The following is a 70,677-nucleotide window of genomic DNA, read 5'->3' as shown; positions in this document are numbered from 1 at the left end:
TCCCGCCAAGCTCCTTCCCACCACAGGGCCTTAGCACTTCCTCTGCCCTCTGCCTGCAATTATTTCCTTCCAGACACTCACATGGCCAACTCTTTGTCATCATTCAGGACTCAGGGCACAGGAGCCTTCTCTGACCACACATGCCAAACCAGGCACCTCTCTCACCCCTGTTACTCTCTATCCTGTACTGCTTTTACTTTCTTCTGAGCACACCTCTCAAGCTGGAATCCGTAATTAGCTGTTTTCTTGCTTGTTGCCTGTCTTTCACGCAACGGATCTCCTTGAGAAGCGGGCCTTGTGCAGTTTGTTCATGGCTGTATGGCCAGTGTCTAGAAGAGCAGATCTGTAACAAATTCTATGAAATTTAAAAACTAACAGGATGGTTCTAGAAACAGCATGGAAAGAGCAGAGGCCTAGGAAGCTAAGCCGGCTCAGCGATGACCCAGCTGCTGTATCAGCGCGTCACCGTGCTTTGGTTTTCTCGTCTCTCAAGTGAGGAAATGGGTGTCCTGTGGCCCCTTGCAGTATAATGAATCTGTGACGTTTTAAATTATTCATGTGAATCAAGCGTGATGTGCAAGGAGATGAAGTTTCAGCATAAATGTTTTTTCCTAATTTTTTTTCCATTTGGGATACAAATCCTAAAAAGTATCATACTTTTCAGCTTTTAAACAAAATAACCAGAACATCATTTACCTTCTTATTGAATCAAAGTTCTCACTCCTAAAAGCAAGCACTGTACCATGTCGCAAGGAAAACGCCGGGAGGGTCAGCTCCTGTCAGCTGGTACTTCTCATCGCGGTTCGCATTCTCCTGCGACTTCAGACGTCTGGCCACCGTTGGCTGGACACTGGACATGATGAAGGCCGTGTTGCTGAACTCCGGATTTCACTGTCTTCTTTAATCGGCGGTTGAGTTTTGTTCTGGCCGGAAAGTAATTTACTCGTGGATCAACTTGGTCTTTTCAAGACTCGTGCTGAAGCCTTGTCAGGCTGGGTCTAGAGCACGCCTTCTCTGAAGTCTGACTCACTGTGACCTGACCTTCCCGGGCCTCCACGGACTCTAACGCCTCCCGGTCCTGTCTGAGTTCCTGAGGCGGTTTAGTCCACAGCGCCCAGTCCGTCCTCTGGTGGTTGTACTTGGCTCAGCCTCGTGGAGTCTCTCCCCTGGTAAACGCAGCTTAACATTCAGCCGCCCCCTAAGCGGATGTCCAGAGTCCTTCCTCCGTGAGCTCCCTCCTCCCCGGTCCTTGCCCCACGAAGTCCATCTGCCTCTGCAGCCCTGGGCTCTGACCCCGTCGTGCCAGCGCAGCGAGAGGCCGCTCTGCGTGGGTGCCGCTCCCCGCACCCCCAGGGTAAAGGGCTTGCGGGCAGAAAGCGAGGGCCGCGGAGGGATTTGTCGCTTTTGCTCCCCTGCTCTTGAGGGTCCTGTCTAGTGTCTGCGAACAATTATCTTGTATGCTTTTGCTAGTTTGAGAATTGTTTCCAGTGGGAGACTAGTCTGGTATCACAAGGGCTAGAGGTGGAATGCACCTTCTCCAGGGCTTTTAAGGTGCGTAAAAGCCATTTGCCCTCAGAGAAAATGACCCCAGGGTGCTACGTATTCTTGTATTTTTCCTGGGCACAAATATGGTGGTTTATAAAGTTCAAAGAAACTCAAAAGATACAAACTGACGCAGTAACTAGATACACCCCTGGTGCAAATCGCTGGATTGCAGGGAATCGGGATTAAATAAATTAATGACCAACGGTACAGGCCCAGTGATTGACACATAAGTAAGTATTTGATAAATGTAGTCTTTTTCCTTTTTTTCTAGGGGAGATGTTTGAAGTCAAGTCCTATTTTAAAGTCATTTGGTGAACTAGTTATTTAAAGGATTCCTGTGGTGAGTCCTTCTCCAAAGGAAAGGATCCTTTTGTGAAATGCATAAACTCCTCCTAATCTTTTTGTAAATACAGATTTTATGTATCTGGTTGGCCTAATGTGTGCTGCGAGGCATTTGTTTGCTAAGGCCAAGTGTGGGTGCGGATGTGGACGTGTGTTTGGGAAACGGGTAAGAAAGAAGAGGTCTGTGCCGTGTCGTAAACCCTGCTGGTCTGGGTAGAAGCCATGAGGTTTTAGAACTGAATTTTGCGTGAGATGATTAGACCACAACAGATCCAGGGTGGAAATCCCTGCGCAAAAGAGGCAGCGATGGCCCGTTTCTGCAGCTACCTGCTGCCCCTTGGGTTCTCATGGAACGCTTTCCAAGAACCCGGCGGGAGGCTTGCCAGGTCCTGTCTCGTCCACGGCAGCCCGCCCACCAGCCACGGCGGCCCCGCCCACCACCCACCGCGGCCCGCCCACCAGCCACAGCGGCCCGCCCACCCCTCTAGACACTTGTGTGGCTGGTGCCTCCTGAGCGCTCCCGGCTGTCGGGTTCTGGTCCGTGTGCGGGAGACTCAGCAGCGAACAGCAGACCTGCTTTCGGAGAGCTCACATTTTAGGGGGGAGGCTGTTAAATATACAGAAAGACAGAGCAATGTAAGAGGGTTGGGGATAGGCTAGATGGTGAGGAATGCCCTTTTGATATTGGGAGGGGACACCAAAAACAGCACACCTGAGCGGAGACCAAAAGAAAGAAGGGGAGAGGCCATTAAATACCTAGGAGGGAACGAAGCAGGCGAAGGTCCGGGTGGGAGCAGCGCCGCGGCGCGGGGGGCGGGGTGGAATGACGCAGGGCTGAGGGCTGAGGCTGCCAGGGGAGGCGAGGGACGAGGAGACAGGTCGGAGCTCACCGGTCAGGTAGTCTTGGAGGCCGTGGCAAGGACTCCGGGTTTTATTCTGGATGAGACAGCAAACCACTGGACAGTGAACTGCGAGAGGCTGCGATCTCACTTTTTGTTTTTTCTCTCACATTTTTAGAGGATCAGTCTGGCTGTGGAGGCGAGACGGGGAGCGGACCAGTGAAGCTGCTCTTGCAGTAGTCCGGAGGAGGGCGGACTGGGCCAGGCCAGGACGGCAGCAGCGAAGCCGGCAAGAAAGGGTCATCTTCTGCATACATTTCAAAGGAAAAGCTGACAGTGTGTGCTAAGGGGCTGGATGTGGGGTGTGAGAGGACGCAAAGCCAGGGGTGACACCCGAGCAGCTGAAGGAGCAGCAGGGCCATTTCTCGGTGGGACTGAGTGGAGTGGGGGGGCGGGGTGAGGTTGGGAAAGAAGGTCCAGAATTCTCTGTTCTGAAGGTTCACTGCTAGGTATCCAGGTGAAGGTGCTGAAAACGCAATGAAATACTCAGGCTTGGAGCTGTGGGGAGCATTTTGACCTGGAGATACAAATCTAATCGTCAGCACAGAAGACGGTGCTTAAAGCCGCAGCACGGTGAGCTGTTGGTGGTTAGGGCCAGGACGGGGGTGCCACAGAGCGGACTGGGGTGGAGCCGTTACTGCAGGGGCGCCAACACTGGTGTTACCGATCGTCTCTGGGCCCCAGGCGCTTCCTCTGCAGAGCAGAGATCACCCCTCTCAGCTCTGGTCGCTGTGACGGTTAAGTGAGGTCAAGTCCTGGCCTGGCCGCACGAGCCCACAGAGGGACAGGAGACGGCTTTTCTCCTTTTCCCAGTGGCTTCTTCCCCATGTCTGCTGCACGGAACATCACGGATCCGGACGGAATCACTGCTCAAGCTGCTCTGAGATGGTGAGGATGCGTCGTGGCCCTGGGAGCCTGCTGTGTTGCCAGCTCGTAGGGCCACCCAGAGCCCGAGGTCACACGGCCGACAGCAGATTTGCCCTAAAGGTCTGAGAGGCTGGTACCCGTGCAGGATGGCTGAAGAGGCGTGAGGCAGGGCGGAAACAGGTTAAGGAGGACCCCTGGGGAGAACGAGGGGGGTCCTGGCATTGCCTTCAGAGCCAGATGCCCATCCCCCGGTTGCCGGGCCACTGTGCTCTCAGCTGACGCCCCCTGAGGGTGTCTCCCCTAGCCAAAAGCCACCTGCCCGACACCGTGCCCTGCACTGGTTGCAGCCTGCATTCAAAGGTTGGAGGAGGTGGAGTGTAGAGTCCTGGCCCCTGGCTTCCAGACAGGACACCTTTGATGGGCGCATGGGTGTGGCTCCCTACGGGACAGCTGCAGTGTTTGTCACAACCACATGGCAGCTCAGCTCCTCCCGCTGCTCCCCCTGGCCTCCGCCCCTCCTCACAGGTGTCTGGCCCTTAGTCAACTCCCTGCCTGCAAACCTCAGAGTGTGTCATCTGTCCCTCAGCACACCTGAGCCTTGACGGATGGGCCAGGCAGGAGCCTTGGGAAGCCGGCTGTACAGTGGGGTTTGGAGCTGAGCCGTTCCCAGGCAGGCTGGCTGTGAGGACCCCGTCCCTCGTGGTGGGCGGAGCCTCCCAGCCCCTGGCAGCGTGGAGCAGCCAACTGTTAAAACCAGGACCAAGAGTCAGGTGGTAACGTGCCCCAGCTGGGGGACTGCTGGGCTGCTGAGAGAGGAGAGGGACGTGTGCACACCTCGGGGACGGGGGGCGAGACGGTCCTGCGGGCCCTGGGACAAGGGGAGGGCCCGGGCAGGATGTGAGGCTAGATGAGAGAAAGTGTATTAGTTATCTGTTGTTGCATGGGAATCCACCACAGACGTAGTGGCTTAGAACAACACACATGTATTTTCCTCACAGTCTACAGACACAGATGAGGAATTCCAGTACAGCTTAGCGGGCTCCCCTGCAAGGCTGCAATCGAGGTATCAGCCAGGGCTGAGGTTTTACCTGCAAGGAGCTACATCCAAGGTCACGTGGTTGTTAGCAGGCTTCGGCTCCTTCCAGACTGTCTTCATGAGGGCCTCAGGCTCTGGCTGGCTGTCTGCCTTGGTTCCCAGCCGGGGCCCTCTCCTTAGTACAGCTCGTTACACGGCAGCTTGCTTCTTCAAAACCAGTGGTGCGGAGAGTCTCCCAGCAAGGCAGGTGTGTAACATAATCACACACATCTCAGCACACGTCTGGGTCACACCTGAGGGGAAGGGTTGCACAAGTGTGTGAACAGAAGAGGCCAGATCGTGGGGGTCACCAGGAGTCTCTTGGCACAGGGTTTATTGATGTGGGAGCGCTCTCCTGCGATACAGGGCCAGGCATCCTGGCAAGGGCCCTGCGAAATAGTGCTAATGTGCTGCTAGGGGACAGCAACGGCCCACACTAAGTGAAGTAGAAATGTCACACTGCTGTGGCAGATGGCGCAAGAAGGGACCAGAAAGTTCAGAGCAGAGGGCGGGCAGGAGGGGTTACTCTATATAAGACTGGGAAACCCAACAGCTCTTTCCGTCAGGAGGGCCCAGAGGACACTGTGTTTGCTAACGTGATGTCATGCACGAAGGAGAGCGACACTGAGTGTCCGCTCCAGAGGCTGCGGCTGGACGAGGGGCAGAGCAGCAGAGGCGGGGAGAGGCAGGCGGAGTCTGGACCAGATCTGCGGACAGGTTGAATGTGGGGTGGGAAAATCAGATGAGAAAGGGTTTGGGGGCCAGGCAACAGAAGAACAGAGGAACATTTACCGAGCTGAAGAGAACTATGAGGAGAACAGCTTTGTAGACGTTAAAAAGCAAAATTCAGCTGAGGAAACCTGAAGGATCTAATTGGCGTCATTCAGTGATTCGTAAGTCGGGAAATATGCAACCCGCCAGGCAGAGCACCTCTGAGGGGCAGCACGAAATGAAAGGCTTTTGCAGGCAGAAGGGAGCAGGAGCGAGGAAGCTATTCCAGGCAAAACCGCAGGTGGGTCACCGCAAGGTTACCTCCCTCCGGGCCGGCGGGGTCCAGCGGGCAGGTGGCCTAGCTAGTGCGGCCGGCGGTTCCTGATGGGCTGGCTTAGGGCTCCATCTTTGGGGGAGCCGAGGCCGTCACTAAGGCTCAGTTTGGTGATGTGGGGCTTAGCGTACGTAACCCTGGTTTGAGTCTGTAGTCTGGCTTTCAACGTGGGGAAATCGAGAACTCCGCTAAGAGTGGGCTGTCTGTTAGACAGTCAGACAGAGCCGTGAGTGGGCAGTGAAACATAAGCGAGTCTGGAGTTTAGAAGGCGTCTAAGCAGGAGATACAAGCACAGGAGCGATGTGGATGTTCAGGCGTCCGTGGGACGGGGTGACATCACCTGGGGAGGACGTGTAGATATGAAGGGGTCAGCGAAGTTGAGCCCCAGAGCATTCCAACGTTAGGAGACTGAGGAGATGAGAAAGCCAGGGTCCTTCACAGGAATAACGGGGGTGGGGGAGAGGCCTGCGAGGAGCACAGGAGGGACCAGGCTGTGAGAAGGAGAGCTGGGTGGGAGCACCGCTGAGGCCGTGAGCTCCAGGTCTGAAGGCTGTGGAGAAGAGCGGGCCGGTGCTCTGAGGGCCAGGCCGGGCGGGGCCGGCAGCCCAGGAGAAGCCGAGCGCTCAGGTGCAGCCGGGGTTCCGACCTAACGAGCTCTGAAGGGAGAGCTCGGAGAAGAGAGGGGGATGGAGGGATTTTGTTGATGGTGGATAGAGAGATCCTCTTCTCTCCCCCTGCCCCCTCCCCAGGCCACCAGAGAGCTTCCAGTAATTTCCAGACCACTGCTTTCCTACCTCTGGCCCCATCTTTCCAAGAGAACACCCGAGTCAGACTTTGATAAAGACGGTTGTGCTCAGAAGCTCTGAAGACCCGAGAGACTCAGACCAGGGGGCTGAGGGAAGGAGAGGATTTTAAAGGGGGTTAAGTCCTAATAAACAGCTGGGGTGGGAAGGACGTGGGGATGTGCTGGGGGTGGGCTCCAGAAAGAAGAGGAGTGGGGGAGCCGGTAGAGAGAAGGTCTAGGCTGAGTTAGAGTCCCGTGGGGCTGGAGGGGACCGGCGCTGAGAAAGGGGGCCATGAGAAGTCCTGTGGGGACCATGAATTGGACTCGCTTGAAGGTCAAGATGCATGGAACAAGGGAAGGTCGTTTTCAATAAATTCTTCATTAAACTGTGCTTCCTCGAGGCAGCAGTGCTCTGGGCTGGGGCCATCGGTACTGACCAGGGCAGAATGTCAGGTAGATGAAGGTGCCGCAGGAGTCACGCCAAGGCTCTGGTCCCTAGGAGAGGCCAGGACTAGGCAGCGGGTCTTAGAGAACACTGCCACGAAAGACGCACCCAAGCCGGCTTATCCATTCCTTCGTCCACCCACGCACTCGGCCGATCAGGGCCTGGAACGTCAGCTCCCGGAGGCAGGGTCTCCGCCTCATCTCCTCTGACATCTCGGCACCCGGATCAGGGCTCATTCATCCCTCCTGCAGGTGTGCCTTGCCTGCCCGCACATGGCAGCCCCTGCGCCTCGTGTGCATCTCGCTGGTGCACGAGGTGGGCGTCTTCCTGTGCTGCCTTTATGCTCTGACTAATCACAAATGAACAGACACATCTCTAATTACAAGCTGTGTTTGTGTCAAACGCTGTAAAGGAAATGCACATGTAGGTGGGATAAAGAGAAGGAGCGTCTTGAATTAGACTTCTGAAGTAGGAGAAACATCACCGCTCATGGTGGTGAGAGAGGAATATTTATTTTCTAAGCAAAGACAACAGCAAGTGTGAACGACGTTATGGACGAGAAATACAGGCAGACCTCGTTCTACTGCGTTTGGCCTTGTTGCGCTTCACAGATAGTGCATTTTTCACAAATTGAAGGTTTGTGGCAACGCTGCATCAAGCAAATCCATCGGTGTCATTTTTCCAGCAGCATTTGTTCATTTTGTGTCTCTGTGTCACATTTTGGTAATTCTTGCAATATTTCAGACTTTTTCATTATTATTATACTTGTTATGGTGACCTGTGATCAGTGGTCTTTGGTGTCACTATTGTAACTGTCTTTCGGCACAATCAGCCGTGCCCGTATGAGACAGTGAACTTAACTGATGAATGTGTGTGTGTTCTGATTGCTCCACTGAATGGCCTTTCCCCTCATTCTCTCCCCCAATCCCTCTCCCCACCTCGGGCCCCCCTACTCCCCGAGATACAATATTGAGATTAGGCCATTAATAACTGTACGGTGACCTCTAAGTGTTCAAGGGGAAAGTTGCCCGTCTCTCACTTTAAACCAAAAGCTGGAGAAGGTTAAGCTTAGAGAGGAAGGCGTGTCCCGGGAAGACCGGCCAAAGCTAGGCCTCCTGCCCCAGTTAGCCAGGCTGTGAGCGCAAAGGGAAAGTTCCTGAAGGAAATTAAAGTGCTACTCCAGTGAACACACGGATGGCAACAAAGTGAAACAGCCTTGCCGCTGATAATGGGGGAAAGTTTGAGGGGTCTGGATGGAAAATCACACCAGCCACAAGGTTCCCTTAAACCAAAGCCTAACCCAGAGCAGGGCCCTGACTCTCCTCAGCTCTGTGAAGGCTGAGGGGGAGGAAGCTGCAAAGAAAAGTCTGAAGCTGACAGAGGCCGACTTATGAGGTTTAAGGAAAGCAGCCGTTTCCAAAACACGGAAGCGCAGCTGAAGCAGCAGGTGCCAACGCAGAAGCTGCAGCCAGTTCTCCAGGAGATCCAGCCCAGATGGCAAGGAAGGTGCTGCACTGAACAACAGGTTTCCAACGTGGACGAAACAGCCTTCTATTGGGAAAGGTGCCACCAGGACTTTCACAGCTAGAGGAGGAGCCAGTGCCTGGCCGCGAAGCTCGCAGGACAGGCGGACCCCCGTCAGGGGCTCGCGCCACCGGCGCCTTGACGCGGGAGCCGCCGTTCGCTTAGCGCTCGGAAAGCCTAGGCCCGTGAGAACCGGGCCCAGCCCGCTCTGCCTGTGCCCTGGAGGGGGAACAGCTCAGCCCGGACGGCAGCACACTCCCTCACCGCGTGGCTGACTGGCTATTTTAAGACCACCTCTGAGACCTACTGCTCAGCAAAGACTCCTTTCCAAACACGACCCCTCAGTGACAGTGCACCTGGTCACGCAAGAGCTCTGCTGGAGGTGGACCACGACACATCTGTTGTCTTCGCGCCTGCCCGCACAACACCCCCACTGCAGCCTGTGGGCCAAGGAGTACCTTCCACCCTCAAGTCTTGTTCTTTAAGAAATACATTTTGTAAGTCTGCAGCTGCCATAGATAGTCGCTCCGCTGATGGATCTGGGCAGAGTCAACTGAAAACCACCTAGAAAGTAACCACCATTGCAGATGTCGTTAAGAACATTCATGATTCATAGGAAGGGGTCAAAATACCAACATTCACAGGAGTTTGAAAGAAGTTGATTCCAACGCTCATGGATGACTTGGAGCGGTTCAAGACGCCAGTGGAGGAAATAATTGCAGATGTGGTGGAAACAGCAAGAAAACGGGAATTAAACGTGGAGCCTGAATATACGACAGAAAAGCTGTCACCTCACGGTCAAACTCGAGTGGACGAGGAGCTGCCTCTTACAGACGAGTGAAGAAAGTGGCTTCTTGAGATGGAAACTTCTCCTGGGAAGACCCTGTGAAGACTGTTGGAATGAAAGCAGAAGATTTAGAATGTGACAGAACTGAGCTGATAAAGCGGTGGCAGGGTTTGAGAGGATTGATTCCAATTTTGGAAGTTTTATTGTGAGTAAAATGCTGTCAAACAGCATTGCATGCTACAGAGACATTGTTTATGAAAGGAAGAGTCAATCTACGTGGCAAACTTCACTGTTTCATTTTAGGAAATTTCCGCAGTCGCCCCAGCCTTCAGCAACCACCCCCTGATCAGTCAGCAGACAGTGACATCAAGGCAAGACCTCCACCAGCAAAATGTCAGGACTCCCTGAGGGCTCAGATGATGGTTAGCATTTTTTAACAACAAAGTATTTTTTAATTAAGGCGTGTACATGGTTTTTTAGGCATAATGCTGCTGTGCACTTAATAGGCTAATAGTATAGTATAGACGTAACTTTTATATGCAGTAGGAAACCAAAAAATTCACCTGGCTCACACTGTTGTGATGTTTGCTCTATTGCCCTGTCTGGAACTGAACCCACAATATCTCAGAGGCACGCCTATGCGTTTATACTTTTTAATGAGAATATTGTGCCCAGTCACTTGACTGAAGGCTCAGTTCCTGTTGACCCTCTCTGGTTTCCCAACAGTTAAAATTTGCAAATAACATTACTTCTTCCAATCCTTTCCAACCTGAAGGACACAGCATGGCCCCTCATTGTTCTGACTGCATTTCTTTGGCAACACAGGGGGCAAACATCTTTCCAGGTGTCTACTGAGCGTTTGTTTTCCTTTCGTGGACTGCCAGCTCATATGCCCTGCCAGTTTTTCTATTTGGGATTTGTCATGTTTTTATTGATCCGTTAAAAAATATTTTAAATTCATTTCCATTTCAGAAATAAATATTTTTGCATTACTTCTGCCAAGAAAGAAAGAGTCAGCAAATGTCATATGTCAGTGTTAGGGTGTGAGCAGCCTGGAAAGGCTGAGAATCACTGCTGGAGGCGACGTGCCTGCAAACTGACTTTTTGTTCCCTTGGTCCTTAAACTCCAGTGGGGGGGAGGGAGGTGACCAACAAAATGAGGGCCAGGATGAGGCATGTGCTATTGCCATGGAGCAGCCCCCGCCGGCCGGCTCCCACCCCCGCGGCCTCCCCACCCCTCCCTTCACCCCGGGCGGTCTCCCTGCCAGGTTTGAAGGGATTATCTGGGATCAATATTTGAAATACTTGTATTTTTTTCTAACTGGAGTTAAGTTTATAAGCTTTTTTTTATTTAACCACCAAACACCAGCAATACAAATCTGGACGGGAGCCCGTCTGACTTGGAGCCAGCACACTTCCCCGTCGCCAGGAGCCCGCCCTTCTCCTTGCTTCTCCCCCGGAGTGACTGACATTTCCTTTCGAAAGCTGATCCCCCGACTTCTCAGACTCTTCATCCCAGTCATTCAGACCCCAAACGATTCCCAGAGATCCTGGCCATCCCAGCCTGATACCTGAGCTGTAACTGGGCCATGGCCTGGGCTCCAGTCTCTCCCTGGTGGGGGCGGGGGGAGGGCGGTTAACTGCCGACTCTGCAAACGCAAAAGGAGGCTGTGGTCAGCGGGGGTGGGGGGTGGGGGGAACGGGGGCATCTGACAAGTCCGAAGGCTGGCCCCCTGCACAGGGCTGTGGGGAGAGCCCCGTTCACACTAACCCCTAAGGACTGGAAGAAGTCCGTGCACTTACTCCACTCATCGTCATCATCATTTGCTTTCACTAATATGATATATTTCTGTCAATCATCAAACGTGCATCGAGCATCAGCCGTGTAGCAGGCACTGTCCTAGGCTCTGGTGAACAAGGCTAAATGGACTGTGGTGAAATTTACTGCCCAGGAGGAAAGACAGACATGGAATAAATCATTCCACATCCCAAACTCAGTCATTACAAGTGTGAAAACTCTGCTTAGTCAAGCAGGGACAGTTTCCTGGCCCAGTTTACAAGCTCCTTTCTGAGCCCTTTGAAAGGATTCAGGCGGACAGCGAGGACACTGCCCCAGGGATTTTTGACTGCAGGCCTTTTCTGCCTCCCTTGTTCAGGGATGGGCCGCCCTGAGAACACAGACGGTGCTGACGTGAGTGAGGAGACCTCACGGGAGGGCGCGGGCAGAAGCTGGGCGACACCGCCGCTGCTCCCCCCCACCCCCACCCCCCCCCGCCACTTGGGAAACTCGTCTGGAGGCCCAGCCTCGCAGCGCTCAGGACCACTCAGGGCACTTTGGGACTGGTCCGAGACGCGGCGGGATCATCCCTGCCGGCCTTGGAAGCCAGCTCTGAGTCAGCTCTCACTGACCCGCGCACTCAGGCCTCCTCCCCTCGTCTCCCTGCTCTTTCTTGCTCAGAACTCATGTTCCAGATGGACTCAGCTGGCAAGTGTTTGAGACGTTTCTCAGCATCCTGTGATGTGTTCCTGGGCCTCTGGGCCCTGTGCGCGGTGAGTCACCGGCTCTGACTTGACCCCTGCTGCATACGGGCCCTTTCTTCCCGGGTCCATAACCAGAGCCCCCGTGTTCCCGCAGCAAGGCCAGGCAGGGACAGCCCTGCTGTGAGGAGCGGCTGGTCGACCCTGCCCTCCAAGGAGTCTTTTCTTCCCCTTTCCCCTCCACATGGATTCTTTCTCAGATTTCATTTCTCCAAGGCTGGGGATGAAAGCAGCATCCCGAGGGGTCTTCCCTCCCCCAGCCCCCCCCCCAACTCCTGTTACATCTGGGCCGCGGGACTGAACACAGCTGGTTATTCTGCCAAAGCAGGAATGCTGCTGTCTCATCCCAAAGGGCAGATTCCCTTTTTAGCAACTTGGGGGAGGAGGTGAGTCGGTGAGATGGGGACATGGGATGGGAGAGAGCCTTTGTCTTGTGGTTAAGAGACCGCCGGGCTTCCAATCCTGGCAGTGTCACTGCTGAGCTGAGTGGCTTTGAAAAACTTTCTGTGCTTCAGTTTCCTCATCTATAAAATATAAAAAGCCCCCAACTCATAAGCTTATTATGAAGACAAAATGAGTTAAAATGTGTGCAGATCTTTTTAAATCCCAGAAGTGTGTATCAGGAGTGGACTTCTTGCTGACATTACAGACCCTTAGGGAGCTTCCTTTCTGCAGTTGTTTGCACCTGCAGGGGCTGGTAACGATGATCTTGTGTGTGGCCTCCCCTTCCTGCCTTTCCTGGTTAGTACCCAGGATGGCTATCTAGCATTGCTTCTTCCATTTCTGTCGGCCCAGGTCAGCCGCACGTGGCTGGATGGCTTCCTTCGCTCTAGTATCTCTGGGCTCTGCTTCACCAAGCTTTGGGTGAGGGGTGGACGAGAGAAACCCATTCATGACTGAGCAAGTCTTTCATCCCCAGGCCTGAGCACTCGCCTTCTCCATGGCTGAACCCCAGGGAGAGCCCATATGAATCATCCATACATCAATCCATTTATTTACTCTTATTTCACACACATTCTTGGGCACCTACTAACTGTTAGACAGTGTGAGAGATACTAGGTCCAAAAAGATGAAAGAAGAGTCCCTGTGCTCAAGGAGCTCAAAGTCACGCGCAGCTGCAGCCCTGGGCTATGAGGTGCTGTGAGGAAGGTGGTGCGGGGAGCCTTGGGTGCACCAGGGAGGTAGCTGACCTGACGCCAGGCGTGGGGGTTGATGGCGTTCTGTGCCGGGTTCTGGGACACTAGGAGAATCTGGCCAAGTGAAATGAAGGGGAGGATGTTCCTGGCCAAGGGAGCAGCAGGTGCAAATGCCTGGAGGAGAAGGAGAGTGGACTCGGGGCTGCGTGTGGATTCACTGGTGGGGGCTCTCCTCCAGCCTCACCTCTGATGCTTGAGATCTGTCCCATTTACCCCGTGCTTTCCTGATTGTTTGTTTGTTTGGGGGGTTTTTGTTTGCTTGCTTTTTTGTTTTTGTTTTTTGGGGGGGGGGAGATGATTAGGTTTATTTATTTATTTTTAATGAAGGCACTGGGAATTGAATCCAGGACCTCGTGCACACTGGGCATGCACTCCACCACTGAGCTCTACCCTCCCCTACTTCTTAATATTCTATCTCAAATGGTGCTCAAAAAACAGAGTCAATTTTCGTAATTTTCCCTTGACCTGTATGAGGCTGGGAGATTCATCATATGGTCCACAGTGTTATGACTATGTCTTCACACTTCTGTTAAATACAATAGATTGAACACAGGTGTTTATCCCAGATACCTTGTTAAAATATCACTGAAAGGAGAGGAGAGGAGAGAAAAATAGGTGTAAACTCACAAAGCCAGAGAGAGGAGACAACAGTAAATGAGAAATGCCAGCAGATGTTTGGAATGTGACAATCAGATAAACGAGCCAGGGAGCCACGGGTGTGCTGGGCGGAGCTCCCTGTGAAGCAGACCCTGAGGCGGAGACCCGCTGCAGGAGGCCGGCGGGGCAGAGCTTGGGGGGCCGCCGGCGGGGCAGTGAAGGGCGCAGGCCGGCAGAGGGGGTGGGCCGGGGTGCAGTCACGGCCGCCTCGACTGGCCTCGCGGGAGGCCGTTTGGAGTGGTCCTGAACTGGTGCGAGGGGCTCGGGCCTTTGTCCCCACCGCTGGCCGGTCGCTGGACTCTCCCAGAAGGAGATAACTTTGAGTGAGGCAGCTTCCTCCATCCAGGGCTGATTCCTGGGAAGAAACTCAGCTGGAAGCTGGAAGCAAATATGTCCAGGCTCTAGGAAAGGAGAGTCTCCATCAAAATGGGAGCATCGAGGTGGTGCACCCCAACACTCACTACAAAGAGATTCAAAGGCGAGGCAGGCCCTTCAGGCCGCGAAGCCCTGGAAAGGCCCAGCACCGGCAGTGCGGGCGCCTCCGAGGGCGAGGGGGCACGCCTCTGAAGGGCTATGTGAGGACCCCGCCCGCCCGGCAGGGGACTGAATATTTACTGTGGGGGGGCTTTAACCAGGGAGGTCCCAGACCCCGAGACACGGGACATGGCAGGGCTGCGCAGGGGAACCACCTGAAAATGAAAGATTTGAAAGGAGTCTTTGGAAAACGGGGAATTCTGCTTTCTGAATTGTGGGAACGTGAGGAGGCAGGCTGGCAGGGGCCAGGCAGGGGTCTAGACAGGAGATTCGCCTCTAGGGAGACGGGCCAGCCTGGAGAAAAGACCTGCCATCCTGAGGTTTGGGGGTTCTTGAATGAACAAGCCAGCCAGTCACCCCACCGCCCTGATGAAGACGATCAGGGGCAAACCTTACCCACAGGCATGTGGCTTCTAGTCAGGTTTCAGACGTGGTTGGAGTCCGGGACGCTACTCATGTACTGAGGGAAGAGCTCACCATGAAAGACAGTTGCACAAACAGACAGATGGCAAAAAGAACTCACAGGAGGCAGAGACGATGCAGGAAGCTAAATAAAACTGAAAACAAAACAATAAAACCCTTTAATGTCCTCAAAGAGATAACAGACAATGTCATGTTACTGAAACAAGAACTGGATGCTATAAAAAGGAACAACGGCAGCATAAGAAAGCTTACTGCTCATCCACGTGAGCCCAGTCAGCGGTAAAAAGAGGGCAGAGTGAGGGGGGACTCTGCTCCACAGTGTCATTCAGGGCTCAGCTGCCAGACACTGTGCCGTCTTTACCACCTGTCACCCCAGGGAGAGGAACGAGGATCTCGCTGAGGGTTTTGTGAATCAGGTCTGTAGGTGGCAAGCGTGACATCCCCCCTCTGCCATCAGCTAAGACCGACACAGCTTAGCTTTGTGCTCAGGAAGAAGGATCTGCTTGGGGGAAAACCCTATGGTGTCTGCACAAGGAGGGGTGGAAGGTAAAGTCAGGGAGTTCTCACGGCAGGCCTGGGAGTCAGCTAGTCCGGACGGAGGCCGGCAGCGGGAGGCTCCGGGAGCGAACGTCTCCAGGAGAACATGGAACTGAAAGAATATCAGATGTTTAACTGAAAAAGAAAGCTGACTTCATGGGGGCGTTATAATGTTCTTGTGAGGGTAGGAAGAAATTATGATGGTGAAAAATGAGCAGATGATAAAACGGAGGAAGTGGTTCCCTACAGAAAAAACAAACAGTGAAAGAAAGAAGTGGAATCGCATTTTTGGTTCAATCACTAAGTAGTAAAAAGACTGCAAAGCAGGTCTTTTGGAAGAATGAAGGAGGGCGAGGGGTGATGAGAAGCAACAGTGCTGAACTGCCGTCTTCTGTGTAGAAAGTCCGCAGACAACACAGAAACGTCAGACAGAAGTGGAGACCATGCAAAGGAGCAGGAAACACTTCAGAGGAAGATAAAGGAGAGGGGGAGGGGTTAGTGGGCCTTCGTGGTGGTTGTTTATAAGCCTTGCAATATTTTTGACTTTTAAAACCGTACATATATATACATATATATGTAACTTCATAAATAATAATGACATAAAAAGTCCATAGACAGGCCAAGCTTCAGGCACGACTGAGCTCGGAAACTCATACAAAGTTATCGGGACTTGATTTCTTGGCTTTGTTCACTCTGTATTGGCTTCATTTTTAGTTGGGCCCTGGGGCACAGGACCTCCTGGCCCATGTTTTTCTTAATTTCTTTCTTTCTTTCTTCCTTTCTGTCTAAAAAAATATAAATTGTGGTTGCAGAACACATGAGGTTTGCCGTCCTAACCACGTTTAAGAGCACAGCGCAGCGGTGGCGGGTATTTCCGCATCGTTGGGCAGCACGTCTCCAGAATGTGTACATCTTGCAAGATGAAATCTTTATGTCCAGTAAACAACTCTTCCTTCCCCCTCCCCCGCCTCCTGGCAACCACCCTTTTACTTTCTGCTGTTTTCTTATAGCTCTTAGTGAAAGCAGAAAGAAAGCTCACTTTCCTGATAATTCTGACAAAAGTCCCAGGACTGTTCCACTGGAGTGACCAGGAATTGGCCGGTATCCCCAAAACAAACGCCTGAGAGTCAGGGCGGAGTGGTTGCCCGAGGAGCGAGGACAGAAGGGGCCGGGACTCCAGGCCAACAAACTGAGTCCAGCACAGGGAGCAGTGGGAGGGCCAGGCCTGCGAGAGCAGGTGCCACCCTGCTCAGACCCCGCCTGACGTAGGGCTGACTTCTACCTCCATGCTCGTCCTGGCCGGCGAGATTGTCTCAGCTCGGCACTGCACTTGCGACTCTTCTAAACCTCTTCGGTATAAACTTTCTTTTTAAGGGTTACTGTTTGGATAAGTAGAAAATTGTGATTATTAGGAACTTTAACCTTCTTTGGAAATGTTCATTAGTTGTTTGTATCTTTTCTTATGAATTGTCTGTTCATGCTCTTTGCTCATCCATGTTTATTAATAAATACATTTGTCAGGCTTCCCAATTCTAACACAGGTGCAAAAGCATGTTTAAAAAACATTTCATAGAACCTTGTACAAGGCTTTGGAAATCGCCTAGAGGTGTGACTCTCACTGCGCAAAAAGAAAAGTAAGGCGTGGCGAAGGGGAGTGCAGCTGGCCCTGGCGCCCTGCGGGTGAGGGACGAAGGAGCAGAACCCCGGGCCACCCTCCACCTGTCAGATTGTGCAGCCTCCTCAGTTACCCTGAAATCTAGTTCCCCCCAAAGTCACGTTTCCTGCCCAATCACCACATTCAGAGATTGCAGGCAGCCACCTTTATCTTCCCACAGCTGCAGCATTTTCAAAAGACGAGGGATAAATGAGGAGATGTCTCAGCTGACCTGAGGCCTCTTGTGATTTCGTGCTGTGATCAGGCCTTCCCCTCAGTCAGTACCTCCAGGTCTCCGCGCTGGCTAGCCCAGTATTGGACCGTGTTTTGCCATTTAAATCATGCAAGTTACAATTTAAAAAAATAAATACATAAATAGAAAAGATTAGTCTTGTAGCCCTGTCAAAGAACGAGAAAGAAATGCTGATTTTTTTTTTTTTTTTTTTTTTTTGCAGGCGGAAGGAATGAAAAGGGCAGAGCAACCACTGCGCTGTTGGCCCCAGTGCCCTTCTGCTTCGCAGTCCTGGATTCTCATGAAGCTTAACCACAAAAGAGATCGAAAACACCCTGGTTGGAATGGAGCATTCAGGGCTCCTCCCGCAGTTCTCACTTAGCATTAGTGATACAGTGGTTGTGTGGGTCACAGCAGATGTAATTTGCAGAAGGATAACTGGAGGGTTTAGAGTTTCAGTATGTAAACTGAACCCTAAGGAACATGAGGCAATGGGCAGGGTTTTCTCTCGCCGAGGAAGTCTCTTGGTCCAGAGTAAACTTTAAGCAATTGTGTTTTGTTGACTCTAAGTTTCAAGACTAATCAAGTATCTACTGTAGTTTGGAAGGCTCCCTGCTGAACTCTATTTTTATCTGTTAATTTCGTGTTTCCGTCTTCCTTGGCAGTGGGCACCATTTAGGTGATAGTAGGTTAGATAGTCGCCTCAGTGAGGCAGGAGGAGAGTAGAAGGATTCTGTTAAGTAGATAATAGAGAGGTTTAGAATTGTTGAGTGATGAGATTAGAGCTCCAGGTGGGCAGGTCTTCGGGGTAAAAGCAGGAGGGCAGGGTTGGAGCTATACCAACAGGCAGAGCACTTAGTACGTACCAGACATTGTGGGGAACCTTTCAAGTACTAACTCATTTCATGCTCATAAGGATCCATGAGGCGGGCATATCACAGATGAAGAGACTGAGGTTCAGAGTAGTCAAGTTAATTGCCCGAAGACACACAGCTAGACTTCTTGGGGGCAGAGCAATCACTCTGACTCCAGGACCTTGCACTCTTAGTCTGTCTCTTTAAAAGCTCCACGATTGCTCTGGAGTTTGTATTCCCTGCTCCTGAAAGAGTGCTTAGCAAATAGGAGGTGCCCCCAACATATTAGTCAGCTGAATGTGTACATTCTCCATGCTGCCTTGGCCTGGGTCAAGGTCAGTGTGCTCCACCAGTCAGGGAGACCTGGAAGCTGCATTTAGATGGCCTTTCAAACTTCTCCAAACTTTCTGTTCAAACTTAGAACTTCCTGGATAATTGTCACATTAATGCACCCTCTTTATTGTAGCAGAATGAAAATACATATTTAAAAGTGGTGATTATCATGGTTATCACAGAGTTATTTTTAAAAGTGAAAAAAAAGGTAATTACTGAATGTCCGATGGCAGGGAACTGGTTAAATAAATCATGGAACGCAATGACGGAATACTTAACAGCTGTTAAAAATCAAGTTATGGACTACCCCATGGCATAAAGCACATTCTTAATACATCATTCAGGGGGAAAACAGGTTGCAAAATGCTACATAGAGCATTAGCTCAGTAATGCACATGTATTCATGCAGAGAGAAAAGTCTGGAGAAAAATATCCTAACGTGTTAATAGCAGTTATTTCTGTGCAGCAAGAGGGTGGGCAGTTTTAATTTTCTTCTTTATGATGTTTAAAATTTTGCTTTCAAATTTTCTACAATAACTATTAACTTTACATTCTGAAAAAAGCAATAATGTGATTTTTAAAAAAGCAGTTATAGTAAAATTTGGATCCTTGTTTTAAAAATAAGATATGAACTTGTAATCTAGTGAAAGACAGCATAGTGTAGCTGGTGAGAACGTGGACAGTGGAGCCAGACCGCCGGTGTCCAAGTCCCAGCCCCACCGTTTACAAGCGTGACCTTGGCTAAATGCCTTACCTGTGATTCAGTTGTACGTATGCAAAACGGAGGAATAATCACTTCCTCCCTCAAAGAGTTGTTATGAGGATTAAATGGATTACTCTATCTAAAGCAGTTACAACAGCCCGTATAAATTTATTATTATTTTATCATTAAAAAATCTCTCAAATTCCCTCATCCCATCCCTAAAATGCACAGGCAAGGGCACGCCTGGGGCCGGCAGGCAGAGCTGCTCATCTGAGCCTCTGGTTCAAACGCGTGAGGAGGATGTGCCAGGAGGACCCCAGGAGGAGGTCCCGCTGGGCCTCCCAGGGCTCAGTGTCACCATGAAAATAAGCGGATTTTGCAAACACTCTGATTTATTATGTCCTCACTTACTAGCCAAATTAGCCAAAATATAGTTACAACCAGGAAAAAAGTGAAAATAGAGTTGAAAAAATTCTTCCTATTTTAACCCTCAAATCAGCGTCTACCCTGACCCCCAAACGTAAGCCGCCTTGTGAACTTCACGCCTCATCCTTCATTCTCCTCACACCCTCCCCTCGGCCAGAGCCCCACTCTGCTCCCAGGCCTGGCTTTAGTGACTGAGCCCCACACGGGGGAGGCTGAACTCCACGGCAGCCCGCGCCGGCCCTGACCTCTCGGCCCGCCGAGGTCCTGGGAAAGGGAGCCGGACCTGACCCCGGCAGGAGCGGGGAGTGGCAGTGAGATGCCCCCCCAGGACCCGCTCCCAGGCTGGCCTTATCCTGCCGTGGGGGCTGGGATTTCCTGCCCGGAAGCACAGGCCTGGACACAATGGGATTTATCAGTCACCATCGGGGGATCAGGACCACAGTAGGAGCCCTCCACTTAGCGGTGGGGTTTCCAGGCCCTTCCTGTGTGAATCTTTACTTCCGTGGAAGCTCTTGTTTGGGCCTTTTCCAAGAGGGAAGCCCCTCCCCCGGCTTCCCACCCTCTGCAGCTTTGGGTCGGCTACCTCTCCCTTCCCATCCTTTGGGTCCTCCTTTGGGCTGAAGTCAACTTAGGTTGGGAATGACCAGAGCCTAGGTAAGGAAAATGTTTCCTACTCTTTCTAGATCTGTTTTGCTTTTTTAAATTATAGATGAAATTGCTGTATTAACTTAATTGTCTTCCATGATGATAATAATAATTCCATCAACTGAAAAAATTAATAAATTATACCTGTGTTGAGGTTTACCTTCTTAATCTAAGAGCTTGTTTGACTTATTGAACAATACTCAGCATAGGGTCTGTCTATGCTGAGGAGCAATTTTTTAGGTTTTTTTTTTTTAAACCCAGTAGTTTACTTACAAGCAAACATTTTAAAGGAAACATAATACAAATCATGTTGCAAGTCTTAATAGTATGAACAGCGGGTTTGCTTTAAAAATTCATGTTGCAAAATAACAGCTACCATTCACTGGACGCTTACTCGATTGCTCATGCTAGCTCACTGCGGCCTCAGCCTCGGGACCGCCTATCCTGTGAATGCAAAACTGATCCTGGGGGAGGCTGAATAACCCTGAGATCACAGGGATGAAACTGTCAGAGCTGAGCTTTGAACTCAGCCTGTGTGATCACGAAGCTTGTGCTTTTAAGCCTGCATTCGCCTGCTGCCTCCCAGTGCTGAGACCACGCACGTCCACCAGCCATCACGAACGTTGTTGCAGCACGTGGGTGCGGCTTTAGGGCTGAAGGCTCGGCTTGCCTCATCCACACAACCCCGGCCACGGCTCCTCCAAACTCACCTCGCCCACAGGAGTTTAGCACCTGTAAACCCGAAAAGATGAAAAGATGATGGTATTTGTTCCCACAGACCCCCCCTTCATTATTCACAAGATAACTAAGCCACAAAGAAAGTGCCAACAAGCTAAACAAAGGCACGATCTTTCTGTGTCCGTCAGTGCATGTAGCAATGTATATGTACATCATAGAATAGCAAGTATTTTCCAAACGACTCTTGGGATGTTTCCATCTTTCTAGACTTTCTGTCCTCGTCTGCCTGTAGGGTAATTGAGTATTGCCAACTCCTGTTCCCAAGTTGGATGTGGGAAAAGAGAAAGCAAACGAAGAGAAAGAAAGGAGGAGGAAAGAAGAGGAAGAAACATTCATCCACTTGGAGATGGAGGTGTGGGAGGAACCCACCCAGGGCTGAAGGCCCGCTCTCCCCTCCCTCCAGCCCCGGGGCTCCGAGCAGCCATCGCTCTGCCCTCTCCCGCCAGAGGGTGAGCTGCTGCGGGCAGTGAGCCCCACACAAGGGCGGAGGGGCAGCCGGGCCTGGGGGACCCCCAGCGGGAGGCCTGCTCTGACTCAGAGGGGAGTGGGCCAGACCTCGCCTCCCTGTTTACGCTTGGATTCCATGGGGACCCGTTGTGCAGTGACTCAGATCAGCTCTCATTGCCTCGTGAAGCCCAAGGGATGGATGTCAGTGCCTGTTCTTGGTTAACACCCCAACAGTCAGTTTAATGTATTTAACTTTTGTGACATCCGGCCAGCCGCCTGAGGGTGGGGCTCTGAGCTCATGATGACACATGTGCCTGCAGCCCCATGGGTCCCTGTAGCTGCTGTGGCCTCCACGGGACCTCGGGTCACATGCAGGGCCACCATCCCAGAATGTGGTCCAGGGGAGACCCCCAGAGGGAGGGCAGCGGGCATCCCCAGGGAAGGATGGTGCTGGACAGTCCGGGGAGCCATCCCGCCCTGCCCCTGAGGCTAGGTGACCTCATGCAGCGGGGTGCCTCTGTGACCTCTGCAGACAAAAGTAACTGTGGGTCCCTTTGGGGTGCTATGAAAACCATGTGCCTTGGGGTGGAGGTTTCCCAAATGTATTGACCAAGGGCCCCGAGATTTCCTGGAGAGTCCTGAGTTTTGGTCAGGGAGCTTCTTCCCATATCCCAGATAGTCTGCTCAGGGTTTTGTGAAGTTCGTGGCCTGGAAGCCCTGGGGTGACTCTCTGTATGTTGGGAGAGCACTGCCTTCCGGCACCTCCTTGGAGGACTTGTGACTGGACAAGGGAAAAGTCCAGCGCTGGGCCCCAGTGCTGCTTCATCCGAGTAAACGGCTTCCATTCACCACGACGAGGACATTCGGCTCTCTCAGTGGGGACCGCTCCATCAGCCGGATGCAGAAAAGTTGCCTGCCCAGTGGTATCGACGCGCTCAGGTCTGAGGCCCGAGGTGGCGGGTGCGGGGGGAGGTCTGAGGAAGGGCTGCGCCCACAGTTACTGGGGCCGCCACCAGCCCTGCTTTCCTCCTGGGTTCTGAGCACGCCTGCTCCCCGGCGCCCCCTGGGAGGCAGCCCGAACCAGCTTCCCCTGCCAGGGATGAGGGCCGGGGCAGCCCCCCCCGCCCCCTGGCTCGGCTGGCTCAGCCCAGCCGGCCATCTCCAAGTCCAGCACACACGCTGTTCAGCGCCAGGCCAAGCTCTCGTGGCTGAGAGGACAGAGCCCTCTGCCCACCCCCCAGCCCCCGCGGCCTCCTGGCTGAAACGCCCGCTCGCACCAGACGCGGGTGAACCATGTTCTTCCCAACAATTAGCTCATGAGCCCTCTGGCTCCTTGTTTCAGGTTCTCAATTCAGTGAAGTTCCAGATTTGATTGAAAATGAAACAGGAGAAAGTGGTTTGTAAGACAAGAGAGATTTGTTCCTCCTTCTCCAGGATGAAGGATGATTGTAAGGACAGAGCCTGGTCGCTAAGGATTCTGGTTTAAGTAATACGTACTTTGGGAAATCATACTCTTTTCAAGGGGCTTTTCCACTGCATGGAGGAAAGTGTCATAGCTTCACTTGGGAAATAGAGGCATTGAAAATCAGAGAGGTCAAGTCATTTCACAGCTTCAAACAGGAGATGAAGACTGGACCCGAAGTTCCTTTAAGCTGGTAATTCTGTTCTATCGTGTTCCTCAAGGAGGAGGTCTGGGGACCCAAGGGCTCTTCAGTTCGTAAAGTGTGTGTCCCAGACCATCAATACGAAGTTGGTGGCAGCCTGTAAGGAAAGCTGTACGAACGCACCCGGACCCACACTTCCAGGAAGCTCTTCTGTGCAATTGGAGTGGTGCAAAGACACAGTTAATGACGTTGTTTATAATATGGAAAAATTAGACATAGCCTGAATATTGAACAATTGGGAACACATGATTGTATTCATTGTGTACCATTGAAAACGATGTTGTGGAAGAGGCTTGTCAAAGAAACCATGCATCGCTGAATGAGTAGGCAGAGTCGGTTTGCTCTTTGCCTAGCTCCTTGAGGTGTGAAGTCAGGCTGTTCATTCGAGACATCTTCCTTCCCTTTAATGTAGGCATTTATTGCTGTTGACTTCCTGCTCAGAGCTGCTGCATCCCACAAGCTTTGGCATGTTGTCTTCCCATTTTCATCTCTCTCAAGATGTTTTTTAAATTTCTTTCTTGATTTCTTCTTTGACCCACTGGTTGTTTAGAAATGTGTTGTTTAATTTTCAAGTAGTTATGACTTTTCCAATTTTCTCTTGTTATTGATTTCTAGTTTCATACCATTGTGGTATGATTTGGTATGATTTCAATCTTCTTAAATTGGCTAAGACTTGTTTTATGCCCTAACGTATGATTTATCCTGGAGAATATTTCATGTGTGCTTAAAAAGAATGTATTTGATGGAATGTTCCTCGTGTCTGTTAGGTTCATTTGGTCTAAAGTATAGCTCAAGTCCAACATTTCCTTGTTGATCTTCTGTCTGGATGCTCTGTCCATTGTTGACTGTAGGAACCGAAGTCCCCTACTAGTGCTATGTTGTCTATTTCTCGCCCCGTTTTGTTAATATTTGCTTTACATATTTAGGTGTTCTGATGTTGGGTGTATATATATTTACAATGGTTATGTCTTCTTGGTGGATTGACCCCTTTATTATTATATAGTGATTTTCTTGGTCTTGTTTGACAGTTTCCAACTTAAAGTCTTTCTTGTCTGATGTAAGTATAGCCACCCTTGCTCTCTTTTGGTTACCATTTGCATGGAGTATCTTTTATCATCTCTATATGTTCAGTCTATGTATGTCCTTAAAGCTGAAGTGAGTCTTTCATGGGCAGCATATTGCTGAATTTTGTCTTTTCATCCATTCAGCTACTCTATGTCTTTGTAGAATTTAACCCACTTACATTTACAGTAATTATTGATAGGTAAGGATTTACTGTTGCCATTTTGTTATTTGTTTTCTGGCTGTTCTATAGTTCTTGTGTTCCCTTCTCTCTTGCTGTCTTCCTTTGTGATTTGATGGATTTTTGTAGTGGTTTGCATTGATTCCTTTCTCCCTCTTCTTCTAAGCTTGAGCATTTCTTTAAAAGAAGTTTTAAAGTTACCAATTTAATCTCTTTACTTGTTATAGGTCTTTTGAGATTTTATACTTCTTGAGTCAGTTTCTGCAGTCTGTGTCTTTCTAGGAATTTGTCCACTTCATCTAAGTTGTCTGATTTGTTGACACACAGTTGTTCACGGTACTCCCTTACAATCCTTTTTGTTTCTCTAAGATCAGTCGTGATGTCCCCTCTTTCATTCCTGACTGTAGCTGCAGCTGCATTTCAGTGCAAAGACAGTGTATAACCATGGGGACAAAACATTGCTATTCAAGAAAACAAGTGTCTTTGTAAGATTTCAAAAGGAACAACATAAACGAAGGACTCAAGAACAGTACCATAATGAAGGTTTGTTTCAGCAGTGCTGGAAGACAATTCCTAAAAATTATCTTATATACCTGGAAAATTAGAGACAACATCTCTGTGTTTTGGGATTGCCACCGTTGGAGTCTCACGCATTAGCAGAAAAGGCATGTCTCAGCACACAGGGCGGCTGAGAGTTATCTAATATCATATGGCTATATTTTATGAGCAGAAATAATTTGAAAAGGAGATTAAAGTTGTTGTAAACTTCAACACCCTTATTCATCCACATGATAAAATCATAAAGGGCAGATTTCATTAACTATTTATTGCTTTCTTAAATTGTTTTCAGAAAGGCAGTTTAGAAGAAGAAAGAGAAAATCGTCAGGCTTCCCAGTTCCCACAAACCATGCAGCACAAGCAAGTCTGCTGTCGTTAAATGCTCAGCTGGGAGGTGAACAAGCCATTATTTGGAAATGAGCTAGAATGTTTAGGAGAATGGTAATGCAGGTCTAAGGATTTTCACTGATTGGGGAATATTCCAGTACATTCAGACTATAACCAGTTGAGGTTGAATGTATTTCCTATTTTTCTTATAATTGTACAAATTAAAATTATCTGTTTCTTTCAAACATGGTAAAATCGGGTCCTAAATCAGACACCTAAGTCTGAGCTCTGCCATAATACTAAAATCAAATGTTTGTTCACAATGGCAGGAATTTGTGTTGTCTTATTTCCTAGTCGGGTTCCGAGCATCGTGCTTTGGACCATGCCTGCCCCCGACGCATAGTTGCAGAGTAAACGGTTAGTGAGAGCTGCCTGTCACTAAGGTTCCAGTGTGAATAATAACCATGGAAACCTCCTTTCTGTTGAAGAGGTATCATAGTTCAAAGGCAAAACAGCCTCTCCCAGCAGCTTCCCAAATGCAGCTGCTCAAATCCCCTGAAGGACTGGTCCTCCGAGTGATGAGGCACCCAGTTCAAGGTTCCAAAAACCCAGCCTGTTGGAAATTTCAGAGTCTTAAAACAATCACGTTAAAAGCACTGTTGTTGTAAGGATTTTCTTTGATTTAAATGCTGTTTCTTTTGGAAAGGGCTTGTTATTTTTCTAAGCAAGTTAGGTCACTGAACTGGGCGAACCAGGAAAAGGGAAGAGTAAAGAAGACATGTTGAAAACAGAAACTACGGTCACATTTTTGTATGTGTCTTGACTGAGTTTCTGTTGCCTTACATTTAATTTTACCAATAAATGCCCTTTGTTAAAAACAGATTGAAAATTCAATTAGGTATCAAGAAATCTAATGAGGCATTTAGTCATACCTTCCTCATGGGGTCACTGTGAGGAGTAAACGCCCAAATGAGCGTAGAGGACCTGAAATAGACAAGACGGTCGCTCAGCGCAGGCTGCTCAGTGCTCTTGTGCGGGCAGAGCCCATCCTCACTGGGCATTTTGATATTTTATTCATCGTAGCTTTTCTAGAAGTTATTTTACTCCTTTAAAACATTGCATCAGGATATTATTTATCTTGATTACTAAGTGGGCTCTCCCTAAATTTTGTGCTTGACCCAAGTGCTTCATTTGCCACACCTTCATCCTGACTCTGTGACCCAGGGATGATTTACTCAGTGTGTGCCCTGCCTGGTTCCCTTCTGCAGAAAACTGCTCCGCTCTTGCCCTTGTGGAGCAGTGTCATTGGAGTCATTTTGTGTCAATGGCTACAGTCCTCCCCAGTCACTATTGATCGGACTGGGCTGGTCGCCTAACCCAAAGACTTCCAACCCGTGGACAGTCCAGCTGAACGGCTAGGCTTGAAATGATGAGATAAAGTCAATCAGATTCCTTTGGGAGGGAAAAGATCTAATTATCTTAAAATACAGAAACTCAGTAAAAGTACGTGTAAGTGAAATGAAACGATTTCTGGGATTTGCTTTAAAACATTCTGATGAAAAAGGAGAGACAGACAGAAATTTAGCAAAATGGTGATAATTGAAAGCTGGATGATGGGTTTGGGGGGGTGTCACTCTCTAGTCTCTCTCTCTTCTCATCTATTTAAGGTATAGCTGTTATAAAACTAAGCCAATGAATAGTGAAGGCAAAAGTCAAACGTGTGTATCAGGAGTTGCCATTAGGTAGGGTCCCAGGTGGCCATGATAAGCCATAGGCACCCCCAAATTATAGGGATTTGAAAGTACGGGTAAGAAGAGGAAGCTGGTGAGCTTAGGGAGGAGAGTGGGGTGGCCATCCAGAGGAGGCAGGTGCCCTGCCCGAGGAGCGTGGTCCCTGCTCCCTGCAGATGTCCAGCTCCTGGCTCCTTCCCCCACGGGGGCCAGCCGTACTACAGCTTCTGCCCTCGAGTTCCTGTGCCATCACTGACCTCTTCTTGCTTCATGTTTAATCTGTAAAAATTGATTCCCCCTTTTTTGAACTGACTTGAGTCAAAGCCTCTGTTCCTTCACAACAAAACGAATCCTCAAACAAATGCTCATTTGTACCTGTTACAGTCAGAGTCTGCCCAAGTGGGGCGGCCCTGCCAGTCCTGGGGTCAAACGGGGGCCGGCTTCTCGTGGAGGGGGAGTGGGAGAGACCCTTGTGGGAACCAGGGCATCAGGTGAGCAAAGCCAAGCCCATCCGCCCTCCAGGTACAGGCAGGCCGGGAGCGGATTCAAGGCATTTCCTTAAGAGATCTTGCCAGGGAACAGGCAGAGCTAACAGGGGACTTGCGTGCGTTTCCTGGGGACCTCGCTGGTCTGAGAAGTAAGCGTGGCCACTGAACAGTCAGGTCGACAGGCAGGCTGGATGCCAGGCCGGCGTTCTCGCCTGAAGTGTCTTGCATTCTGAGCGCCACCAGTGCTAGGTGATCCCCCAAGCGGATAAAGACGGAGGTTTGGGGGAGCCCTCCAATTTACCGGGAACAATCTAGTGTTTCCAGTCAGGATGCAGTCCAGGAAAGAAGCCAGAAAAGGACTCCAGAGGGGAGGGGAGTGTCAGAAACTAGTTACCGGAGGGAGGCGGAGCAGAGGCGAACCGGGCCGAACCTGGTGCTCGCGGCGGCACGCTCCTCGGGGGTGTAGGCGCCCCGGGGCCGCCGCCTCTGCAGCCTCGCTGTGGGAGACCTGCTAGGCCAGGAGCCGGGCGTCTAATCCAGGGGAACGTGAAGTGGGAGAGAAAACGCACTCGCCCTTCAGAGCGGAGAGGAAGGAGGACGGCCCACCTGGCCCCTTTCAGGGGAGTGAGGTGGCGCCGCGCACTCCTGGGGGACGGAAGGCCGCCTGCTCATGAGCGAGCGAGGAGGAGCTGCGGCAAAGGCGCGTACAGAGCCTGGAAGCTCAAGAGGAAAATAGCGACCATCCCGGCCCCGCGTGCGGAAGGAGTCGCCCAAACGATGTGATGTTTCCCCAAGTTTCTTTCTGTGCAGTCACTGGGTTGAGATGATGTCCGCTGATTTCTAAGTGCCGATTTACACAGGAATATTCACAAACCATGTCATTTAAGAAGAGGCACTTACTGATATATAATGTCTATCCCTCGATGATTTATTGCCTTTCTTCATTAAAAAAAAAAAATTCCAGTGAGTTAGGTCATTTAACGTGCAGCTTAAAGATGCATTAACATCGTTTCTCAAGTTCTTCAGCAATGAGAAAGTTCATTATGTCATCTTGCGCAATACTGCTTTTGTGAGCAGGGAGAGAAAAGACCTTTTGTTTAGTCATTTTCTTGGCACAGGGTCCTCATTATGTAATAAGCTTATCCATTGTTAGAAAAATCTGGACAAGAACAGCACCAGTTATTGTTATACGCGATCATCAAATAAGGCCAGAGATTCCATACGAAATGTAGGTTAAAGGATATGGCTCAAGAAATGTGCTTCTTGGTACCGAGAGCGCAGTGGGGACAGCGGAGGAGCAGTGAAGGGAACACTTCAGGGCGGAGGCACTTAGGATGCTTTTTTATCTCTGAGTGGCAGAAAAATCTGGCTCACTTGTATTAAATAACAAACACATCTAGCATGACCCTGCCGGCCCTGATTAGCAGTGTCAGCAGGGACCCCTGCTCTTTTCACCCTCCAGCGCTGCCCTCCTGCCTGCGCTGGGGTGGTCCTCACAGTCCTCAGGCCAGCTCCTCTCCAGGCAAGGAGCTGACCACTGCAGTTACCAGACACGGCATCTCCTGACACCGCAATGACCAGGAAAGGCGAACCTGTCTTCTATGAGCTGTCTCCTTTGAAGTCTGCACCTGCAGCCTTCTGCCATGTCTTATTGGCCAGGATTATGTCAAACGTCCACACTGAAACCGACAGTAGACTGGAGGTAGCCCGATCACAGTCCACACCCTGTGTCTGGCTCTGAGGCTAGCTTTCTCTGAAGCTTGTGCTTCTGTAAGGAGATGGGTATGAACAAAACCGGGGGGACACTGGAAAGTGAAGGAAAGAAGTTGGGTAGCAACCAACAGTGTCTCTCACAGGAGCTAAGTGGTCTATGAGCTACAGAGTCCCAGACAACACACACAGTCCACTGAATTCCTAAGTGTGGGTCCCAGCTGTGTAAGGGGAAACCCTGCTCCTTTGTGCATCTGCTGTTAATTAAAAAAAATTTTTTTAATTGAAGTAGAGTCAGTTATGATGAGACAATCTCTGGTGTACAGCACACTCTCCCAGTCATGCATATACATACATGTATTTGTTTTCATATTCTTTTTCATTAAAGGTTATTATAAGGTATTAAATACAGTTCACTGTGCTATACAGAAGAAGTTTGTCAAAGGCTGTTAATTTTAATTATTTTATCAGTTGGTCAGTGTATGTCTTCAAATAATGTCCAAGCAGAGACCATGGGCTGATCTATTTTCTGAGTTCTTGGCTCTCTGAGTGTATCTTTCTGTTGGCTTTATTCATCCATAACAACATGGTTAGACATAAAATGCATGGATTACAATCCTTTTCCATCACAAGTTTGTACATAGGGTCACATGGCTTTCTGACAGTTAGCCTTGCAAAGGAGTCAGAGATTAGACTAGTTTCTGCTCCTTTGTAAATAAATTCTTATTTTTTTTTAACCTGAGTGCCTGAAAGATTCTTTTCTTTATTCTCTTAATTCAAAAATGTGCTCAGGATGCATCTAGATATGAGTCACTTATCTTTCTCTTTACCTAGAACATAATGAGTCTTGTCAGTCCACATGCTCAACTATTTCTCATAACAAGAAACCAGTTTTCAATTAAGTCTCTGATTTGTCTCAGCTTCCTTTGTTCTTCTTCTATCATGTTGGTTTTTGAATCATGTTTTCTGTCCTTCGTGTCTACCATCTTCTCACCCATCATTTTAATTTCCTCGTTCTTTTCCTCTAGATTGTGGAAGGGTATCTCAGGTGTGACCTCCAGAACATGGGGTTGGTGGAAGCTCCTCACTCGTCCCAGTGTGTGCTTTCACGCTCCGTTACTCACCATGAAACTGACTGTATTTTCTGATTTTGTTCCTGTTCTTATTTACCCACCCCATCCCCTATTGCTGCTCATCACACTCTTGTCTTTCCACCCCATCCTTTCCTCTCCTTGTGACTCTCTGCACGTCTTTCCTAGAAGCCATGTCTTCTTGCCTCTTTCTGAGGACGTCACACAGTTTTCTAAAAATGTTTTCTGGTTCCCCTGCAGGAGGTCATTTTCAGATGAAGCACCTTCATCTGGTCTTCTGTGTAATTGTTTTTCATGTTTCCAGTGACAGCTTTTCTTTTTCTGATTACTCATATTTTGAAATGAAAAGAGAGTCAGTTTCAGATTCACCCACAGACACGATGTTTAGATTTTATTTGGTTCTACTGATTGGACACGGGTAATGATGGAATCTTCTCAGATCTGTGGGTTGATGAGAACCGGTTTCTGCCCAGTTCTGATAATCTAGCCAGCGTTCCCATGGTGCGGCTCTGCTGTGCCGAGTTTTCACCTCCACGTCTGGGTGGTTGGCACCTTTCTCTCTGTGTGCCTTCCGGGACACTTCTTTACAGCACCAGGTACGGCATTTTATTTCATTATTATTCCTTTGAAAATGCAACAAATCCAACACCCCCAGTCTCATACACTTCCCAGAACTAGTCTCTGAATGAATGTTGAAAGATGGAGATTGCAAAAAATGTTTATTTCCACTCAGAATGTCACCCCCACGTGGTAAGGGAGAGCTACCAGGCTCCCTGTGACGTAGACCCCAGGTTTCTGAGTTGGGGGAGGAGCAGCCAGGAGGAACAAAACCTCATCCTGCCTTTTTTTTTAATTGAAGTACAGTTAATTTACCATGTTGTGTTAGTTTCTGGTGTGCAGCATAGTGATTCAGTTATACACATATGTCTTCGTTTTCATCTTCAAGATATTGAATCTAGTTCCCTGTGCTATGCAGTAGGGCTTCACTGTTCATCTGTTATGGTGAGAGATCCCCTGTTTCTTGGGGGAAAGGCCAGACTGACAGCCAGCTGCTTTTCTGCGCTCATTTAAAACTTTTAAGTGTAAATTCTCTCTAGACTTTGGCAAGAGGCTTTCTGTTGGTCTCAGCCTTTGGTGGTAAATGGGGTTTTATCTCTCCGTGGCTTTGTAGGTACGTTAGAAGAAATCTCAGGCAAGTTTCCAGCAGGGCAGCTAGTTTGGAGCTGTTTACTATCAGAAGTTAAAAGCAATTGTCTTAGTTGACCCGAACTGGATATGAGCCAATAACATACTTGACTGCTTAAAAAAAAAAAAAGATTTTTTTTTAGAACGCTATCTTGAAATACAGATCAACGTTGGCAGTATTCTCACTGCACACCACCTTGTTTAACTTGCATCTGGGAACTTTGGGTCCACTTAAGGCCCCTATTATTGATAAAATCTCAGAAGGCTTTTTGGTAAATAAGAGCGAGTTCAACGGTAAATAACTAAGATGCTAAAATCTGGGTGTCATGTTGAGGGAGTAGAGCTAGTTAACCTTGAAAAAGAGAGAAGGTGGACGGGGAGGGGTGGGGGGGCTGAAGACTGCGCGGAGTGTCTCCCTGGTGGTCACGTGGGAAAGGGATCATATTTATTCTGATTTGCCCCAAAATGCAGAACAAGGGTCGCTTGGAGGAAGCGACAAAAAGGTGGATCTGGCTTGACACGAGGTTGACTGGTGGTAGAGGGGACACCTGGCAGGGAAGGCAGGGACCGCCTGGCTGTTTCCGGAAGATCCTGGCTGATCACTGTCAAGGAGGCCATGGGGGAAAGCCCGCTGTTGGAGGAAGTCGGCGATCCTGTGACCCGTGTTTTAATGATCTTGGTTTTGTGGTTTTGCCCTTGCAGTTTTGGCCTTTTAGGACGGGACTGTGAGACCTCAGCTCCTCCGAATATCGGGCTCCGTCCAGACTGACGAGGACCAGGAGAGGCGAGCTCTGTTCCCCTCTGCTCTGCGGGTGCCCCGCATGTGCAGCAGCCCCAGACCCGCTTCTGTCCGCAACAGAGGGGCGTGGGAGCAAACAGGAGGTTTCCACGTCACCTCATGCCATCCTCACCACAGCCCCGGGGGCGCTTCCCCGACAAGCAACCGGAGACCAAGAGGGCTGGAGCACTGGCCAAGAACTGGAGGACGTTCACTCGTGGAGCCGGTGGGGCCTCGCTTCCTGACGTAGGAGGGTCTCGGACAGCAGTGGGTCGAAATGAGCGCCTGGAGCCTCAGGTGAGGCTGCCTCTGCTTCATTTGCATTTCCCGATGCTGCATTTAGTCACCTTTCACAGGGTTGGTACATGGCATGCGGCTTTTGTTTTGCCTCTGGGGGGTGGCTAGTGGGGGGCAGACGGACGGGGGGATAGAGCCCCCCACCGCACCCCCAGGCACTCCTTGGCATCACGTGAGACGAGTCAAGATTTGAACCCTGGCTTGATTCCAAAGCTCAGGCTGACCGCATGGTGAGCAGAAAACCTCTTTAAATGCTACTGGGGATTTGCTTTGTTTTGTTTGTGTACTTCATTTTAAACTAATGTAACTAAATAAGGCAGGAAAAGCAGACGGCCTGATTTGGTCTATGTTCCTGAAGGCTCCCCACATACAAGAACGCCGGCCTGAAGGCTGCCTGCCTCGCTCCTGCTCCGCGGCTCCAGCCCCTCGCGGGCCCCTCCTCTGACCCGCAGGTGCCACCCCTCGTGGCAACGGCACGGGCAGGAGGAGGCTCCCCACCTGCTGCTTCCCTGGCAGGATGCTGCAGTCAGTCTGGGTCAAGGCTGGAACTCTTTTTACCCCTTTCCTCCGACAAACAAAAACCCCTCCCCTGTTTGTCCTGTTGTGCTTGCAGTCCCAGATGTGTCAGGAGTTGGTTCTCGTAAAGCGGTGGAGGCCCCCCCCCCCGCATTGCATAATGGCAGGGCTCACGTCACTTTTCCACTGCTTTTGGACGGTGCGGCGTGGTCCTTTGGGGATGTTCTGAAGTTCAGGCTCCCTCGGAGCCGGGAGAGGAAAGCCCCACAGCAAAACAAGCGGAAGGAGAGGGAGCACCAGCCACGTGGTCTTGGGCCTTTGAAATGCCTGCCCGCGTCTGCGTTTCGTTTCTGCAAGGCTGTGAGCGGGCTTCGTGCTCGGGCTGGTGCCTTCGCCCTCGTTATCAGCCCCCCTCTCCTGTCGGGGGGGCGTTCAGCACTGCTGAGCCCCTGTTCTGCCCCAGGCTGCTCCCCCAGTTTCTGCGACACTTACTGCGGGACCCCTGCTCCTGCTCCTCTCGTGGCCCCGCTTCTCCCCTTGGCTGAACATTCTGCTTCTCCCTCCCCTCGGCCCTGTCGTCACCTGCAGCTTGCTCTTCCTCAAGAGTCCTTGTTGTGGGCCAGACTTCAGTAACAAGTAGTTCCAAAAATTATAGTGGCCTAATCACAAAAGAAGGCTATTTTTCATGTGTGAGTCCACCCTGGCTTTTCCTGTTGGCAGGTGGATTTCCCCTCCCCAGGGGCCCAGGGAGAGGGTCTTCCATCCCCTGGCTCCACCGCCCGCCACAGTGTGCCCTCAGCCGGCCAGGCACAAGGCAGGGAGGGAACGAGGACGCACGTCCGCTGTAAGGCCTGGGCCTGGAAGCGACACACCGGAGGAGGCAGCTAGTCCTGTGGCCTCTTCTCAGGTTAGGGGGGCTGGAAATACAGTTCATGGCTGGGAAGCCCCTTCTCCAGCAGCAGCTCTCTGCTGCGCTAGGGGAAGTGGCTTCGGGAGTACAACTGTCATCTCTGCCAAGGCTCTCGTGTTTCCTCCAAGACTCTCGCCGCCCTTGTGAACTCACCCGCTTCTGTAGTTTCCACCTTTATCTCAGCATCTCTGTTCCGGGATCGAGCTCACATAGATGTCTGGTCTTGAATCTCCTCCTAAGCTGCAGCCTCCCTCCCCTAAACCTGACATCCTTCTCCATCCAGAGCTGGCTCTCGTTCTGTGCCTCCCCAGTGGATCTGCCGCTGGGTCAGCATTCTTCTGGCATCAGCTAAAACTCTTGCCTTTGCTCCGGGCCCCACGTCCAGTGCACCGCTGAGGCCTCACTGATCTGTCCCTTTCCCTAACGCCAGTCTCTCCCTCCTTTCTGATTGATTTAGAATGTTCTTGAGGGGCTAATTTTTCTAAAACACTTTTACTACGTCACTGCCAAGAAATTTCCCTTAAGAACCTCTGATTCCTTGTTGCCACTTTAGAAATGCGAACAGTTTTAAATAGTAACGGCCTGTAAATAAGACAGCCTGTTAGGCAGAACTGTTACTTGTTAATCCAAAGGGCAAGCCGAGTCCAGTCTGACGAGGCATAGCAAGCAACAGGTGAGGAAGCGAGAAACCCTAGTTCTGGCTCACCTCCCCCCCAACCAGACCCTCAGCCTCGGCTGCTTGCTCTGTGAAGCTAAGAAGCTGGGGTCCTTCCTGTCTGAGGTCTGTGGGCTGGGATCGAGTCTCTCTTTGGGTTCCTCCCAGTGCTGGGATGGATGATTTTAAAAATGCCAGCTCCCCTGGCTGCGTCTTAAGACCCTCCATCGTTTGACCCCACCTTCTCTCTCCGACCCTCACTGTCCTCGGCGCTTCCTCTGCTCCGTCAGGCTGTTTTATCTTACCGTCCCAGACGGGCTGAGGGCAGTTCCACTTTGTGCCACGCTGCTCCCTGGCCAGAGTGCCCTTCCCGGCCCCTCTGCGCCTCTAAGTCCCACCCATTCTCCAGGCACCGTCAGAAGCCCACTGGGCCACCTTGGAGGATTTGAGGCATTTAGAAGGTCATTGCCACCCCCGGCTCTGCCACGTGGGAGCGCGGTGATCTCAGTAACACACGTACATTTTGCTTTGTACGATGCCCTCACGACACAATTTGTCCTGTAATGGCTTCCTGCGTTAGTTGTGTGTCCCTAGTTCACTTGCTGGCTGGTTGGGTTAATTGATGATTGACTGATTGATTAGATCAGCAAAGTTTGCGTAAGGCCCAACCAAGCGGGGTTGTTGATATTCGACTGCTTTTGACCTATAAAACTCAGCAGTTTTCCATGTAAACTGAATCAAGTACTCTAAAAATATTTGTTATTCTTTCCACTCAGCTTAGTCAAGTCCTCCAAGGCAGAGAAGCCAAGAGCTGAGAGTAAGAGTTGAAATCACTGTGGCTGTAACTGCCAGATTTCTTTCAACGGCCATTGTCTGCGCTGTGATTTAGGGCAAGGGCCACCCCCCGAGGAACGGCACATTCTTAACTGTGGCTGCCCACCTGGAAGGCTGGCCCTGGGGACGCAGAGCCGCAGGTGGCGCCCAGCTGGGTGAGAGGATTCGAGTTTGCACGGTGGCTGTGTCCGAGGTGGGCCTGGGGTTTCCTCTGCACCAGACTGAAGGCACGTGGTATTTGAAAGGACAGACCGTAGACCCAGGTCTTGGTGACCAGGAGTCCCTATCTTAACTTTCCACCAGGGAACCTGAGTCATTGAGTCAAGACCTGAGGAATCCATGTCCTTCTGCTATTTCCTTTTTGTCCCTAGAATTCAGTCCTTATCAGAACTGTAATAACACAGCCAGTGTGCAGCACATGAGGGGTTTTGTGGGGAGAGATAGCATGCATTTTGGAATCAAGCAGAGCTGGTTTAAAATCCATTCTCTGCTTCTTACAAGATAAATAAACTTGGACACATTACTTGATTTCTTGAATCCTCAATTTTGTCATCTGGAAAGGGGTGATAGCATGGGTTAAAAACAACAACCAAGGTTTTCATGAAGATTAAATGAGCTGAGGCCTACAAAGTGGCTGGATGTTGTCCGATGCGCAGGACATAGCCGTAAATGGAGCTATTGTTATCGCTCTGAAGGGTGAGAGCGAGCACCCTAGGCCTTAACATTTGTATGTGAGTTTTTCATACAAGGGACACTTTACCTGGTGATCTTGGTGACGTTACTCCAGGCCAGGTTGCTCGAGAGAGGACATACACCCCGTGGTCGTGTGTGTCAGAGCTGAGCCCTGCTTGTGAGAGTTCCAGCCTGGCTGACAACGCCTGGCTTCTGTTAAACAGTCAGACCCCTTCCTACTCCCCAACAAGCTTTGTTTCCAGACTGGGTCTGGGGTTCCATCACCAGACAGAGTTCAGCTCTGTGAAAAGTCTGGCTGGCTGTCTCTAGGATCTGCTTCACTGACCATGGACCACAAGACTAGGACATCTGAGTTGCTACTGACCAGTCCCATCAAACCAAAAGAACCCCAGCTTGGCCCCTTTTGTGCAGCCTGTGGACCAGCTGCTCGGCGTTCTGGAGGGAGTCTGACTGTCCCGCTTTCCCTGCTTCCTTCCTCTTCATCTCTGGGTCGTGGGAGGACAGGAATCCAGGCCGAGGAGGGGATGCATGGCCAGGAGGGCAGGAGGGAAGCTTGGCACAGGCGGTCCTCACTTCTCTCCAAAGGAAGGAACTTGTGGGCCCCAGGTCCCCCATGCCCCCATCCAGACGGGAAGATGCCTTTCTGTGGAGCTTTTCCTGATGGACCCCTGGGCTGCTGTGTCTGTGAGCCTCTCCAGGCAGCCCCCAGGGGAACGGCGGCCCCACATTTGCGGTCACTGACAGCAGCGCACTGAGGAGGCTGGGGTAGGGGACACTCAACCAAGCCCATGTGCTTTGTCTCTTTAGATCCAAGACAGACGCTTCCATGATCTGGCAACCAGATGGTGCTGGGAGGTGACTGTGGGAGCCCTGGAGGAGGGGCCTTGTGATGCATAGCGACTGTGAGGTAGGGGCCGCTTGGCTGCTTGCAAGGCCCTGGGGAGCCAGAGCGCAGTGACTTCCGAGACGCTAGCATCCCACGACAGGTGCTGCGGCTTCCTGCCACCGTGCACCTTCTCCAAGCACCACAGGGACGCAAAACCTCCCGCCCTCGTCCGCTGAGGTTCAGAGCCGGGGAGGAGGCTGCTACAGTGCCAGGTTCTGCCTTTTTATCTTTCGGAGGTAAGGATTTTGTTTGTTGGTGAAGATCTTAAGGCCAGAGGGCTGAAAGCCAGGGTCCACGCTTGCAGGCACAATGGAGGCTGAAAATGACAGATGTTGGAAATGGAGTAAGTGATGGCACTGTGTGTATTGGGGAAAGAAAGTGTTCAGTATGACTTTGTGGTGCACGGAATAGTCTGCTAGCATTGGACCATGACCCCAGTCATCCCCCTTGTAAACTCCCTTCCTAGGAAATAATAGTCGCCAACATTTTTGAGCACTTACTATGTGTTAGGCTCTTGAGTACTTTTCATGCATTAGATCATTTACTCCCCACGTGAAAGAATTACGATCATTATTCCCATTTTAGAAAAGAGCAAACTGAAGCTCAGAGAGATTAAGTAACTTGCCCAGCGTCGCAGAGCTAGCAGGTGGCAGACCTGAACCCGGGCAGTCTGGCACCTCGGCGCACTGTCTCATTCGCCAGCTACGCTGCCTGTGAGCGTCAGGCCTTCAAGGCCACGGCCACGTCCTGTGGAATACTGCTCTCTCTCCTGCCAGCACTCACGCGGGGGTAGCAGGGGCTGCGTATTAAATACACTTACAAGTGAGCCAGTAAAATAATGACTTAACAGCAGAGGCAGACTTTTCCCGATAAGGCCCTTTTGATGTTTTATCTAAAATCCTTGGCCTTCCTAGTGCAACAGCCCCAGGCCGGTGACTCATCCCCGACCTCAGCTCCCCCTTCCTCTCATCAACTTCCTCCTCGCTTCCCACCTTGACTTCCTTCTGGGTCCTGCACAAAAACACTAAAAGGGCACTTCAACTTAATATTTTCCTTATTATATGGTTTTGCTTATTGCATGGGTCAAATCAAATTCTGGAGCCAAAGCCACATTGGGAGAAAACACTAGCCAGTCCCAGAGTCAGCAGGGAGGGCCGGAGTTGTGGGTACACGTGACAGTTTCTCAGTGAAAAGGTTTTAAGTCTCTCCCGCCTCACAAACGAAGCCCAGGAGCGGTGGCTCTCCTCACCGTGAGACAGGGACGCTGAGGGACATGGGTGCGGCTGCACAGGCTCCTGTGGGTAGAGCTTCGGGGTGCTGAGGCTGCTGGTGGCCCCCTGCGGTGGGTGTCCTCAGGACTCCTGGGACATCCTCCCCAAGTCCCTCAGGCGCTCTTTTGCCCTGGCAGGGGGACCCTGCCCAGATCCGCTTTTGCAGGGAAGGGAGATGACGGTTTATTTGTTCACGCGCTCCTTTGTTCATCCTGCCGTTTTTGCTATTTGGCAGGAAGTGGGGCAAGTTCAGGATGGTGCTGGAGTTTCTTGAGCCTCTGGGATTCCCTTGTGGGCTCAGGAGCTGAGCCATCCAGAACGTCTAAAGCTTGTCTGCCACGTGCCTGCAGCTGGGGCCTTGTCCTGGTGACACGGGCCTCTGCCAGGTCCTTCAGATGCTTGGGGTCGGTCCAAGCTACTCTGACAAGGATCCAGCAAGTTCCCAGCCTGGTCCACACCCAGAATTCCCAAAGCTGGGTGACTCAGGGTTTCAGAAGATGCCTCAGAGCTCACTCAGCCTCCCCTCTACCTCCCCGAGGAGAGGGTGTTTCACGTTAAGGACTGTGCCACCTGCGGCCTGGAAGCAAGTTCTAGACCTTCCCACACCGGCTTTCACTTCCGTCGTGGGGTTTGCAGCAGGAGCTGGCGTTCTGCGACCCTGTTTCCAGCCAGCACATGGTGACGTTGCCATGTTCAGGAAAACTCCTTAGTGGGTCCTAGCGTCTTTTGTCACCCTCTCCTCCCAGTCAACTTTCAATTGGCTAACCGAAGAAGAGAGAAGGGAGGAGGTGTACAGGGGATCCGGGGCAAAGGGGGGTGTCTGCACAGCCTGGAGGCCTCCCTGCAGGAGACGGCGGGCATGGCTCTCAGCCACATGCTGTAGGTGTGTGCACTCGGCTGACCCTCAGTCCACGGGTTCTTCCTGACCCCAGGCCCTCATGTTCTGACACAGCTGAGCTCTGGACCTTTAAGCTGAGTAGCTGAGTTCTATTCCAGCCCACGGGTGACACAGCCCCTGAGTGTGGAACTGCCTTCCCTCCCAGGGGAAGGGGCGTGATTTGGCACCCAGGTATCTTCTGAAGCCCTGAGTCAAAGGTCTACTCAAAGCCCCAGCCACAGGCATCTTGGAAGACATGTTTACAGACTCAGCTGCGATCGGGCTGAGAGAACTGAGCACGAGCGTGTGGACCGCCCGTTCAGAGCGTACAGCGACGTCGCCCAATCTCACGTGGAAGAGCTGAGCGCCAGGGGCGCAGCGGTCCCGGGATGTCCGAAGTTGTCATCATTTATGTATTTACATGTGAATTTATATATGATTTATATATAAACTCTGCAGGTTCTGAGATGGATAATCTTGGAAACCAGCACACAGCTTCTAAGCAGCTTCTCATCTTTCATGCGCATGTGCCTGCCTTTGACTCAGTACATGTTTGCTGCTGTGTTTTATCAAATCAGATCATGAGTTACACAAGTGTCCACATACAGGCAAGCGAGAACATCCATTTTGGCACCTCCATGCAGTGGGACGATCTGTAGCCATTAAAAATCAGACTAACGACATAGAGAAGCACTCATGATATTTTGCTAAATACAAAAAGGAGACTAAAGTTCTAAATGAACTGAATCTTGAACCCCTCCCCCCACAATACCAACAAAAAGCAATGTTTGCATAGATATTTGTGTATCTACCAAAAAACCTAAGCTCATGGACACCGATACTTACGTAGCTATCTTTCTTTTTATGTTCACCTGCAGGGGCTATATATTCATTTTATAGTTTTTTTAAAATGTTATTTTTTTAAAAGGACAGTTACAAATCGTACATTTGGGAAATGCATGGGGAAAGACCCCGGACCTCCCGCCAACACACACAGACTGTGCGCTGAAGTCAAGCCCTGCTTGGGGCCAGCGAGCAGGGCCAAGGGTTGCCAGGGTCACGGCTGCAACCTTCCCCTTCACATCCCTGAGCTGATTTGTCCTCAAATCAACTGATAAACTAAAACAATACACTTTGTTATCAGGGCAGCATGGCTCCCATTCCGAACCCAGGCTGCGGGCTACCCAGGCCAAAGACCCAATCAGGAATATGATTTCCCCGTGTACGTATGTGGGTGTGTCTCCTTCAAGGCTCATCTTCATCGTAGGGACTTGGTCAAAGATTTGGGGTTCTTGGTTGGGACCCTCCAGTCATCATCTCAGTGTGGACACCCATGGAGTCAGCTCCCAGAATCCACGCCTGTGAGTCTTCCTGCTGGCTGGCTGCCAGTGCTCCGGGGCTGCAGACAAAGAGTGGTGAGACTGACGAACTGGTGAGAGGCCCTGGGAGAGGCAGTGCTGGGAGGCCGGACCTGCCGGGAGGGCCCCTCCCCTGGGGAGGGCAGTGGATGCGGGGATGTGAGGAGCCTGCGGCCACACGGGGAGTGAGGACAGGGGAATCCATCACCGCCAGCCTGTCCACCACCGCAGCCCTCCTCTCTCCGCACCTCCCCGGGGGCGCGGGGACTCTGGAGGCGTCCTGCGCGGCTGGGACTTGTGACAGCGCAGGGCCTTTCCAAGGCTGCAAGCTGCTCTTCGCTGCACATGGGGCTTTTAAAGTTGCTTTGCCTGTGTCCCAAGAACCAGCCAGAGTAGAACAAACCCCTTACAGACGACTGCGCTCCTCCCTGCTGGAAAGGGACAGGTGGCAGGTTTCTCTTTCCATGGCACCACTTTTGGTCAATGGGGAATCAAGGAAAGTTACTGGGGAATTTAATTAATTCTTTCAGTCAGTCATTCAGTGTTTATTTCATCAATTCTGTAAAAGAAGAGGCTATTCCAGGAGATGAGACAGACTGAGAGAAGAAAACCCAGGCCATGTTTGGGTGACCACACTGTTCAGCTGTCACTTAAACAAAACGGACAGTACAAATGGTTAGAAGAGGTAGGGGGTCTGGTGCTTGGAGTTAAATTCATTAGACAAATGGCAGCCACTGAAGGGCTTCTGTTGCTGTCATTGTTTGGGGGCATAATTTACATGCAGGAAAACCCATCCTCTTTAGCATTCTGAGTTTTACAAATGCATGTCATGACATGGACACAGCCACAATCAAGCTATGGAACATTCCTATCAGGCCACGAAATTCCTCATGTCTCTTTGCAGTTAATCCTTCCCCTACGCTCGCCCCTCATAACAACTGATCTGTTGTCTGTCTCTATAGTTTTGCCTTTTCCAGAATGTCCCAAGTTTTTGTGTCAATAGCCTGTTCCTTCTTTTACTCCTTGTGTGACTGTATCACGGTTTGTTCATTTGTTCATCAGTTAAAGGACATTTGGGTTATTTCCAGTTTCAGACTATTAGCAACAAACCCACTAATAACATTTATGTACAGGTTTTTGTATTAACATAAGTTTTCAATTCACTTGGGCAGATTTTCAAGCATATTAAGAGTGAGATTGCTAGTTTAAATAAATGTTTATAAGTGTATGTTTAACTTTATTTTAAAAAAAACCACTGCTAACCGCGTCCCGAGCAGCCATAAGCCTTCGCCCTCCCCCAGCGGCGTGTGGAGGTCCCGGGGACCCGGCCTCGTCACCAGCACCGGTGTCGGCTTCTTCATGTTCAGCCGTCCCAGTAGGTGCGCGGTGAGACCTCGCTGCGGTTTTATTCTGCTTCCCTGACGACTAATGCCGCCGAGCACCTTTCTGTGTATTCGTCTGCCATTCTTCCACGTCTTCGGGTGAAATGTCTGTTCAGATGCAGTAAAGTGACGTGGTCAGAGTTCTGCCGTCGGAAGGCCGCCCCGGCAGCCGGGCGCAGTCCTGTCACCCACGTGCTGAGTGAGCTGATGAGGAGCGCGGCGCCGTGGCCTCACCCCAACAAGGTCTCCAGGTGGTTTGCATGCATGTTAAGCTTTGAGAACGCTGGGACGCCAGAAACATTGGAGGAGGAGAAAAACGTAGGGCTGATTTAAGAACCTGCTGCAACACAGGGAACTCAGGGAGGCGGAGAAGCACGTGTGCACGGACACATCCCCTGCTGCCCTGGCCTGCGGCCCGGCGCAGGCTGGGAGCTCCTGTGCCTGTGTCCTTACCCGGGTCCCACTGCTGGATGGAGGCCCATGCGGTAGCAAAGAAGGCCTTCGGAGGAAGCCATTCCCTGGAGCAGCGGAGACATTTGTTCAGGCCTCCAGCCACGGGGAGGAGGCCTGCTTGGCCAGTGAGGCAGAGCAGGAGGGGTTCTGTTTAACCAGTTATTCCAGCCAGCACTGACAGTGCCTCCGCGTGGGCACAGAGGCAAGGCCCAGGCCTCAGGTGAAAGTTCACGGTCTGGGTGAAGACAGACAGACACAAGTGCGTTCAGGATGGGACGTGTCATCCTGGCAGAGATACGTACATACCGTGCAGATAAGCACCGAACGAGCCCAGAGAAAGGAGAGGCTAATTTGGGTGGAGGATACGGAGAAGGGCAGGAGGATTCAGAAAAGAGTTAACAGCTGACTTGGGACTTTATTATTAACAGCTAACATTCACAGAGCCCTGGCTACATGCCAGACCCTGAATTTTGTACGATTATTGCATTTAACCCTCACAAGGGTCCTATGAGGAGGGACTTCTATCAGCCCCATTCTATGGATAAAGTAACCATGGGCACAGGGGACTCAGGAACTTGCCCCAGGTCTCACGGCTCGATTCCCACTCTGTCTGGCTCCAAGATTCGCATCCTTAACTGACCACACGCTAGGAGCCAGGGGCTGGCCAAGAGAACCCCGGGGAGAACAGGGGCAGAAACCAGTGCCTGGTCCCGGCAGCTCCCAGTGCTTGCTGCAGCCCCAACTCAGCCCAGAAGGACTGAAACACCGAACAGATGTCTAGACCGAGCCTCCTCGCTGCTGCTGGAGACTGGGGCGCTGGCGGGGTGCGCCCGGCTTTCTTGTCCCTGCGGAGATGCCCCTGGTCAAGCTTCCACGGTCATCCTCCGCTCCGGCCACTGCTTTGCTCTGCAGGCAGAGCTGGACAGTGTCAAAAGCTTGGCTCTCCTTAGATCCCACATAACTGTGGATTTCTCCTCTATCTAAGGAGATAAAGCCAAAGGCAGGCTTTTGCTATTTCTCAGTCTCCCTTGACAGCCTAGAGGCCTGTGCATTGTAAAGATTTCCAAAAAGGAACTCTGTTACAGTTTTCAGAAGTAAACCTGGAGATGCAGGGTAGACGAGACCCTCAGCATGTCTTTGCAAAGACCTCTTGCCCCCTCAACCTGTTAGTGGAACCTCGCAAGCTCCTTGAATCCAAGGACACGTATTCCCTTACGTTTCTCTCTTGGGGCCTTCGTGCTGTGCTGGCCCGTGACAGGCACTCACGGAGTTGTCTGTGCTGAACACAGGAGGCTGGAGCTCTGAGAGGCTGTGGCTCACGGGGGTGAGGGGCACAGGTCCTGGAGCCAGGCTGCCGGGCTGAATCCTGTCTGCCACTTACTAGCTGTGCGACATCAGGCAAGTTACTTAACCTCTCTGGGCCTTAGTTCTTCCTCAGTAAGATGGAGATAACAGTCCCTTCCTCCTCGAGACGTGGTGGGGTTTAAATGCAGAGTGCTCAGAAGAGCGTCGAGCGCACGTCAGCACGGTGGAATCAGCATAATGGAGGTGAGCAGTCTTTGGAATCAGATCTGGGCTGAATCTCAGCTCCACCCCCCTCTAGCTAAAACCTCAAGCAAAGTGCTGAGCCTGAGTTTCAGCTTCCACATCTGATAAAGGGAACAACAACACCTTCATCGGAAGACGAGGGAGAGGATTAAAAGCAGTAACACATGTACAGGGGTGGAGCAGGGCCCATCCAGAGTGCGGTGGCTGTGAACATCTGCTTTCTCGATTCACTCACCTGTCCACCTGATCCGAGGGTGAGGGAGACGTGGCTGCTCTCTGGTCCACCTGGCGGGGGTGCCCTCAGCCCATCCAAGGTAGGACTGTGAAGTAGTTGAAGGCGGTGGGCAAGTAGGCAGCTTGGCTGCCCAGAGTAAACCAGCCACGTCTAGTGCAGAACAAGCAAGTGTGTTCTTGGGTGTGAGGCCCCTACCCCAGAAGGTAAACACCAGGAAATGTGGCAGCTGCAAGGCCCTCGGGGAGGGGAGGTGGGACCTGGCGGTGCTGGGTCAGAAGCCCTGCACCCCTGCCCTCGGCAGTCTGCCGGCAGCCTGGTCGCTGTTGCATCACGGCAGCTCACTCACTACCTGTGCGTTTCCGCTCTGCACAATCTGTGCCCTTTGTTACTTGCTGGGACCGGAGCGCTCAGCAAACCCTGCAGACAATATGCACCATCAGCAAATTGGCGTCAAGAACAAGGGTGAGGAGAGGTAAGAGGCGAACGTTTGCTGGAGATCAGTGGTGGTATCGTGCCGGGTGCCAAGGACGCTGCTTTCTGGGTTTCTGTGCCGTCGACCTTGGGTGGATGGTCCGATGAGGTCTCTTACCACCTTGGTCTGCTGGTGCATCTCCAGGACTGTGACCACCACAGTGCAGTCCCTTCGACCCCTTTGGGCAAAGCCCTTGGGAGCCCCTGGAGAGGGAGTGCATGGGAGGGGAGGGTTGGGAGCTGACTCCAGAGAGGTGGGCAGTGCAGGATCACAGAGGATCCTGGCCGCGGAGCGCAGGGACCTGCCTGTGTTCTGTAGGCAACAGGCAGCCAGTGGTGAGCAACAGGCAGGGAGGCAGAACGATCTGACTTCCACAGCTGTGTGCGGATGAGCTCCTTGAGAAGATAAAGGACACACTGGCTAATGTTTTATCTTAAATGCACTGTATTTTCCAAGGGAAGCCTAATTCACTGACTTTGCTTCTCTCTACTTACATGTTATTTCATTTGATCCCTTTAAAAGATTAAGGAAAACGTTTATTATCTAAGCCTTTAATGATGCCCTAAGCTGACCTCTCCGTACCATGTGATGCAGGGCACAGAGAAAGAAGGCTACTTTCCCAAACTCATGCGGTGAGTTTCTGGCACAACCAGGAAGGACTTTGCGCTGTCTGAATCCTCAGCACGGAGCCCTAACGGGACGCCACCGAGACCCACCCACACACCCACGCTCACACTTACCTCCTAAAAAGTCACCTTAGACTTCGGAAGAGCACACCCAAGCCCGGGAACCTTGGCTCTGAGTCCAAGCCCCACGTTAGACCTTTGCCAATGACTGCCTCAGTTTCCTTCTGCCTCCCCACGCTCGTTGTTAATGTGTCTCAGTGAGTTTCCTGCCAGTCCCTTCACTGTATTGTAAATGCAAACACAGCACCAACGCCGACCTTCAGCCCAGTGTGGCTCTGAGGCCCCCAAGAAACCCTCCTTAAGGAAGTGTGAGGGGTAAACAGACGCTGAATAGAGAGGTCAGTGTTGACTGCCTTCCCTTCTAATGTCCCCAGTGTACCTTTCCTTTACCCTGCAGGTCAGAGGTTTGTCCCAATAGGCTCGGAGCGGTGGTGGCTGCCTCGTGGGCCACCCCCCTGCCCTCTGTCTCCAGAGCACGTCCAACAGGAAGGGCCCGAGTGTAAGGAAGTTCAGGACGCTGCACTTACAATATTCTGCAGATTTCACGTAAATGCTCCTGTAATTTGAAGTAGAAAATGGTGCAGCATACATCAATTTAACTAATTGATCCCAAACTTTAAGCTGTTCCCAAAGGCAACGTAAACACATGGCTCTCCTTCATGAGAAAGGCTTCCAAAATGTGCACGGACAAGCAGGTGTGTTTCTGCAGATCTGCTCCCCACCGAACGCTGTGTGGCACTTCCCGTCCGCACCTCACGCACCTGCCCGTGGCCCTCCGATGGAAGCTAAACGCAGGTGGACCCCCTGAGCCCCGCAAGTGAACAGAGCCTGAGCTTGTCAAACAGGACGTTGCAGACTCGGGCTGGACTCGGCGAAGGGGGACACGTAAGGGTTTCTCTTCCACAACCCTAGGCTTCCAAGGAAAAGCACAGCGGGCTTGAAAGGAATCAAGCTTCGGGCAAGTGAGATTTTTTCCAAAAAATTAAGGAAATAGAAATCTGTACCTTTTGAGCGCCAAGTAGTAAAATATTCTCAGTTTGGTCAGTGAAAGCGAGTTTAAACCTGCTCGCGGAGACAGGCCCGTGAGGCGTCCTCGCCAGAAAGCAGAGGTGGGAGTGGGGGGAGGTGACAGGCCCGTTAGCTCCCCTCCGAGGACTCAGCATTGTCCCAGCAGGACGCGGTGTCCCCCTTGACCTGAACGCGCCCCGAGCGGCGCCGCGTTTCACGGGGACACCGTCCGGCCCCTCTTCTCCACGCTCAGCGCCCCCTTCGCCCTCAGTGGGACACCCACGTGGAGCGGCCCGTGCTCGCGTTCGGCCGGGTCCCGGCGGGCGGGCGGGGGGCCCCGGGCGCGGTGAGCCCCTCGGTCTCGGCTTTTCCTTCGGCCCTCAGAGGCCACCTTTCTTTCCAACCAGTCGCTAGTTCGTTCCCCTCTGGGATGTATTTCTCTCATTGAATGAGAGTTTCGTGGCTTCTTTGTAATTCTTCTCTTCTACCCCAAAGCCCCGTTCCCCGGGCCACACGGAGACCGCGGACCCAACTCCGGGAATTCAGGAAAACCTGAGAACGAAGTCCCTCAGGGTCACTTCTGGCATCAGCCTTCAGCTGCGAGCCTGAACATCGCCTCCTTTTGCCTCGAGAAAGACAGTTCCCCGGAGAGCCGTGCTGCCAGCGAAGCGGAAAGGAGAGCAGAGGTGGGGCGCCCCGCGCGCCAGGCAGAGGGGCTGCGGGACCCCCAGGCCGCGCCGCAGGGCGCAGGTTGCGCCGGGCGCAGCGGCATCAGCACAGGACCCGCTTGCCGGCATTGCTTCCGGACGGATTCGGAAAAGTCAGGTGAAGCAAACTGAAAACTTCCAGAGGGCTGGAAGTGCCTTTCATTTGTTTTTTAAAGACAGGGTGTTTTAAAGATTATTTACCCAAGTTTCCAAGTTAGTATTAGAATTCATTATGAACCCGCGAAACTGGCACCTGAAGAGCCGCACCGGCGGTTCACGCCGGGCCTGCTCTGCACGGCGTCCTTGCTGACTCTCCGCTACGTCCTAGTCACGCGTCGTGTCGGGGGCTTTCTGGCTACTTACTGCATCATAGGCGCTTTCTGTCACAGTCTTCATTCTATACGAATGAGTAAAGTATTCGTTATACGTTAATATTCCAACCACTGAATGCATCATAAAAACAGTCATTTTTCGTTTTTTGGTTACTTAGCTTGTTTCCAATTTCTATTATACATAACGCCACAATGAACAATTTTGAGGACTTCAGCTAATTTCATTATTTGAATTGCTCCCTTAGATCAATTTCTCGGTTTACAAATAGTCGAATAGTATGTCCATCCCCATGCCTCTGGATACAGTTTGCTAGATTGTGTTCCCAAGAGATTGTATCTTGTTACCAAGTCATTTAGCAATGAGTGAGGAGCTCGCTTTCACCAGCACTGGGTACTAATATGAAAAATGTATCCATTAGTTTAATAACAAAATGATTTACCTGGAAGCTTTAAAATTTGTAGGAAGGCAAACATGTTCCTTGTTCTCCCTTTCTTAAATTGCTTTGGCTTATAAAGCTGTTCCCGCCCCACTTGAACAGCATCCCAGGCCCCAGGTGACTGCTATGTACAGCCAAGGCTGAGAACCACTGGTGTCGAAGGCGAGGATCCAAGTCTGCTTTAAAGGACCAAATAAGAAAAGAGGTATTGGGGAGGCGGAGACACGTTTCCCTTGCAGGGAGTTTGATGGAGGGCAAAGAGACAGGAGGGTAAGGCAGCAGGGTCAAAAAAGGGTGCTTTTAGCAATGGGATGGGTGACTTGCATATGTTTGAAGGCAGAAGGAAGGATTCCCTGGAAAGGGAGAGAATGTTGGAAGAGACGGAGAGAAAGATGACGCACGCAGCATGAGGGCGACCAGGGCGAGGGCTCAGCACGGGTAAGGGAGCGCAGCTGTTGCTCTGAGGGATGTGGAGGAGGGAAATGGGGATGGAGGGACACTGTGAGGTGTGGGGGTCACATCAGCCGGGCCCTGGCCTTTTCCAGGGAGCAGGTCCTCTCCTGGGAGTGGGGTCAGGCCGTGGAAACCACAGGAACATTTACAATGGAGAGAAGGAAGAGAGGAAGTACAAGGAGGGTGTGCTAAAAGCAGCCAGCTTGGTCAACACTCTCGATGACTGTTCCCGCTGAGAAAGGGGACAGCAAACTAACAATGGAAGTGAGGGCCAGACGTTTTCAGCCGTTGTGTATTCACACTATCTTTGCAAGTCTGTGCCAGAGAGCTGGCTCTGTGCGTTGTATCAGCCAGAATTCAATCAGAAAGGCTGAACCACTATGGGTAATACATAACGAGAGTTTTTAAAATGTGGATTAGAACGGAAGCAATGTGGGACCTGATGGAGAAGTCTGTGCAAGACTGTTGTGTCTCCCTCTGGTGTGGGGATTGGAGTCACCAGGGACCAGCAGGGATTGTAAACTGGATGTGCAACGAGGGAGAACAGAGACAGGTGGGAACTCCCGAGGACAGCCGGCACCCACGTCTGTCTCCCCTTTCTCCAGCCTTGAGGATGTGGGCAGCTTACAAAGCAGCTCGCGCCCTTTGTCAGAGGTGCACACATACCCGGCCCAGGCCCTGGAGGAGCTGGGATCCCACACTAACAAGGTAGGCTGCCAGAGGCTAACCACACATGCTGGCTGACCGGGTACCTGGTGCCTAGCTGACCTTCAGGGCATTACAATGGCTGCTGTCTCACGTTCCCTCCCCAGCCTCACCTGGGACACGCAGGGAAGAGGACTGTGGGGACGGCTTCACTGTGGCTGAGTGGATATGTTACAAAGGCACCACGCACACTCTCTATTTTCAGAAGTGCTTTAAAGAACTCCACAGAGTCATGTAGGCACCAAGTGCACAAAGCAGGGTGCAAGCAATGATTTCAGTCCTGTAAGAGCATAGAACACCAGCCCAAAGGTTCCAATTTGGGCCCATAGTCACATCTTGTTCCCGCAGGAATGGTGACATTTAAAACTTAGGTTTCTGGTCCTACAAATGAGTTGAGAACTGAGGTGCCCTCTCCCTGGTGGCGGCGTGAGTGCCAAGGCAATGCTTTCCACAACCGTTTCACAACCGTCATTGCAGCGAAGTCTGGGGGCAAGGGGAGCCCCCAGGCTGTTGGAAATGCAGGCCTACGTGAGCTTTTTCTCATCTTGGCACGTCCTCCTGACCTAGTCCTGCTGGGGGCTCGGGCGCTTCCACAGCCAGCACTGCAAGCAGCACCAGGAGTGAGTCAACTCGTGTGGGTCAGCTCGGCTGTGAACTTGAAGACCGGCAACGTAAGGCAGCTCAGGCACCCGCCGCCCCAGGGAGCACGGCTGAAATAAGTCTCCCCGTTGTAAGTTTGGGGAGCGCAGCGCCAGCTGGCCCGTCGGCCTGGCGGCTCTCTTCTCTCCGTGGAGGTGGCCAGTCGAGGAGTCAGGCCCTCTTGGTTCTGTGAAAGGGGGACAGCATCCGCCCTGGCATGGCCCTGTCTGCTTCATCCCCCCGCTTCGGACGCCAAGGGAATCAACACCCAGCAGAAACGAGGCAGCCAGGTCTTCCTCCCACATTTAGGTGAAGCTTGGTGGCCACAGCCGATGCCTTCCAGACAGTTACGTTTTACTGAGACCCAGACATCATTTAGTTTTACTACACACGTGCATTCAAGCTAAACTGGAAAGCAGAGCCATTTAATAGCTCCTGGGCTGGAAGGATTTTGTAAAACGTTCTTGGAAACACAAAGCCGGCTTCCCAAAGCTTTGCTCAGTCTCTCTCTCTCCTTTCCTCTTCCTCGGTTCCCTCTTCCTCCTTCCCCTCTTCTCCACCCATCCTTAGTTCTCATTCCAGAAGCACACAGCCAAGGGTTTACCGGGATCAGGCTGTGATGGGAGCTGGAACCCTGGGGAGACACAGCCTCTGCCCTCAGGGGACAGAGGAACCACACAGCGTTGCCCGGGGGGGGGGGGGCAGGCGCGGGGAGGGCGGGCGGCAGGCGAGCTGAGTTTGAGGTGAAAGCAGGGATCACTTGTGGTCTCCTGTGTTCTTTGGTTCTCATTTCTTGGCCCAAACCTTGGTACCATTTGCTGACCACTAGACTGTCTGAAGAAACAAAGTGCTGGCAGCAGACAGTAAACCTCTTCCTGGCCATCTCTGGACCCCATTCCTGGGCCAAGAAATCATCCTTAAATGCCAAACTCTCCTGACTTCCTGACTCCCCAGAAGGACCCAGAGGAAGTTTTCAGGCGCCCATGAACCCACTCACTTCTGTCAAAGCCGGGTAAGTCCTCCCAGCTCAGCCTTGTGCAGCTCCCCTCAAACACAAACACACTTCGCTTTCAAGCCTCTTTCCTGTTGTTCAGGTCCCCCGGCTGCTCCGCTAGACTTTGCTCACGTCCCTACTTTCACTCGTGCCCCGTCCACATCGAAGCTCGGAAGGTGGCCAGAAACTGTCTTAAACACAACTTGGCTCCCAGCCCGAGAGGTGAATTTTTCATTCACCTGCCCCCCACCCCACACAGCACCCTCTGGGCCCGGCCCAGCTGTAGCCTGAAGGCGTGAACTGCTGGGGAACCGGAGCCAGATGTTAGGGCAGGGGCTTTAAATGCTGACGTCATAGGCACCAGATCTGCAAAATGGCATTGAGCAAATTGTGAGATTACCCTGAGACTGAAGGCTCAGCTCAGTAAACAACATGCATGACCCTGAAACTAGACATCAAAAGAGATCTTTCTGCAAAGTCTGCAGCAGCAGCACGTCACTGATCTGCACTGCCTTATAGGGGCTGCGGCCGGACAGTCCAAGGGGCTTGGCGGTCGCTGTCGGCCTGATGGCCGATGCCCTTATGCTGCACAGCGGATCAGAAGGGTTGCAGTGGGAGCTGGGGGCAGCAGGGGACAGGGGATCCTTGGACCAGCAACATCTGCATCACCCGGGAGCTTTTAAAAATGCCGGATCGCAGGCTCCACGTCTGATCTGTGGACACAGGCCGCATTTTAACAAGACCCCCAGGGGATCTGTGTGCACTTTACTGTTTGAGAAGCTCTGCTGCAAAGTGGTGGCCAGCAGGGCGCTGCCTGTCACACACGAAGACTGCTTCTGGGGAGGCAGGGGAACAGGGATCGAGGTGAGCGACTTGGCTAGAACTAGAAACGTCTTACCTTCTGCTGGCTGGGAGCTCATTCGGCTGTGTCACTTTGCTTCCTGGCAATGGGTGCTCCTGCCGACCTCTCGCCCCATGCCACGCCCTGTGCTGAGCTGTGGCCGCCCCCTGGCCCTACCAGGACGGGGACCTTCACTTTTCTAACTTTTCAGCTAGCTTAGTGGTGATGCACCAGAAGCAACCAGCGTGTTCCAGACTCGGCTGGAGTTTGGGTTTCCCAGTAGCGAGAAGGAAGCAGCGAGGGACCAGGGAATGACACATAAACAGGACACCAGCCGTGTGACGCTGGGCAGGGGGCTTACCTCACGTCACTCATCTAAGTGATGACGTTGAACTAGGTGATCTTTAAGGCAGTTTCCAGCCCTGAAGTTTTAGGATTCTAAATCCGTCCCTCAGTCTCTACTGATAACTTCTCTTTTAAGCAGTTTTGATTTAGGGTCAGAAGCTATCTGCCCAGACCAGAGGCTGGGTGATGGGGGTTGGAGGCAGAGCCACATTTTACTGTGACGAGGACACATGGCAAGCTGTGTCCAAATCCCGCACCCAGCCTGCTGGCCAGCCTCAGCCCAACTGCTGTGCAGCATCTTGGATAGTTTCTGAGTAGTGTGGCTGTCCTACAAAATGTCTGAGAATGACTTAAAAACACCCCTTGCAGCTGTACCACACCCTTCCAAAGTTGGCTGGCAAGAGGGCGCCTTTAAAGAAGCGAAGGTGCTCGGGCCTGGAGCGCTTCCTACATGTCCCGCACCACAAAATGAATCAACTGCCATTGAGTCAGAAACACCCGGTACTCAGCGTCTTCTGGCAGAATGCACGCTGTTTAATAAGCCGAGGGATCGCTGTTTCTCAAAACAGTTGGGGCTTGTTACCAAGCCCAGGGCCTCTGAAGTCCAGTTTGAACATACTGTCAAACACAGCACACTCTCCAGGGCCAGGTTAATGCATCTTTGCTCCATCCACAGGAGATCATTTTCCAGTTGTACCATTTGGTGACTGGGACTCAGAATGGGGTCTGATTAGGACCAAGGTTTAAGAGACACCTGACCAATGACGCCTGAGTAAATACGGCTTAAAACAAGTCACAAGTAAGCACCACGTGACTCACAGAGCAAAAGAACATGCACTTGCTGCTTCTATTTTCAGAAAATTAATGAACGATTCCAGTTACAGCAAAACAACCCTGCAGAACAAGGGTGAGTTTGCTCTTTTAATCAAGAAGCCTTGCCAAATATTTACTAAAATAGGGCAGACTCTTTGCAAGAGTATAAATAGTTTTGTTTCTTATTTAAAATAAAAAGGTCCCTAGCACCTTATATGGCTCGATCCTTTGATAGCCCTCGAGTGTTTTTATAGTAGGATTTCCATTGTGGTCTCTGCTAAGGAAAAAAGAAACAAGATTGCAGTCGGCGGTCAGAGAAAAATGATGCTTCATGTAAGAATCTGATAGAAAATTCTGCAGAGTAAACTGTTGAGTAATGTTGTCTGGAGAGGATGAAGCATGTGGCAATGCTGTGCTCACTCAGTGAGACAAGGATTCTATGGCAAAGCTGGCTCGCTGCTTCCTCAAGGTCCATCGTCCTTCCCCCCAGGCCGTTCCCCCCAGGTTCTTCCTGACAGGGCCCTGATTCTGCTCAGCCATCTGTCTCTCCCCCTGTGATTCAGCGGGTGGGCTCCATGAGTGAATTCCGTTTAAGCCAATCCCAGGCACCTCATCGATTGGTTTAGGACCAGGCGGGTGATCCCATTATGTCCAGTGAAATGAGAAATCTGTTGAAGGGGTTTGGGGAAAGATTGCCTTGCTTCCAAGAAAGAGGAGCAAGAAGAAACAAGCCTCTTCTTCCTGTGAACGTTGTCATGTTTCGATTTGAAACTGGCCAAGCAGCAGCCATCGTGCTCTCGGGCAAGGGGAAAGCTGATGCAGGGGCTGGGCCAGGCAAAGAGAGTCAGCGAGAGACGGAACAGAGCCCTGACCCGACCCACTTGGAGCCCACCTGCCTTTGGATCTCCTGCTGTGTGAAATAACAGACGTCCCTCTCGTCCAAGTCAGTCCGGGTTGGCGTTTGCAGTGCTGGCTGTCCAAAGCACTCAGACACATCTAACAGGGCTTTCAAAGCAGCACACAGACCAGCCACCCGCCTTCTCCATTACATTCCTGAAAACGTCACCTTACACATCATTTTGCCAAAAGACTTCTGAAAGGTGAAAATTTCCCCAGATGCTGTAGCATTAAGCTACATGTTAATAAGTCTCAGTGATGATGCTTCACTGATGACGACTTACTTCGTTTCCACCTCTCAAGACAGGCAGATCTGAGTGGTACCCCACCGGGCCCTGTTTGTAACAAAGGCACCACTGAGTCAGCAGAGCGTGCATTTTCAGGACCGGTTAGGAGCAGGCATGCTTTCTCGCTCTGGAACACCCCCTGTAACAGGTGGCTGGGGACGTGGGGACAGCTGGTGGGGGTCAAAGCGGACGGAGGAGGCCCTAGAACAGCTAACCTTACCAGTTCACCCAGGAGTCAAGCCTCTGGCCGAGGCCCCAGGAGCAGCTTGAGCTACAGACACTGACATAGGCTTACTGTCCCAAACCCCACTTGGGATCCCAAGCTCAAGTTTTAGAAAAAGCTCCTTTGTCCCCTGTGAAATGTAAAAATTAAAGATTCTCAGGGGGAAGGGTATAGCTCAAGTGGTAGAGCACGTGCTCAGCACGCACGAGGTCCCGGGTTCAATTCCCAGCACCTCCTCCAAGCAGAAATCAATGAAGAAACCTAATCACCTGCCCCTCAGGAAAAAAAAAAAAAAGATTCTCTTGAAGATAGTCGGAAAGTATTTACATGTTTGTATGTATCCCAACAACAGATTTTTGATTTTGCAAACATAAATTTGATCTCAAATTGTCCCTTCTGCCTGGAGTCAGGGAGCTGACAGAACAAACACCACGTATACTCTGTATTTTACTTTCAGAATTTCTTTGTCCCCTCCCCCTCCTGTTCTCTTTTTATTGCCATCATTAAAGGTCTTCATAGCACAAATATTCCAAAATAAAACAACACAGTAAAAAGAGTCAAGGAGAATTCTAAAAGAATTGTCTACCTGTATCTGGTGAATAAAAAGGTTAGATGTTCCACCTTTGATTATTTGGCTTATTGCCTCCATTTTCGGCTTTCTTGTGTCTGCTGGGGACTGGCTGAGCACCATCAAACCCCTCACAGGAGGGAGGAGCCGAACGTGCTACCAGCTGCAGCCAGGAACGGCTCCGGGCGTCGCTCGCCAGCGCTCTGGCACTTGGATTTCAGGCTGGGGAATGGTGGGCTATTCCCAACTAAAACTGAATCTGGAAGTATTTTTCATTCGCTGTTAGAAGACTAACCTTTGCTCCTATATTCACTCAAAATTATAAATGAAATAGAAGTTAATTTTTGTGAGGGGCCGGGGTGAGAGGTTGTGAGAATCTGTTGGCTGAAGAGCAAAACTCACAAGGCATAAGCTGAATGTTGTTTATAGTTTCTATGTTGATGCATTCTTCCAATGGCAAGGATATCTCTGGTCGTGCTGACATCTTGGCACACATCACTCTCTTCAAAGACTGTAAACAGTGTGGTGTGAGCTCTGCTCGGAAAGCATTACCGCGCTACAAAGTTACAGAGGCACGGAGTCTTTCATTTCTCCTTCCTGCAACTTCCTGCAAAGGTGCAGAGCCTTCCTTGCAGACGTTGCTCTGGGCAGTCTGACGCACAGACTCAAAAACTGCACTCTGCAACATGCACGGCTTGACCCCAGGTTCCCAGCCTCTGGGACTCTTCCCTCTGATGTGAAATCTAGCCACAGGGCCCACGAACTACGTTAACACAGCCCTTTATCCGTGGCACTTGTTACAGTTCAAGCAAAGGGGAAGGGACAGGGTGCAGCAGTACCGGGGCCACAGGCTTCATCACAGTAATCATGTCTTCCAGAGCACGCTAGGTTTGCAAAATGATTTTCCATACATTATTTTATGTGAACCTTTCAACAATCCTGGTGGGATTTTATAGACAGGAAAAACAGAGATGAAATCAGAAGGCTCAAATTATTTGCCCAAGTTTAGACTTGGAGGCAGAGCTCGCGTTTGAGCAAAGCTTTCTCACCCCAAGTCCAGTGCTTCTGGACTGTGTTGCCTTGAAACAAGTGGCACAAGGGCAGTGTTGCGTGACGGTTAGGAGCGTAATTCCAGCTCTGCTACTTATTGCCTCTGCGAACTTGGGCAAGTTCCTGAGCCTCAGAGCCCTGCCTCGGTTTCCCATCTATAAAATAGAAACAATGCCATGTGTGTCTCGGGGGTTGGGGATTAAATGCTTTAATGCATGCAGAGCACTGAGCATAGTGCTTAGCACAGAGCACAGCACTTAGCATGTCCTCAGTGAGTAATATCTATTTTAAAAAGAGAGAGCGAGAGAGAAATTTGCCCTGGCTGAGAACTGTGAGTGCAAATCTCACCTCTGTGGCTTTCCTCCCTGTCAGTGACGGTGTTGGTCGAAGGCGCCCTGTGAGCCCCAGTTTCCTCTCCCACCAAATGAAGGCATGGGGTGCTTGATGAGAAGACCCGTGTGAACCGCACTCACTTCTGTTCTCAGCACGGGGCTCTCCACTGTTTGTGGGGGGCGGGGGGTGTCTGTGCGCACACACGCATGCAGCCTAGGTGTCCGGACAGGAGTGAAGGGCCCTGGTATCAGATTTGCCAGCTTTCCCTTGGTGCTAGCACTCACACAGCGCCAGCCAAGGGGGGTACAGTAGGGAGAGTGAAATGCAGGTGCAAGCGGTGCCTGTGGAACCTGCCACGGCTCTTTTGGGAAATACACACCAACATGGGTGGCAACAATATGATTTGATAGTTAGATTTCTTAAATTTACATCATTTGTTTAAAGCACTACAGGGCACAAACAAGCATTCACATCACCTGGCAGGAATGATCGTCAGAGACGCAGCCAGCATGGAGGAGGTACAGTTTCTTACCACCTCGCTAAATGAGCTGGACATTTCAGCCAAGGGTGGTTCACTCTGTGCCCTCAGAGCACGCTACCTGAGGCTCAGGGGTGGGCGGCTTCCAGAGATTCAAGTCCTCCCCCCAGTCTTTTTAAAGGTAAACCGAGCAGCTGTCTGCCGGGACGTGCCCCACAGAAAGCACGCAGACCAGCCCCAGCACGAAGGCCGGCGCCAGGTCGGAGCGGCTCTCCTTGGGGGCACGCGCGGCCACGGGTGTCACAGCTCAGGCTCCCGCAGCTGTAACTCCGCGTGGTCAGTGCTTAGGGCTCCGAAGGAGGGGATGGAGACGGGGGAGAGCCCTCCCTCTCTGCGCCTCCGTCCCCCACTGGCTGCTGAAGCCCAGGCCCGAGGCTCGCAGCCTCTGCCCTCGGAGGAGCCCTCGTAACGCGAGCCCCTGCTGCCCTGGGTGGGGGGGGGGGGGCAGCCTGCGTCACGTTGCAAACAACGTTCCCGTTTTCCGCCCCCCAGGGCGATACGTGCCTGTGGGCTTTAGGACCAAAGAGGCCATCAAGCGATTCCTTGCAGGACAAAGGCTCACTTCACTGTCTCTTCTAGGAGAGCTGCTTGGCAGCCTTCAGACAGCAGCTCCCGCTGAAAGAAAAGTCAAGGTCTGCGCACCCACGTGCCCCACCCACTGCGTTGAAATAACGGGTGGTTACGGTACAGTCTCTTCTCGTTACTGTGATTGAACAGGCTCTGTGTCCCTAGTAATGTTTCTGAAAGTCAGTCTGTCTGTCTGCTTCAGAATCACCTGAGATTCTTGTTAAAGCGATGATCCCTGGCCCCATCTCGGACCCAGTGAATCAAAATCTCTGAGACTGGGCCCAGAAATGGGTCTCCGGGTGACTCCGATGCGCACCAAACTTACATTGACCAATAAGAGTTTGCCTCGTCTGGTAGCCACTTATTCAGGTCACAAGTGTCTACTGAGGACCTACCATGCCTCATACTTGGTCCCGGCTCTGGGAATACAGCAGCAAGTAAAGAGCTGCTCCCCAGTGAAGCTCAGTGTCCAGAGGAGGAGACAAATGAAGACACAAGCAGGCACACTTAACATCAGACAGCAACAAGTTCATGGGGGAGATGGGCTCAGGGGGTGGAGAGTGGAGGCGCTCTTTTTCTTTTTTTCTGAAGTGGTCGGGGAAGGCCTTCCTGGAAAGGCATTTAAGCAGAGATCTGAAGGCAGGGAGGGTCCAAGCCAGTGTATATCTGAAGAGTTTCAGGCAAAGGGAACAGCAGGTACAAAGGCCCCAAGGCAGAAAGGATGCTTGGCATGTTTGGGGAACAAGCACATGGAGGAGAAGGCAGCTAGAGCAGAGGGAGCGAGAGGGACGGGCCAGGAGCACGTGTGATCAGGGGGCTGGCGGGGGTGCAGGTCGCGAAGGGCCTTGAGGACTTTGCTTTTGCTCCAGGTGTGCTGGGAAACCACAGCAGGATCTGAGTGGGACAGCGACGAGCTCTGCCTCTGGGTCAGAATGAGCTTGTCCAGCTGCTGCTTTGCACTGTGTCTCAGCCTTCCCTCCGGGAGCTCTCAGCCACTTTGATGGCTGTTAAGGGAAGAACTGATTGGAGGGAGAAACACTTTCAAGTCACGCGTGCGCATCTACCCTCTGTTGAATTCTTCTATATATCAGGCCTTTGAAGCAGCATCCGTTCAATTCTATGATACAGGCAGGTGCAGAGGTATTGCCTCTATTTTACGAATGAGGAAATTGAAGCTCGGTGAGGTTTCACATCTTGGAAAGTCATGAAAACAGGTTCAAACTTCAGTTTCTGATTTTAGCTGGTATGCCTGTCTGCCGCCTCTGACAGACCTGCTGGGCTTCACAGCACCTCTGTGGGTACAACTCAGCCTGAAAACACTGGGGATTTAATAAAGAAGCTAAAAGGGGTCTGGACCCGTGATCTGTGGGAGAAAGGCTGATGCAAACACATGCGCATTGAAGCCTTGCAGTTCCAGCTTCACTGCCTTCAGTCTGTGGTTTAGTCAACACCTGCCTCTACACTCGGTAGCGACTCACGTAAACCCACAGCCCCTCCCAACCACGGGGACTTTCATCTGTGCCTACAATCTCAGGCCACTTATTTCTCGCCCTTCGTTGTGTCTGACCACAGCTGCATCCTGCTCTATGAATCATGACTCACATTTGCTTCAAACTGGTCTTTCTTTTCAGGGAATTACCCGTACTTAGCACACTAAGACTGGAAGTCAAATTCTCTGCTAGGTTAGAATTACCCCCCAGTTATCCGCGAGCGCGGACGGAGCCCGAGCCCCTCCCACTCCCCCAACCTAGGAAGGAGCTGCCTCGTCACCCGCAGACAGTGGGCCCGGCGTCCCCGTGGGAGACCTGCTGCCCCCCGGCATTTTTGTAAGTAGACTTAGTAGCCAAGAGCCATCATGGAAAGGCATGGAGAGCGAGTTAATGGTTTCTGCTGTTTTTAAAGTGTAAACCATGAGTTGGTAGCTTCTTGTGTCACGGACAGGAAAACAGCTAGAAGTATTCCTCACTACTAATGCAGTGAAATCAAACTGTCAGTCCCCCACAGGCCCCCGTTCACTCCCACTAAATTTGAATTAAATAAACTGCAGATATTTAGATGTTTAATTTAGTTGTCAACAAGAGTTCATATTTCCTTAACAGCTGGGCTGGGAGCAGAACTATGTATTTGTTTGTTTGTTTGTTTGTTTGTTTGTTTAATCTATGAGGAAAAAAAAAGGTAAGGGGGTGGGAACCAAAACTGACTTGGAGCCAGCTGTGCTGCTTCTCCCAGAGGGACCACTGAGGAGGGGATGTTTAATTTCAGAAATGTAAACAGAAGGAAGCCGCCACAATTAAGTTAGAATCTAAGCACTAATTAGGGCTGACGCGGCATAAAGGAGATTTGGATTTCGTAAATATTGATCCCAAATGGCTCTACTTTCTTTATGCATTTCAAATTAATCTTAATGTAAGCCAAAGTGTATGCGTTCTTTTCAAAGTAGAATTTACTCATATCTGTATTCTAAGAGAAATGAGAGTGGAAACCACAAGGATCACATTTCCCAAGAATGTGTATGAAAGACCACAGCCGTGGAGTGGTGCTGTCTGCGTTTCTGCAGTGTCGTTTGGGGCCTGTCAGTTCACACAGACCAGCAGCAGGTCACGCAGGAATCCTGGGCAAGACACACACACACACACACACACACACACACTTTCTCTTTCTCTCTCTCTCTCTCCCTCTTTCTCTCTCTCTTATATATACAGACCCAAAGTGTTATAGACTCCAAGATTTTAAGATCTACTTTTTAAGGTTGATTGCATAACTGGAAGAGTGTGTTCAAAATATTTGAAAAAAATTGTAATTAATCTACCAGCAACTGCAGCTCCCATTTCAGTCCACCTCTGTGAGGGCTAACTGAAAATCCAGATTGCCTTTGAGGGCATGGAGAAATAAACAGTTCCTGATACTTCACAGAAGAGGAATTTATTTAGTGCTGCTAAGGGAGTTAGCGATTGCCCAGTTTACTTTAAGACCATCTCTGTCATTTTAAAAAAATAATACATTCTTGTCAAATGAGTTAACCTTTAGCTCTTGTTTTTATGTAAAAATGATAAACGTATATTATCTTCTTAAAGTTTTATTATTTTTTTAAACAGTTGGCATCTGAATGGCAAAAAAATACACCTCACTTAAAATAGGTAAATCATTTTCCCAAGAGGGGAATTTTTTCATAGTGAATTGGTGGATGGACCAGGAAGTATTTTGGTGATGGAATGCATGGCATTTTGAACTTTATATCAGAATCACAGAACTGGAAATGACCATTCCTCTCTTCTGAGCAGGGCTACCCAGGAAGACATTAGGATTTTTCTTAACAGTGTGATAACCAAAATACAAATGAAGAAAATAAACTAGGTGGGCTGCCCATTTTGTAGACGAGAGGACTGAGGCGTCTGTGAACCCAGATGATAGCTTAGGCGAGCTACAGGACGCTCCTTTGGAGCAGGAACCAATGAGAATCGGCGCTGGATAGGGTGTGGGGGGAGAGAGAAAGGAGTCAGGGATGCTCTGCGTTTTGATCTGAGCAACTGGGGGTGGTGATGCCGTCCCTGAGCCGGCGCGCCTGGGGGAACAGGTCGGGAGGGGGCAGAACACAGGGTTCCACTGCCGACGCTGTCTGCGGCGCCTGTTAACTGTCCAAGGGGCGATGTCAAGGAAGCACAGAGTATGTGAATCTGGAAGCTCAAGGGAGCTCAGGGCTGGAAGTAAAAAGTAGAGAGGATTTGAACGGAGACGGGGAGCCGGCTCAGGACTGACCCCCGTGGAGGGAGACGTTCTAGCAGGAGAACTCGCGTTGTACCACCCACAGCCTGGAGTTCCTCTGCCGTCTTCGTGACCTGGTTTAGCTGTAAATTCCCAGAATAGCAAACACACCCGTGTTCAAACATGGTTCAAATACGTGGACAGAGGTGCACTCTGAGGGCAAATGCTGATGAACTTTTGATTACTTGCTTTAGGATTATTTTTAATCGTTGCAGATCAGGAGTTAGCTATATTCATAGTTCTTATCCAGTAGGAACTAGTTCAGTGAATCTGACCAACATCTAGTGAACGGCTTTAGAAGCCAACCTCCCAGACACGCGGGCTGGTTACACCGCCTCATGCGCTGTGCGGTCTCGGGCGCCTGAGGTGTGCGGTGGCGCTGGGGAGCGCGGGCGCGACGACGCCTGGCGCGCAGCAAGGGCCCCACAGGAGGAAGCACTCGTTATTTAGACAAGGCCCGTTCTCCCAGGACCTTCCAATCTGGCCAGAAGAGACAGACGCCCTCAGGAAACGCCAGCAAGAAGTTTCCAAGGTGAGAAGATCTGACGTGAGCCGAGGCCCCCTTGGAACGCTTTTACTCCCCTCCAGGCAGCGGGATGGGGAGCACGGTCCCAGCCTGCCCTGCTCCCCTGGTGGCCGGGAGCTGGATGGCAGCCCGCGCCCAGCCCTTGGAGAGCTGCTGCTGGCCCCTGAAGAGACACAGGCTCGCCAGGACCTGGGGCCGGGGCAGCTGGCTGGCCTGTCTTGGTCCCTCCCTTCCCGAGTGCACCCGCCTTCCCCCTGCCCTCCCCCTCCTTTCCTCCCAGCGGAACCTTCCTCTGCCCCTCTCAGGGTCCCACTGGCTTCCTGCCATGCCGCTGTGTCCCTAACAGGCGTCCGTCCCCTTTCCGGCCTGGGGTTTCCAGGAGCAGAGGCTGTGGCACCCGGAGGGCGCGCCCTTTGACGCAGGTCTTACTGCTGGGGCGGGGTCCTTCCAGCGGAGCCCGGTCCGGAGCTGCCGAGCTCAGGGAAGGCCTGGGGGCCTGGACCGAGGCCTGTCTGCGTGGCCCGCACTGGGCTGCGCGCCGCCGCTTCTGCGGGGCTAGAGCCCAGCTCCTGTGACGGCCGGCGGCCGATCTTCCCTGCGGCCGTGGCTGCCTGACCCAGTGGTCTAGTTCTCTGTGGCTGCTGGAGAGTCTCCTTCCTCTACTCGGCGTATCGCAGCAGCGTCAGTGGCCGAAGGGTCAAAGCTAAGCCGGGGACGGGCTGTGCCCCCCACCTTAAACTCGCCCCCGGCTGCCGGGCCGGCTCCAAGGGCCGAGGCGGACGTGGCGCGGCGCCTGGCGTGTGGCGCGGTGTCGGGTCCCGAAGGAGGGGGGTGCGCGGGCGCGGGGCGGCGGGGCGGCAGCAGCAGGCCGCGGAGTGGGCGACGCCGGGCGCGGCAAAGGGCGCCTCACGCGTCTACTTAAAACTAACTACTCTGCAGAACGACAGTCCCTGAAACGATCTTTTAAAATGACTCCTTTTGAATTGATTAGCCCAGTGTTTCAATCCAGCAAGCCCCCAGCCTGCCCAGTTTCTTTTTATTTCTCACTCTGAGCACGATTTCCACCCCGAGCTTGAAACCCAACAATTAAGCACCTCTGTGTGCCGAGGAAGTTGGGTCAAGCCTTGCCTCCGCCGCCGCCGCCGCCGCCGGAGGCCTCACAGACCCGTTAGGCGGCCAGTGTGGGGGCGGCCAGAGCGGGCTCACAGCCGAGGCAGGCCAAGCCTGAGGGGCTTTTTCTCGAGCAGGCCCCTCCCGGGCGCTGCACCTGGCTCTGAATTTGTAATTTTGCATGTTTTCCTTAAAGGGCCAGAACTGCAGGAGCTTGCGGCCTCACCGAACCGGAGCCTATCACTGAGGAGCGCTCTCACTCCAGGGCCGGCCGAGGGGCTTCACTGCCTCCAGGCTCCCTCGGGACAGCCTGCCTGAGGCCAGGGGCGCTGCTGCGCTGTGACGCCGAGCTGGGCACCGTCTCCATGTCAGCAGCACCCAGGGCCCGGCCCCAGGGCAGCGGTGGGAGGAGGGGCCCAAGGGACAGGCCACGCTGGGGACGTTTGGGTGATGAGAGGCAGGGACGTTTATATCCATTGCCAAGCACCAGATGGAGGTGGCTTTTGACGGAATGCTGGAAAACAAACTTACATTAAGATGTAGGCTGTGAGGCAGGGCTGAACATCCATTTGGTCACCTAAAGGAGCCCCCCCACCCCAGTCCCCCTGTCTCCCTGAGCTGGCCCCCATGTGGCCCGGATCCTCTTCATCTGGGGGACTTGAGTTCTGGGGCTCCCTGTGCTCCTCATGTCCCGTTCAGGGTTCCTGTGATCTCGCTGTAGTTTCTGTGGTTTCTGTTTAATCCTGGCTGTTTTCCGGGACTCTGGCCAAGTTCCTAGATCCATCTTACCTGCACGGAGGACAGGGAGTGTAAATGGTAATAGATTTCGCACAACATTGCGAATGCTTTGCGGACTCTGTGTTGCAGGGAGTAGCTGGACTGTAAAACTGGAGCTAAATCTATGTGTTTACAGAAACGTGCCTCTGCTTTCTAAACACAGCCTTTGTGACGCAGGGCGTTGGGTGTACAGAGGGTGGTTCAGACGGGGGGCCCAGGGACACCTCATCTCTCACAGCCTCCTCTGAGTGTCTGAGACCACATCTTGGTCCCATTTTCTCCACAGCCCTTGGAGTGACTCTCCTTGTGGGGCATGAGGCTTCTTCACTGAGTCTGCACTGCATTCCTTGTCAAGTACCCGTCACGTGTGCCCCTCAAGGAAGCAGGAAGCGCCCCTCCTGGGAGGTGAACGTGTGTGGGGTCAGCACCCCGCCGAGAAGGCACATGCGTCGTGAGTGATGGGGACGGGCCCCACCCCCCACCCCCCACCCCCCACCGACAAGCCAGCTGGAACTATCCCTCTGAGTCACCAGGACCAGCGCAAGAGAAAGCAGCTTCCTTCCTCTCTGCCTTCTTCCCTTGTCTTCCTTCCTTCCTTCCTTCCTTCCTTCCTTCCTCCCTCCCTGGGGCTCTCCTCTCTGAGCAGTCTACCCCCATATCCTACTCCTCCTTTGCAAATCATTGAGTATAACCACCAATTGGCTCCACAAGCAGTAAGCAAAGTGAAAGAAGATTCTGCCAGCTGTTCTGGGCCCAGTGGACACCCCCACCCCATACACAAACATCAAAGAAGTAATAGGACAGGGCGGTCACTTAGAATCATCAAAAAGAAGACAGTCCTAGCTTTGCATTCTGGCGAGACACTAGGTTGCGGCGGGGGGGGGGGGGGGCTCGGGTGAGCCGTTCAACCTCTCTGAGCTTCTGTTCCTTCCTCGGATGCGTAATGGGGAAGAAGGCCTTACCAGGGCAATAGAAGAACTCAGATCTGCAGAACAGGTGCCCAGTAAGTGGTACACACTCTTATGTGCACGATTTAGATGGCTGCTCACAGAGTCCCTGCAGGCTTTACGAAGGAAACACCCAGGAGTGAGTTATGTCATCTGTGCTTCTGACGGATACAGATCGGTGGGAAATAAATGGATCAGGATTTCAGAAATCGGCACAAAGCAATGGGATGCTCAACTCAGAGACTGGGACTAGTCTTGGCTCACTAGCCAGTGAAGACCAGCCCATCAAATTCATTCATTGGGAGCCAAGTTAATGAATTAGGATTGAAATAGGAAATGGCTGGGCATCTCGGAGAGCTGAGCGAGTCCATGGGTGATGAGCACACAGGAGCAGAGTTCCAGACTGTTCTGTCAGGGGAATGTGCACAATAAGACCTGAGGGACACTAAAACCCTGTCCCATGCTAAAGCCTTTCTCCAGCATTGGTACCTGCAACACGGCCATGGAACTGTGTCTTCAGCGATGCAGCTGCAGGAAGCTTCCGAGCAGCCTTCAAGTACCTCTAGCGCTTTGCCCCTTGCCGCCCCGAGTCCAGGCTGCCGGCCCTGGCTCCTGAGGGCTGCTGCTTTTCCCAGCCTCGTCTGCCATCAGGAGGCACTGTGAACAACACTCGGAGGCAGCCTGGCAAACCTGTCCCCGGGGGGAGCTTAGTGACTGGGAACAGGGGTACGCGCACGAAGGAGCGCTTGCCGTGCACCCGAACTTCACAGGGTGTGCTGTTCGCAGTGCATTGTGGCACTTCTCCATGGTCGCCTTCTAAAAATACATAAATATCTGCTGTTACATAGATTAGGAAATCAAGGCTCTGACAGGCAGTTAATCTGGGCAGGGTTGCACATCCAGCGCCTCGTGGACTCAGGGCTGGACTCAGGTTTGTCTGTAAATGTTTTCAGAATGTTCACCTACATGTTGCCTAAAACCAAGGCTGCCTGGGGCACCGAGAACATCTGCATGACAAGCAGCACAGTCACTGAGGGAGGGGACCCGACGCTGGGGGGTCGGCGCAACGGCACTGCAGGCTCTGTAACCAGCCTTGATGTCCTGGGCCTTAGAGGACAACCGTTGTCCCTTCTGGGTGAGTTTCCCCCACCCCCATGTTGAGGCCAAGAGCTGACTCGTTCTCCATCAAGAAAACGTCACCATGATGACAGGCAGAGCGGCATGATTGTGGGGCATTAACAGGAGTAGCGGCTGTTGTCATCCTTCGTTGTTGGGGGGATGCAGGCGAGCCCCTGGGTCCTCGGGGTGTGGCCGGGAGAAGGGCTCCCGGAGCCGTCCCAGGCAACGTGTGCACCGTCCTGGGGGCCTGCTGAGTCTGACTGCCGGTGATTAAGCTGGGACTGCAGGCTGGGTCTCCTGCGTTGCTGGCGCCCACACTGTTTGGTTTACTCCGCCAGGTGACAGAGGCCTGCGTATAACTGGGTGGCTGAGAGTGTGGCTGCCGTGGGAGTGCCTAAGTCAGGTCCTGAATCTGCTGCTCACGAGGAGCGTGAGTTTGGCTAAGTTGTCAACACTGCTGACCCTCAATTTCTTTATCAGTCAAATGTGGATAATAATTGTACGTATACTTCATCAAGGTCTTGTGAGGGTTAAATGAGTTCATAGACGAAAACACTTAACAGAGAGCCTAGCATGCAATAAATATCCAGTAAGTGTAAGCTCGCAATAGGATTTTAGTTTCTTCATATAACATAGTGGTTCTCAACTAGGGGCAATTTTGCTTCTCCCCCCACCCTATCCCCCACAGGACATTTGGAAATGTCTGGAGACAAGAGACAATTTTGGTTGTCATAACTGCGGGGGCGAGTGCTGCTGGTGTCTGGTTGGTAGACGCCTGGGACGCTGCTGAACACCTTGCAATGCACAGGACAGGCCCCCGCAAAACAGGATGACCCAGCCCACATGTCCATGGTGCCAGGGGTCGCAAAAACCAAACCCTGGGGATCATCTACTGTTTACCAAGGAGTTGGTGGGATATTCGATCCAATATGAGACTGGAAAAGCTGGGTACAAGAGGTTAGCAGACGGCCTCTTTGGTCTGAATAAGGCTGCGCCACACATCGTTTTGACCCAATTCTCAAATTCCACTTTCAGGACTGGCTAATCCGTTGCACATATTATCAAGCCACAGTCAACTACTCTGACCCCTGTGCTTTTCCTCTGTCTTTGCAAAGAAGATAACCAGCGTTCTGAAAGACTAGTGAATAACCACACGGACGTAAACAGGCCAAGACAGTTCCTGAGGTTCGACAGCATTCTGCATTTGGAGGTCCCCTACCACCAACGGTTTTACTCATTCAACTTGCAGAAGATTTTATAATATCCATTATGCATGACTTTGTTCAAGACAGTCCCTCCACCTGGAATTCTCTGTTCTCCACACACCCCAGGCCCAGTCTCTTGACTAATGAAATTGGAAATTTTATTATCTTTTAAGGTCTTCACACTCCGGCAACTTCACTACTGCAGTTAGAAGCTGTCTCTCCCTCCTCTCCGTCGTGGTCTGATTATTCCTTGACCTAAGTTGAAGGGCAAAGATGATCTTCTTTTCCTCGCATCTTCCAGAGTCTCTAACGCTCACTGCCAGGAAGCCTGAATGGAGATAACGGTGCAGACCCCGACAGGAGCGCCCCCTCACTGCGAGCTAAGTGCAAGCAAGCACCAGCCCGCGGGACCCGCGCCCAGGCCTGGCCCTCCGCCAGGACGCCCGTGACACCACAGGTCTCTCTCTCTGATGAAACTATTTTCTCTCAGATTCCTGGGAAAACATCCCGGGCCTGTACAATGAGGTCACCGCTCCGGACAGGGGATGTCCAGTGGCATTGATGTTTTTACCCTCAAGGACGATGAAGCTAAATTCCAAACAGGGTGGGGCCCAGAAATAAGAGGAGATTGTGGGTGTGAATGCCAGCAATTTAGACCATCAGGCCCCCTGCCCCGATGCAGCCAAAGGGCACTGCCCACTCTCTATAGGACTGTTGTGAACGGCTAGTGGGTGTCATCTGAGTGTCAAAGGAAAGTTCACATTTCCATGGAAGGCCCAGAGGCCAAGGGAGAGGTCAGATGCATCTGTGGGGCTGTTGTCTGGCTGTTCTTTGTTAAAACCCACACGTGGGCCTATTTCGATCTGGCACATGTCTGCCTGTGTTTCTGGGTGGATGAGAAAGCCGAGCAGCTGGACCCTGAGTAATGGTTCCGGCCTCCAGCGAGCTCCACAGAGGAGCAGTTTACGCAGGGCTGCCTTCTGCTCTCAATTTCCCGTTTGGCAAAGGAACGTGCATATTCATCTCATCAAGTTAGGTGGGAGTGAAGGGCGTTGCCACCAGATCCTTCTCCCTTTCCACGTGTGCAAGTCACAGAGGAGAAGCTCTGACTTTTCCTGTGATGCCAGCTCGCGCCTTAGGTGCCGGCCTAGTCCCTGGCACACAGTAGGTGCTACTTCCTAACTTCATTATGGAAAATTCCAAGCATGCACAAAGATAGACAGGATATACAAGAAGATTTCAGGCATGTAAAAAGGGACCTATCACTCAGTTTCAACATCTATGAATTCCTGGCCCCTCTCACTTCCTCCACCCCATCTGCATTATTTTGAAACAAATTCCAGACATCATAGAATTTCTCCCATAAACAGTTCCATTTGAATCTCTAAAAGAAAATGACTCAAAAAAAAATTGCCACAGTATCATGACCACACCGAAGACACCAAGCCCTTAATATCCAAAATCTAGCCAGTGTTCAGATTTTCTATTGTCTCATAAGTGTCATGATTCATTTTCAAAGTTTCCTTACTTGATTCATTATCCAAATATGACTGGGTGCTCGGTCTCACTGAGCGCCTTTCCCGCTCTGAAGCTCCCCTGCTCCGGCTCCCGCTCCCGCTCTCCCTGTCCTCCTGTTTCTCTCTCCCCTCGGAGGAACCAGGTTGCTGACCATGCAGAGCTTCTCCCAGGCTGGAGTCTTCTGACCTGGTCGCAGTGGTGTCGTCGTGCGTTCCTTTGTCTTCTGGTTTTCCTGTCCTTTGGTAGGTGGATCTTGGGCTCGGTCAGCTTTAGTGTGACTCTTTTTGGTAGGACGGCTTTACAGAGGCTGTATTCCTGCGGCAGGAGCACATCACACCTAGTCTCTCTCCGTCTGTGACGCTGGCAGCCGCTGACCGCCGGCTCCTGTGGAACGGTGATGGTGACGCTCTAACACTGCTGCTCTGTTTATCGGCTGCCGACACTTCTGTGACGAGGACGGATGCCTCTCTCCTGCTCCCTGGTCAACCGGTGCAATTGTCCGTGTAGGAAAGACAAGACGATCGCTGGACTTTTTTTCTCCCTTTTTTTTTACCAGTGGTAAAAAAAAGAGAACTGACTCACCAGCCACCTTCACGTGTGGCCAGTCATTACCTGTTAGAATCAGCGTGACTCGTGAATGAGACACGTCCGATGCATTTTAACCGGCCGCAGTCACTAGCGTCCCTGAGTTTCAAGCTGTCCCATCCTTGGCCAGTGGGAGCCTCTTCGGGCTGGCCCTCTACCCCCTTGCTGCAGCCTGCGTACTCTTCGGTGAATTTCTATCTGTCATGACAAGGTGCTCCGGGCACGTCTTGTGCGTTTCCGGCTCTAAATCCGACGTCAGCTGTTCCTCCAAAGGCTCTCGCCGTGAGCCTTTCAGTGGGAAATGGTGTCTCCGCAGCTCACTCTGGACACAGGGGGCTCTGGGCTAACCGGTGACTCCTTGTTCCTTGGCCTTTGTAGTAGATGGAGCTAGGAAATCTATTTATTTCTTAAGTTCATGGGTTTTGTGAGTTCACATTGATACTTCCAATTCAAGTTCAAGATTTCAGGGACTTTGCTTACGTATTCAATCCTACACCTCCTTTCTCCCAAACACTGAGAATGGTACGTTACCACATAATTACTCTTTCGTTCTTTCGTACAACACACACATACACACACGTATCATTAAAACTACCAACATTTCCACCAATGACACGATTCCTGAAAAGAGTTGGAGTGGGTTTTGTTTCTGCTCTTGTGGTTCTGTTTGCCCCTAGGACACAGCTCTCTGTGGGACCTGAAGTCAGGCTGGAGTTTTCAAGTCCCATGGAACAGTTTCTCTCTCCGTGGGGCTGTGCAAACTGTATTGACATTTAGTATCATTTGTTTCATTTTAGTTTCCAGGATTCATTTTTTTAAATGTAATTTTAAAAAACATTTACATGGTTCTAAAGTCAAGTCTACAAAATGAAGTATATTTTAAAAGTATAGCTTCAAAAAATTTTTTTTTAATTTTTTTGGGTGGGGGGAGGTAACTAGGTTTATTTGTTTATTTATTTCTAATGGAGGTGCTGGGGATGGAACCCAGGGCCTCATGAACGCTTAGCTAGCACTTAAGCTATATTCTCCCCACTAAAAAGCATGGCTTCTATTTCACATCTTCATCCTGTTTCTTCCTATATATTATAGGTAATCATTTGTTTTTAAATTTTATGATTATTCCTCTATTGCTTGTTTTAAAAATGTTACACATACACACACAGATACATGTTTCCTTTTCTTATATATACAGTTGACCGTTGAACAACAGGGGCTGGGCGAGGCTTTTGGGGTGCCCCACCCTCCGCACTGTCAAAACTCCACTTACAACTTTGCAGGCGGTCTTCTGTGTCCTGGTTCCACGTGAACGAGTCAGCCCACCCAGGACTGTGTCATGAGCCCATGCAGTTCAAGCTCATGTTCAAGGGTCAACTATACATACACAGTTTGCTCTGCCCTGCCTTTCTTGCTTACTGTATCTCAGAAACCACTCCGTAGTGGGATACAGAGCTATTTCTTACTCTTTCTTATTTTTTTACTCAACCCGTCCCTTAATGACAGGCGTTTGAGTTTTTGTCTTTGTTGGCAAACACAATAGCCCTGTACTTCTCTGCTCCCTCTCTCCCTCTCTCCCTCCCTCCATCTCTCCCTTCCTCCCTTCTTTCCTTTCTGTATTTTCAACAGTGTATCTTTTGAATAGCTTCCTAAAAATGGGATTTCTTGGTACAGAGTAGTTTAAAAAAATTTTTTTAAACAATCTCAAACTTTTAAAAAGTTGCAAATAGGGTACAAAGAACATTTTTTCCTTCACCGTTTGAGGGTAAGTTGCTGACATGATGCCCCGTCACCACAGAATACTTAGTATTTCCTGTAAACAAAAACATTTGCCCACATAATCACAACACAACTGTCAAAATCAGGAAATTAACATTGGCCCAATACTGCTGTCTAATCCTTGGACTCCACTCAATCTTTGCCAATAATAATCTTTAAAGAAAAAGCAACCAGTCCAGAACTTCATGTTGGTGTCACATCTCTTTAGTCTCTCATTTTGGAACAGTTCTCTATTTCCTAAGCTTTCATGACCTCAATATGCTTAAAGATAACACGTCAGTTTTTTGTTGTACGTTTTTCAATTTTGGTTCATAATACTATTGGCTTTTTTTTTTTTAATGTATTATTGTTGATCATGTTCTTAATTAGTGTCAGGGCCTTGGGGGAGAGGGTGGAGCAGGATGAAGGGAAAGAAATATCTCTAGAAGAGAGGGGCCCATCCCCTTTGGAAATGTGTTTATCTCACTGCACACAAAGGATCAGGGCCTTTCTTTATGGAGGGTGCGGGTAGGGGAGGAAGCCAATTCCCCAGGAAGCTCTG

At 51.3% G+C, this 70,677-nt stretch overlaps 1 long non-coding RNA gene across 3 annotated transcripts; it reads left to right on the top strand.

The window, feature by feature from the left end:
• The first annotated feature begins 11,328 nt into the window (after window positions 1-11,328).
• LOC123615479 (uncharacterized) lies at window positions 11,329-54,589 on the top strand. Of its 3 annotated transcripts, none has more exons than XR_006723055.2 (5): window positions 11,329-11,504; window positions 11,772-11,863; window positions 17,308-20,054; window positions 31,929-32,301; window positions 36,717-45,780. It is a non-coding gene; the product is annotated as an uncharacterized LOC123615479 (long non-coding RNA). The 3 variants fall into 3 exon arrangements; XR_012509081.1 differs by lacking the exon at window positions 11,329-11,504 and adding an exon at window positions 46,581-54,589 and having other exon boundaries at window positions 11,587-11,863; window positions 36,717-37,031; XR_012509080.1 differs by lacking the exon at window positions 11,329-11,504 and having other exon boundaries at window positions 11,587-11,863.
• Window positions 54,590-70,677: the final 16,088 nt, after the last annotated feature.

This window comes from Camelus bactrianus, chromosome 9 (assembly GCF_048773025.1).
Source record: "Camelus bactrianus isolate YW-2024 breed Bactrian camel chromosome 9, ASM4877302v1, whole genome shotgun sequence".
Lineage (NCBI taxonomy): Eukaryota > Metazoa > Chordata > Mammalia > Artiodactyla > Camelidae > Camelus > Camelus bactrianus.
This window is presented reverse-complemented; position numbering and strand designations above follow the sequence as displayed.